Source organism: Elaeis guineensis, chromosome 13 (genome assembly GCF_000442705.2).
Source record: "Elaeis guineensis isolate ETL-2024a chromosome 13, EG11, whole genome shotgun sequence".
NCBI lineage: Eukaryota > Viridiplantae > Streptophyta > Magnoliopsida > Arecales > Arecaceae > Elaeis > Elaeis guineensis.
The window spans coordinates 4,468,882-4,540,970 of NC_026005.2; the positions used below are offsets into that span (position 1 = coordinate 4,468,882).

Genomic DNA, 72,089 nt, shown 5'->3' on the forward strand with positions numbered 1-72,089 from the left:
ACGACACAATTTGGTTCAGGAGACTAATTATTCTGTAAAATATAAAATACTCCAAGCCCATCAAATGTAAGAACTAGTGTTTTTGGATGGAAGACGGTGGCTACGATGATGGTGGTTGTGGTTGGAGAGGCTGTGGTGGCAAGTATGGTAGTATCATGGAGGTGGTGAGCATGGCGATAGTGGTTGTGGGATGGTGGTAATACAGTGGTAGAGTAATTATGACGGTAAGACGATAGTAGTGATAAAAATGATAATAACAGCAATAGTGATGATGATGATGGTGGTAAAAATGATAGAGATAGCGATGGCAGCAATGGTTGCATAATGAAAATGATGGTAGTGGTTGTGATAAAAAAATTATAATTTTTTTATTTTTTAAAATAATGAAGAAAGAAATTTTTTTTATTTTTTAAGAAATAATGAAATAAATTTTGAAACATTAAAAAAAAATGATAGCACCAAATTTATTTTTTCTTCAATTTTATGAATTTATTAATATATTACTATTTTTCATTCCGCCACCGAGCTAGCTTCAGCCTACAAGTCAATATTCCTTTTGATAAAATTGTCATCCCCAAGTACAATTTTTTTTTTTTTTTCCATTGAAATTAAGAGGGCCAACCCCACCTTTTATCATATGCCCGTCTAAGCCTTGAGATCAATCCAATGCCAACTTGAACCGCCACCTCCTCACCCAAGTGATAATGGGTGATATCATCTAGACAAGCACTTGATGATTATAGTAGACCTTCTTATTTAGTTACATGCATCCGGGAGTTTTCAAAATCTTGGGTCGATATTTCATATTTTAGATATCAAAATCCATCTCAACCAATACAATAAGAGCTTGGATCTCCTCAAGTTCGAGGATGAAACTTGATGGTCCAGTTTACTCTAAGGCTTTTCGTCTATTACAAGATGGCTGTAATATGTCTGGCACCATGTATTCGAGGACCACCGTCCCAAGTGCAACATGAGCCCTAATGTATCATGGTCATCCCACAATACACAAACAATCATTATTCAAGAACTGGACTATGAAGTTTGGGGACCAAACTTGAGAAGTTCCGATATTTTTGCTAGATTCATTTTTAGATTGATCATGAGTCCGGATCTTTCAAAGACCGAAATTCACGGTCCAATTCCCCAATTCACTACGATAATAGGAACCCGTGCTATGCATAGGAGTCTTGGCGGATAACAGTAAGGTTGCTTCATTATTTCCTAGGTGTCACAGATGGAAATATGGAAATAGTTTCTAGAACAAGATTATGAAAATTCTGGAGCTATTAACTGAATTATTATATTAATAAACTAAAGATATTTGATCGAACAATATTGACCGATAAGTTCATCATATTGGCAAATATATAAGGATTTGTTGATTTTAACTGGCCGAGATATCATAGGACTACATTTTAATTTCTCTTATAAAGGTATTCATATCAAGATCATAGCCAAGATAAAAACCTTGGCAGCAGTGGGAGAAAAATCTTTCCATCGAAAACTGTTTGGAGAGAGAATATTTAAAATAAATAAGAATTATTACAATAATAATTATATAGTCTTTGTCATGGTCAGAACTCAACGGTGAGATCGAATTTTATCTCCCTAAAAAAAAGTACGGTGAAAGAATCTTTGTCAAAAGATGAGGTAGAGGAGTTCTTGGCTAAAGATGAGATGGAAGTATCTTGGATAGAGATGAGGTGAAAGGATCTTCGGTTGGAGATGAGATGAAAATATCCTCATCTGGGATAGGTTGAGCCTTTGGCTAGATATGAGACGGAAATGTCCTCATCTGTGGAACTGTCCTCATCTGAGGTTGAGCTCCTAGCTAGATATGAGGCAGAAATGTCCTCATCTGTGGAACTGTCCTCATCTGAGGATGAGGCGAAAGGGTCCTCGGCTTGAGATGAGGTGAAGTCCTCATGAGATGAGGTGGAGCCCTCCTGGGTGCCAGAACTAAACCTACAAAACAAGTCCATGACTGAAAGATTTTTCGGTAGGACCTTCCGACGCTCAAGTTAGTTTGGAATTGAAAACAATAGTAAAAAAGAGTGTTTCGAGATCTTTCGAGAGCTTATCTTAGGGGTCTCTATGTCCTCTATTTATAGAGGGGGAGTTAGAGTCATACACACCATGAATCTGGCCAGTTTTTGATTATTGCGTGTAGATTAAGTTAGCGGAAAGTTATTTTCATTCAGGATATGATCCGATCACGAAGATATTCTTCCTTATCTGGACTTCTCTAAATTGAAGGATGCGTGGGATCAATCAACGAGGACTATTGTGCATCATAGCGGAGGTCGGCTCGGGCTGATTGAGAGTACTACAGTTCTAGTGAGGTCCGAGCTAAGTCTTAAAGGTGATTATGACTGACCCTTACTTACCTCGACCATATAGTCGGTCGAGACCAAGGTAATGGTCCACAACGATGTTATAACAAAAAAAATATATAAAAATTGAAAAAAAAATATACTTACTTGCACCACTTATTAAATATGACACACGATCCTGGCATGCTCGCATTTGGCCCTTCCCCTTGCTTTCCCTCCAACGAATGGTTGGAGCCTACTTTCCGACCTTATTCGAGCCTCACCTTCATCCCTAGCCCCCCTTATCTCTCTTTCTCTCCTCTTGCTCCTCTATCTCTCTCCTCTTCTTTCGGCTGCTAGACTTCCTTCTCTCTCTTTGGTCGGACAATACCTTCCCTTACCTCTTCTTGGTTGTTGCTGCTTGCCTCCTTACTAGCTCTTTTCTTGGCCTGTCGTCGGCTCTATTCTGATGCTCCCCCCTTCCCCCTCTGATCTGAGATTTCTTGAGCTATTGGCGTCGTCAAAGGCGAAGACGGAACAGCCATCCTTGGCAAAATAGATGAAGGCGCGGTCGATTAGATCCACGGTTGAGCAGCCGCCAGGCATGGGGCGATCAACGTTGATCCATCCCGACTGCGTTTTATTGGGATTTCTCTTTTTTTTGAAATTCAAATTTCAAAATTTTTTGAATATTGATGAGTTGTTTAGGAAATTTAAAATTTGAATTTTGTTGTTGTTGATTTGATGGGATTCTCTTTTTTTTTTCTGTAATTTTTTATATTTTTTTATAATAAATTTTGATGACTATTATACTATTACATATTAATTTATTTTTATATTAAAAAAATTATTAAATATTAAAAAATTATTTATTTTAATAATATTATTTTTGCTTGAATATTAAAATATTTGATAAGAATCGCTTGGTGGAAAGAAGCCAGTTCCGGATGGGTAGGGGAGCGGCATTAATGAATCCATGGATCATGACCTAAAATGTTCCTACCACCGGCCGGTGCATCCACCTCTGGGAGGGCCTCATTGGCAGAAGGTGGGAAGTGAGGGCCGAAAAGAAGGCAGAAAAGCAGCCGCTTTCTGATTTGAGTTGTATTGCACCATATAACTATGACCTTGGGAGGGTCGGGTGCCTTCCAATTTAAACAAGGCTATGGTCTTCGGCCGAGACTTTTTTTGGCTTACAGAAGTTTCGTTGCTTTAATCTTCAAGGTATAAATGTAGGTAGTCAAAGACCACACGGCAGGAGTTGCAAGAGATTTTTTTTTTTTTTATTGAGATAAAAGGAAGGAAGTAAGGTGTTTCTCCCATTAATTAATATATTAAAAGAGTTGCAAGAGAAATTGAATTTGTTGAATGTATGAGTGCTAGGACATGATTCATCACTTATGGCACATGTTGATTTTGGAGACTAATTGTTCTTTAGAGTATAAATTGCTCCAAGTCCATCTAGTGGGATGCATGTTAATGTTCAATTAAGAAGCAGTGCTTGATGGATGAGATCCTATCAAATGGTTACACACACTAGGCCTAGCCCTGATACCATTTGTATTTATAGCTCAAAAGTTTAAGTTGTTGGGAGGAGGACCAGTTCGATAAACCCATGTCAAACAAGGGGCTGACACTTTACGATCCCGTTACGGGGCTAAAAATTGCGAGATAGGCCTCAATTGGGTTTCGTGTGGGTTATAAGGGGGTTTCAGAGGACAATATGAAACGTAGGTGCGCAACAAGTCTTTGGAAGCTGGGCTGATGGGTTCGCCGAGGTGGACTACGAGGAGGTTTACAGGTGCAGGGAGACTTCCTGGATGTAACGTATGTGACTTGAAGAATCACGTAGTCATAAAAGTCTTAAATCCATGTGGTAGTTAAATAATGAACAATACTGAACGTATCACGTCTGCTACACTATTCTCCATGTGAGAAAACTAATAATGAGTGACTTTTTGGAAAATCTAGAAGCATTGGACTGAAGTTTCAGCTGGATTCATGGATTAGGCTACTTATTTAGATAGGGCCCTTGCAACTCGAATCCTGTAGGTGGGAAAAATGACCTCTATTGATTTATTTCCTTTTCGAGATGAGCAGGCCTATAGGCTAGGATATGGGCTAAAACTTATGCGAGTCAGGCCATGAGAGTATGGAAGGCCAACTAGTTAGGGATGGCAATGGATCAAGTATGAGTGAAATAGACTATCACTTATACCCACCTCATATTTGCCTTAGGGTGTAGTGGAGCATGTAGAGTTTTGAGGCTCGATGGGGTGCATAAAATTAGATAGGATAAGTTGGATGGATTGTGTATGATAAAATTACTTTTTTTTTTTTTTGACATACAAATCATTGTTTTTGTGTCAGGGATTTGTATAAAGATGTTTATCTAGATCAAATCCGAGGTAGGTTTTGCCATCATTCATATCCACCCCAGATCCATGTGGATTAGGTAAAATCTACCTCATTAGAATCCGATCGAGTTAGATCAGCTACTCACCAGTAAATTGCCACCGTCAGGATTTTTCAGCAAAAACATCCAATCAGATCTCGATTTTAGCTTGACCCGTCTTAGCCATTCACACAAGATGGATAATTAGAGTTTGCTTTATGGGCAAACAAAACGTGCTAGTTCACATGAGTGGAAGTCGGAAACTCACTCCCAAGAGGGGCTCCTACCAACGTATGCTTAAAAGGTGGCACCGCCATTTTCTATTAGACATAGGCCCTTTGTTGTACGGTAACAACGGTCGAGGCCATATTTAATAATATGAGTTTGCAGTGGGCCACCACATCAGACACCCCCCCCCCCCCCCCCCCCAAAAAAAAAAAATAAATAAAAAGCTACTTTGGCAAAGGATTAAGCATTTTCTCCTAAAAGAATTGAATCTAATTTTGTGATTGGTTGTTACACTGTTTTCAAAAGTTTAGAATGACGAGTGTGCCAAAGTGGTCAATTGGCAGTGTTTTAATGTCAAGCATCTCTACCGTCTTGATAAATTATCAAGTAGCATAAAAAGGTAGCAACAAAAAAAAAAAAAAAAAATAGTTAATTAATTTCTTCTTCTTCATTCTTTGTTTTAGATTTTGAGAATAGATTGCTATAATGTTTTTTATTTTTCTTTGAGACATCCCTTGCATATGATTTGGAATTTCTTGGTTCAACATGATTCGTGTTTCCATGGCCATAGCCAGTTGAGTCAGTAACCATAATTCTACCAACACCATTTGTTTTCAATTTAAGTTGTTGATATTGAGCCGCAGTTTTTTTAGAAGCCTTTTTTTCCAAAAGAAAAAGGAAGAAGATCTACCAACACCATAATTACTTAGGATGCATCAAGAAAGCAAAGATAAAGAGGTGTAACCTCTAGGGCATGCCCCAAATTCATAGTTCTTCTAGAAACTTTGGTGTGAGAATGTTATGGCCTAGTCCGGCCCATGTAATAATCCCAGCCCAGAATCAGCCAAAGCCCAAACGAAAAAAAAAAAAAACAAGAACAGGTGAATCGGGAAGAAGACTCCTACCGAGAGTCTTCTTCTCCGATTAAACCACCATGATCAGGAGTCCAAAGACGATCAGGAGTCCTAGGGCTCTCTATAAAGAGACCTTCTCCTTCCTAAGAGACCCCCCACCGGTCTTTTTCCCCTCTTTTCCTCCCTAATTCCTCCGATTGAAGCCACGGCTCTTGATCGTGCTCACCGCGATTTCTCGACGGTGGGATCACTAGAGGACTGCCGGCGACGAATGTCGCCGATTTTTGTCGGAGAAGGGACCCCTATTTGATCTCTTCTTCCCTTTGATTTTCCGACGCTGGCGATCACAACCGACCGCCGGCCTTGCCTCTCCGAACTCGAGAGAGTTGCCCCCCTCTGCCGCCGGATTCGTCCTGTCGGCCGTGGCTTGAACGGTCGGTTAAGGGAGGGGACCTGTCGGTCCTTTGTTTCGGCCAGGAAGGAGCCCGAGAGAAAAAAAAAAAGAAGAAGAAGCAAAAGAAAAAGAGAAGAAGAAGAAGCAAAAGAAAAGAAAAAGAAAAGAAAAAGAAGGAAAAGAAAAGAAAAATAAAAAGAAAAGAAAAAGAAGGAAAAGAAAAGAAAAAGAAAAAAGAAAAGAAAAAGGAAAAAAGAAAAAAAAAGAGAGAAAAAGAAGAAGAAAAATAATATAAAAAATAATATAATAATAATAAATAGAATTTTCTTTCCTCTCTCTTCTGTGAAGAAAAAGAAAAAAAAAGAGAAAAGAAAAAAAATTATTAAATTAATTAATAAATAATGATATAAATAATAAAATATGAGAAAGAAAGTTTCTCTCTCTTTCCTCTCTCTCTTCAGCTTGAACTAGTATTTTTTTCTCTCTAGAATTGGACTTTCTCTCTCTACTTTCTCTCTCTAAAATCCTCCCTCTAAATTATTTCTCTCTCCTAAGATTTCTAGAATTTTAAGAAGAATGATGATGAATTTAAATGATCCTCATGATGGATTTTTGATCTGTGATCGTCCGACGGTACACCGACATCCATTTTGATCAGATCAGGTATTTTTAGATTTTATTTCTCATGATTTTATTGAATTATCCACATGATAATTTCAGCATGATTTGATCTGATCGATTGAATTTGTTGAATCATATTGTCTGAAAAATTCAAGATGAATTTTCTCTCTCTAGAATTTTCTCTCTCTAAAATATTCTCTCTCTTGATTGATTCTCTCTCTAAAAAGGTTAGTGAATGAAGAAATTTCTTTTAATAGTCCTGATCTGATTCTAATGAAGAACTCTGATCCATGGTTATCAGACAGCGTACTGGCACCCACCTTAATCAGACCATGAATCTTTAGATTTGATCATCCATGATTTCGATCTAGCTATGACTTAATTTGATCATGTTGATTTCACCAATCGAAATATTGGACCAATCGTAATGTTGGATTGTGTCACCTGATCAATTCGAATTGTACCTCATGAATTCTCTCTCCTCTAATTGTCTCTCTCTACTTGATTTTATGAAATCGATGAAGAAATCTCGATTCTATCACTTCGAATCCGATTTGATCTGATAGTCAAACTTTGGATCGTTTAGGTCCTAATTAGATTTTGATTAGATAAAATTAGATGATCGGACCCAATCTAAACCGTTGAAATATGATATTCGTATTCTTTATAATTATTGAAATTGATTCTGTATAGGATTGTGGATGTTTGATCATAGGATATCACGATATGATCTACGAACAGAATTTTGAAAGAAAATTTATAGAATTATGTGGATTTATTGGAATGCGTTCGAGGTAAGTAATGTTTCACTTTTTCTAGATTTATCGGCAAATTATAATGTATTTTTTCTGACATGATTTGTGAAATGATGCATGAATTGGATGAATGGTATTTTGTTATGAAAATATCTTATTTGAAATGTTATGATGAAGCATGATTGAACATATTGATTTCATGATGTATTATATTGATTGATTTCTTTACTACATGATTATATGTTTTATTATCGAAATTAGAATATGAAACATGATTTATGAAGAATTCTAATATAAGAACAATATGAATTGACAACCTGACTATGTAAAGGACCCTGTCAATGGGGGCATATACGTTGGCAATTGATTTGTCCTGAGGGTTTATGTCGCCAGATACACCAGCGACAAACCATCAGAGAGACCAGCGGTTCCGAAAGACTTTGCTGCCAGATGATTCGCAACTCACCACAAGAAGATACGCGGTGTTATGACCCTGCCACAGGAAAAATGTAGTCATAGCTCATAGTTGACGAAAAGAATTGAAGAACAAAAAAAATGAATTTGGCATGAATTATATTGCATAATTGAAATTGATTTCGAATTGATGAACTCTATATGCTTATTTTTCTATAAATGATTATTTACTTAAATGCCTGATGAAATCTGTTGAAAAGTGATCATTGCTTACTGGGCTGTCTAGCTCATTACCTCCTATTTTACTGTTTTTACAGATGTTGAAGAATTAAGATGATACAAGATATGAATGGAAGAGTGATTAAAAGCAGAATCTTCATACTTTTATTTTAGGTTGAAAGGCTTATTGAATTTGATGCAAAGCCTTTGAATTGTTGTTGAATTTATTGAGATATTAAAGAAGAAATTTAGATCGTTATATTTTGGATTTAAATTATTGTCTAATTATTTCGCTGTTGTTTTAGAATAGCATGATAAGATGCCTTGCATGTTTATGGGAAGAATTTTCTATGAATATGCGGCGGTTGCCATGACCCTCGATTCACAATCTCGAGTCGGGGGTGTGACAATTAATATGGTATCAGAGCATAAGTGGATGAATTATGAAATATAGAATCAGATATAGAATGGGTGTAAGTGGATAGACACCAGGGACATTATAGTGTAGATCTTTGATGATTGTAGTGGGAGAAATATTTATAAATTTTGATTAAACATTGAGATTATGTATAAAAGGATCGCAAGAGATTATGATATATGGAGTTTGAAATATGATGGATAATCTGTAGATCATGATATGATTAGTTAGATCTTGATCAAAAGTAATCACAAAAGGATTGACATAAAATTTTATTATGCATTATGGTTATTAATTTGATCATTGGTTATTCAAGTGAATCGTAAGTTCAAATTTGATGTGAGAATAATACTATGATATTACTTCTAGTTGAGAAGTTGACTATTATTGGCAAGATAAAGATTTAACGATAAAATGTTGTTCCAGAATGGGCTAAGAAAGTTTTTTTTTTATTGGAATATTTATCGAAAGTGAACTTGGTATGTGGATTATATATAAAGTAGCATATTAGGATGAATGCATATTTGAGGATATTGCAAAGAAACCTATTTCTTATTGATGAAATTGAGTTTGAGATTGTAGGATATTCATCGTATTTGAAGCTTTAATCATCATCCTTAGATCTAAATAATGGATCTTATTATGTCTCTTGGAGACTACATGATGTGTATGAAATTTCAATTAAAAGATTTCGTATCTAAATTGATCAAGAGATTTTCTGATATTATTGTTAAGGTTGTTAATAAAAAATTGATATCTTTAGATTAAGATAAAAGATCTGATTTATATTTATTTTAAATTAAGGGATCCATGTGAATTTATAATTTAAAAATTTTGGATTTAAGAATTGATATGGAGTTTTCTTTGCTTTTATTAACGAGATCTCTAATTGAATCTACTATTAAATGGAGATTTGATTTTTTTGAAGCTTGTATGATTGTTATGAAAGGATATTTGATAGATATTGAAGATCTTGATGATATAAATTTTAGAAAAAAAAATAATAATGATTTGAAATTCTTATATATTCTGATTATGTCCAAAATTTGTGGAGCATCGAAGGATTTTTTTTATTGATTTGACTTATAAGGATTTTTGGTTTGAAAATTATCGAATTGAATTGATATGAGAATTAAGATTTGATTCATATTGATTATAGTAAATTTATATGATGGTTTAAATATGATATTGGACTCAAGGGTTAATCAAGATTATTGTATACCAGTAGAAGTATGAATAAGAATCAGAAGTTAATCTTTGGCTTCAATTAAAATTTTAAATTTAAAATTTTTTTTTCTATTGATAAGATAACGAAATAATTTGATCAAAAATTTTTTTTTGATGAAAGTAAGAAATTTTGATTGTTAGATCAGAGTGCGCAGCGAAAGCATGGTAATCTGGATTACTTTGAGTAAGTCAGGAATGTTGATTCTTTGAGTCAAAGAATTATGATAGATGATATGGTTTGATACAAAAAATTTATTGATATTAGAAAAAATAATATTTTAAAATTTTAAATTATTTTAGATATCCTAATATGATTTTTAAAAGTAGTGCTTCCACCTACTATGCTAAATATATATATATATATATATATATATATTTAGCATCTTAATTCTAGGATGAGTGGACCCTTGACTTTTGATTTTTGATTTAGAATATTTAGAGATAAATTTTCTCTATCCTAGAATTAAATTTTATAATTCTCTATTTATTAGGAAGAATTTGAGATTGTTTATCGAATAATGATTTCGATCTTAGATTATTATACTCAAATATTTATCTCCAGGGTATAATAAAATTTGAAGTTTGAACTCTTTTGATTATTATTAGTTTTTCTGACTGAATGAAAAAAATTGAGGTTATCTATTGGTATTGACGATTGTTCTACAAAAGATGGATTGGAGTTATTTATAATTTAATTTGATAATGAATCGATTAATTAAAAGTAGTTAATATTTAGATAAAGCAAATTGATATACTTACTTAGAATAGAGACATTGATTTTGATTATAAGAAAAATATAATTTTGATTTAGATCAATTTTTGAGTTATTGATTTTTATTATGGAATGACTTAATGATAAAATTTGCTTCAAGAATTAGAATAGTTAAGAGTTTGAGGGTTTGAGTAAGAAAATTTCGATGACTAGAAATAGTGATATTAATTTTAATCAACATTGGTGATATTGATCTTTATGAAATGACTTAATGATGAAGTTGCATCGAGAATTAAATATCAAAAGTTCGAGAATGAGATTGAAATGATAAATCTTCAACCTTTGAAAGTACGAATAAAAAAAATATATTTTTGAATTTTGATTGATTAGGATGTCATCAAATGATTCATAAAAGTATGTTTTCGTATCTTATGATGGGTTGAAATTAAGAGTGATTAATATTTTGAAAAAAATAAATAAATGAATGAATGATGATGAATGAAGTTTTTATGCAAGAATAGAGACATTGACCTTCTTCTATTCACAAGAAATAGATTTGATTTTAATTTGAGTCATGAGATATTGAACATTAATTTTTATAGAAAATGAGATCATAATTTCGAAATCTTGAAACATTGAAAATCTTTGAGATGTTGATCTTGATAAATAAGAAAATGGATGGTTCCGTTTCAGATCAATATTTGATGTATTTACTTTTTCCTTATGAAATGATTTAAGAGTGAATTTATATCAAGAATTAGAATATTGAAATATTTGTGGATGAGATTCAAGTAAGGAAATACGAAGACTCAAGCAAAAAAAATTTCGAGGACGAAATTTCTTTTAGAGGAGAAGAATATCATGGCCTGGCCCGGCCCATGTAACAATCCCAGCCCAGAATCAGCCAAAGCCCAAACGAAAAAAAAAAACAAGAACAGGGGAATCGGGAAGAAGACTCCTACCGGGAGTCTTCTTCTCCGATTAAACCACCATGATCAGGAGTCCTAGGACGATCAGGAGTCCTAGGGCTCTCTATAAAGAGACCTCCCCCTTCCTAAGAGACCCCCACCGATCTTTTTCTCCCTAATTTCTCTGATTGAAGCCGCGGCTCTTGATCGTGCTCACTGTGATTTCTCGCCGGCGGGATCACTAGAGGCCGAGGTAAACTTTCCTCCTCTACCTCTTCTTTCTCCTTCTTCCCGTGCCTCTGTGCACGACTGCCGGCAATGGGTGTCGTCGATTTTTGTCGGAGAAGAGACCCCTGTTTGGTCTCTTCTTCCCTTTGATTTTCCGACGCCGGCGATCACAACCGACCGCCGGCCTTGCCTCTCCGAACTCGAGAGAGTTGCCCCCCTCTACCGTCGGGTTCGTCGTGTCGACCGTGGCCTGAACGGTCGATCAAGGGAGGGGACCTGCCGGTCTCCTGTTTCGGCCAGGAAGGAGCCTGAGAGAAAAAAAAAAAGAAGAAGAAGGAAAAGAAAAAGAAAAGAAAAAGAAGGAAAAGAAAAGAAAAAGAAAAAAGAAAAGAAAAAGAAAAAAAGAAAAAAAGAGAGAAAAAGAAGAAGAAAAATAATATAATAATAATAATAAATAGGATTTTCTTTCCTCTCTCTTCTGTGAAGAAAAAAAAAAGAGAGAAAAAAACTTATTAAATTAATTAATAAATAATGATATAAATAATAAAATATGAGAAAGAGAGTTTCTCTCTCTTTCCTCTCTCTCTTCAGCTGGAACTAGTATTTTCTCTCTAGAATTGGACTTTCTCTCTCTAAAATCCTTCCTCTAGATTATTTCTCTCTCCTAAGATTTCTAGAATTTTGAGAAGAATGATGATGAATTTAAATAATCCTCATGATGGATTTTTGATCTGTGATCGTCGGACGGTACACCGACATCCATTTTGATCAGATCAGGTATTTTTAGATTTTATTTCTCATGATTTTATTGAATTGTTCACATGATAATTTTAGCATGATTTGATCTGATCAATCAAATTTGTTGAATCATATTGTCTGAAGAATTCAAGATGAATTTTCTCTCTCTAGAATTCTCTCTCTAGAATTTTCTTTCTCTAAAATATTCTCTCTCTTGATTGATTCTCTCTCTAAAAAGGTTAGTGAATGAAGAAATTTCTTTTAATAGTCCTGATCTGATTCTAATGAAGAACCCTGATCTATGGTTGTCAGACAGCGTACTGGCACCCACCTTAATCAGACCATGAATTTTTAGATTTGATCATCCATGATTTCGATCTAGCTATGACTTGATTTGATCATGTTGATTTCACCAATCGAGATATTGGACCAATCGTAATGTTGGATTGTGTCACCTGATCAATTCGAATTGTACCTCATGAATTCTCTCTCCTCTAATTGTCTCTCTCTACTTAATTTTATGAAATCGATGAAGAAACCTCGGTCCTATCACTTCGAATCCGATTTGATCTGATAGTCAAACTTTGGATCGTTTAGGTCCTAATTAGATTTTGATTAGATGAAATTAGATGATCGGACCCAATCTAAACCGTTGAAATATGGTATTCGTATTCTTTCTAATTATTGAAATTGATTCTGTATAGGATTGTGGATGTTTGATCATGGGATATCACGATATGATCTACGAACAGAATTTTGGAAGAAAATTTATAGAATTATGTGGATTTATTGGAATGCGTTCGAGGTAAGTAATATTTCATTTTTTTCTAGATTTATCAGCAAATTGTAATGTATTTATTCTGACATGATTTGTGAAACGATGCATGAATTGGATGAATGATATTTTGTTATGAAAATATCTTATTTGAAATGTTATGATGAAGCATGATTGAACATATTGATTTCATGATGCATTATATTGATTGATTTCGATACTACATGATTATATATTTTATTATCAAAATTAGAATATGAAACATGATTTATGAAGAATTCTAATATAAGAACAATATGAATTAACAACCTCACTATGTAAAGGACCCTGCCAATGAGGGCATATACGTTGGCAGTTGATTTGTCCTGAGGATTTATGTCGCCAGAGAGACCAGCGACAAACCGCCAGAGAAACCAGCGGTTCCGAAAGACTTTACTGCCAGATGATTCGCAGCTCACCGCAAGAAGATACGCGGTGTTATGACCCTGCCACAGAAAAAATGTGGTCATAGCTCATGGTTGACGAAAAGAATTGAAGAACAAAAGAAATTGAAATCTCGAAAGAAACTTGAATTTTCGAAAAAGAAATGAATTTTACATGAATTATATTGCATAATTGAAATTGATTTCGAATTGATGAACTCTATATGCTTATTTTTCTATAAATGATTATTTACTTAAATGCCTGATGAAATCTGTTGAAAAGTGATCATTGTTTACTGGGCTGTCTAGCTCATTACCTCCTATTTTACTGTTTTTACAGATGTTGAAGAATTAAGATGATACAAGATATGAATGAAAGAGTGATCAGAAGCAGAATCTTCATACTTTTATTTTAGGTTGAAAGGCTTATTGAATTTGATGCAAAGCCTTTGAATTGTTGTTGAATTTATTGAAATATTAAAGAAAAAATTTAAATCATTATATTTTAGATTTAAATTATTATCTAATTATTTCGCTGTTGTTTTAGAATAGCATGATAAGATGCCTTGCATGCTTATGGAAAGAGTTTTCTATGAGTATGCGACAGTTGCCATGACCCTTGATTCACAATCTCGGATCGGAGACGTGACAGAAAAGTTAGGAAATTGAAATGATATCAGCCCATATTTGGTTTGGTTTAGCTAAGCCAAGTTCCAGTGGCTTGGGTTTGGTCTATTTCGATTTGGATATATTTGTTTAGGTTGACGGTCTAATTTGGTTGAGCCAACTATGGTGGGTTAGGTTTAGAGAGCCGCTGCCCCCTTGTGCCAGCAATTAGCTCAGTCCCCTTTGAGAACATCACCTTTGTTCCTCCCCGGCTGTGCCTTTCCGGTGTATTCCATCTTAGTAGTGTAATTCCCGTTAGTGCCCTAAAGTTTATTTTGGGTACCCTCCTGTGATGTTTATGTAGGGAAGGAGCGTCTCTTTTCTTCCTAGCTTTGGATTAACTCTTAGAGGTTGTTTTGGCCTATTTTGTTTTGCTTTTTTTCCTTTTTGAAAATTATTTTGTGTCTCCCGAAATTGTAAATTTCATGGAACAAAGCTTGTAGCAAATAATGCTAGAATTTAAAGAAATCTTGGAAAACTAAGGTTGCATGTTGGCATTGGTGTTTCTGTTTTGTAAAAGCTGAAAGCGAAGCACTTTTTATTTTTATTTTTTAAATTTCTAATGATCGTAGAAATATGTCTGGTGGTCACTGTTTGAAGCAGAGAAACTGGACAGCAGAAACAAAATGTAAATAGGATGACTGTATCACTGGAGAGAACCCTATTGACATCTTACAAGAAAAAAAAGATAATCTAAAGAATTGGGATTAGGATTCGACCACCGACCGCAAACAATAACTCTAGCAAGAGGAGCAGGACAATTTTAACTTGATTTTACTTAATCTTTTGTTGTCTACACTAGCCAGATCAGAAGTTCTGTGAGACCATTAAATCTCCGAACGTTAAGGTGCAATGAGTTATTTATCAATGACATTCCTTCTTGTTTTAATTTCTACTGTTGTGCAACCTGTGAGTGCAGTACAGTTAACTTACCAAGTCAAATGCATCAGACACTCATGTAGCTCTCCTCGTAGGAGACTGGTAAGTGCAAGCAGCAGTTTCTTCAGAAAATATCTAATGGAAAACGCTTCTTTGACTTTCAAATGCACCTAACAGTCTCCCGTGAGTTTGGTAGTTAGAAGAGAAGAAGAAGACCACATCACAGAGAGACCCTTCCATTTCACCTCTTAACACCAATTCTTCAAACCACAATCACCAATACTGCAACATACACTTCATCTGCTTCTCAACATCTGTCAACTAATCCACCATGGACACAAGAAACTCCATCAATGAGAACCTTGTAAACAAGGGGCATCACATTTATCGAATCAGCGAGAAACGGAGACGTCTGATAGCTTTCATCACCGGTTGCTTCAGAAAATTCATACCTGCAAGTAATGCAGCTTCTTTACACCTTTATACACCTTTTTCTTCTTCTGTCATGTGTGAGATAGTTTTGCTCTGCTGCTAAATCTTCAGAGAGCCGTGAAGGTGGAACCCGCTCTGAAGCAGAGGAGAAAGTATACTCATGGATATATACCTTGGCCCAAGCTCACAAGGATTTGGTCTTTGAGTATGTGAGGTCCACCGAGAGAGGTATTCCATCAACAGTTACTCTTCATGGACTAAACTGAATTCTTTCTACAGTATTGTAAGTGAACCTGATTTACAGATATATGTGCAAAAAACAGATATGGCTGTGCTGAAATATGGTATTGAGAATACATGACACAAACAATCAATTAGTGACCAAACTCAAGCATAGATCCTATATATACCATTTCTTACAGTGTAGAAGTAAGGCATCAGAAATTTGCTACTAGAATACTTCTAAAGACATTAAGTTTTGCAGTGTTCATTTAAGAGAAAAAACTCATTCAAGGAGTACTAAGGACAAACCGAAGAACTGGAAAGAAGATTTATTTGGACATATATCCATTTCCAAATAAAAATTCCAGCTGCTTCCTTCAGCCATATGCTGGTAAATATAACATGCAAAATCTAAAACAAATTAAATATGTAACTCAAGATTCCAAAATTTACTGAGTTTGAATTATATCGTAACATTTAAAACAAAGAATACGTTGTTGTAGCACCAACACCAACCAACATGTTGCACTCTCCAAGCAACAAGAGGATTGGGAATCATCGATTTAGCATTATTATCATTTCAAATCACTCCTCTCCTTTGAATTTTTATTTAGAAGCAAAAAAGCTCTATTTGAAGAGTTAGTGGTGCTGAGTGCCTGATTCCTTTGGTCACCAATATATTTCCTAGTGTAAATCCACCCATCAATTACCCAGCATTTGAAATCCATAAACTGGTGGGGCATAGCCGGTTCTTGTTGCAAGGCTTGAGCGATTCAGAGTTTATTATCAATTTAAGAAGTCCACTAGTTCCAAATCATAAGCAAAGTTGCCCTTGCAGAATGAAGTATCACTACTTCCTACCTACTCTCGAGCACAATGTTTCCAAGCATCAACCTCTCAAGTGCTTACATGAATAGGAAGACAACTCTACATAGGTGTTAACTAATTCAAGAATTTAAACCTTTCAGGTATTCCTCCAATTCAAGGTCTCTTTCTCCTCCCTCATTATCAGCTGCAGAATTGACAGAGATTATGAAAACTTTAGTGCATATTTATAAGAGATCTCTGTTCTCTCAATATTCGAATCCCTACCTCTTTGATCATTAATGGGTGAAATATAGAACTGGATATCTTGCTCTAATCATATACATGATCGGTTTTTAAAGTGAAAAGGAAAAATTTCTTTCCTGAAAGTCCAGAATGAACAGCTAATGGCTCAAGTCTGCATCCAAGAATTGATGAACCTTCAACATCTGAGTTTGCTCTATGATTTTTCAGTGATTACTCTGATACTTAGCTAGGAACACTGGTGTTTAATGTCTTGTGGTCAGAAGTAGGTTATCGTTGCTGACCATTAGTTAGTAGTTACCATTTGGTCTCCTAGAATGTCTTGAAATTCATGAAGTGCTCCATTTTAGATCACCCTCTCCCATAACAAGAATTTGCATAATGAGACTGAATTGTGCTAATTGGATTCAATGTCATCTCAACACTGCCAGATCCCTCATGCATTTTAAGTCTGTTATTTGGGCCTCTTCTTGGACTTGTAGACCTTGGGTTCTTGAATATAGGGGTCACTGCCTGCATCATGAAGTTACCATGATTACAGAATTAAAAAGTCAATTCGCAATAGGTCAAGGCTGACCTATTAAGGTTGCTAGAGGTTAGTATCACCCAAACATTGTTTAGAAGTGGTTGTGATCCATTTTCTTATCACATATTCCAAAATCCAATATCTATTGCCTTCAAAATTGCACGATAATGGAATTGACAAGGGAAAATTTAATACAATCTTCTTAAAATTGGTCAGGAGTGGATGAAGTGCCTTGCAAACAATTCAAAAAATGGTACTGCTTGAGGCATTAAACATCATTCCAAAGGTTGAAACTTGAAAATCTTTTGCTCGGTGATTAAATCTTCCCCTACTAGCAAGGTTCACCATCCAGCACCGGACCCTATACCAATACCATCTCGCTATTGTGTCGGTACAACTGGTATGTTGGCTGGTTCAGCGTACCGACACTCAGTGCACCGCCCACACTACATATTGCTTTAGTACCACTATGGGTGCTGACCGGTACAGCAAACCATGCTTGTAAGCGTTCAAGTCTTTCACAATAGTTATAAGCCATGAAACAAGAAACATAACACGTGTTGAAGTGAATGAACTACTCTTTAGGATATGAAGCCTGTAAAGGCAATTACAGAACTTACAATGATAGTGCAGCAAGCACATTAGGATTGCCTGTATCTTTGACTATTTATATGCAATTGATTGAGAACCTACTATAAAAGAAAAGCACAAATATTGAAAATGTACAGACAAGCATACGTTGTAACATATAATCAGCAGAAAGAACGATTACACTTTCCAAACAAATGCAAATGTTATATTGCGATGATTTTAAAAGACAAAGCAACAAGAACACTAAAAAACAAGATTTATGATAAACAAATCAAGAGGAATAAAAAATCCAAGAAAGTATCACAAGAATCTAGGGCAAAAAAAGTTCAAATGCCTAGCTTCATGGGTTGAGAATTAAGAAAATGGAGAGAATAAGAAACATAATTAATGTTTACTCAGTGATGGAGATCGAGAACATGTCATGGTGCATTGAAGGGCTGCAAACATGAGATTTTTCTTAGACACAATTATAGTCATCAATTTTCTGTTTTCTTCTGTTTATTTCTGGTTATTTTTAGTTGTTGCTAGGTCTTTTAACATGAAAGGATGAGATTAAAAGATCTCAATATTTAATTGTTAGCTTGATGAGACCTATTTTCTGTAGCACCATTGTTCACTGCTTTAGTAATATTGAACAGTGACTGGGATTTATTAGGGGTAGTTTTTGGGGATTTTAAACTATAATCGAACTAAGGCTTCTATTTTATTATAAAAGGGACCCTTAGGGTATGCTATAACCAGAATTTATGCAGATTATGAATAAAAGAATGGAGACTTTGATTTCCTCTACTCTTGTGATATGACTCTGCAAAGAAAGTATGAGGTCTTCAAATCCTAGGTGTCATTCCTAGATCCTGGAGCGAGTCCAGTTTTATCTTTCCTCTCCCTTTGCTACTTTTTACTGTCTCCAGTTTTACTTCTCTTCTTTATTTTGTGTCGCCTGGTTGTTCTGTTGTTATTGCTGTGAACTAATCTGCCACAGAACCATACTAGACGCTCAGAGCCTGTAGATCTAGCAGCAAATAAAGCTATTCCCTTGCCATTGAACCACTGCTTGCCATAAGTGGAAGGTAAACAATCAGCTGTCAGGGTCTATTTTTAGGTCAGATCAAGGCTGTTATCACAGCAAACCTCATTCTCATATTACAGCGAACCTAAGCCTTCCATCACAACCCATGGTTGATCCCTGCAAACCCTAACCTTGCTGCCGCGAATGCCACTAGTGTCTCAGATCTGCAATGCTGTAGAATAAAATCTGCCATTACTATCTTTCTTATTTCTTCCTGAGTCTAGCCTCATAATCTACCAATGGACTCCTTTTTCTAGCCAAAAATATAACTGATTGCTTTGTTGTATTTAAACCCCTGAACTTGCTACTAAGCTGGAATTTCCAGCAACTTGTAGGTTTAAGATTGCTTCCCTACATCCTACAGATCCCTACCATCTAGATGATCCTACATCACCAAGAATTTTGCCAGCGAGAATGTTAGACATTGTCACATTTACAGGCATCCACTAACTTGGCATGTTTTGCCCTGTAACCGATGGTCTGATGGAAGTCAAAAAAATAACCATCAGTAACCTATCATAAAACATGCAAGAATATCCAGCAAAAACATAATAAATTCATATATGGCCAGACGGGTTGTTATTTACAATCAACGCATATTTTTTCCTTTCGAGGGTATTATGATTATGCTAGATTCTCTTACCACCTTCCATTATGAGTTTAGTACAATTGATGGATAAACTTGCATAGTATCTAATAACTATAGATTATGTGAATGATTGACCCAAATTTCTTAATGAGCTAGTGCTTGAAAATATTCAACTTACATCACATGATGAAATAATTACATGTAGCTCTACATTCATCTTACGTAATTGTAACTGCATCAGATACATGACACACCCAAATGACTCATATCACAAGGCCATAAACTCTATTTCATTAACATGGTATGATTAAGAATGTTGGTCAATAAAGAGTGTCCAAGAAAACAAGATAGAAACTCAATTCAAATAAGAAAGTTGAAATATAGGCCTGGCAATACCATATGCATGTGGTTGCTTACATGCATGCATGCATCTGTTCATGGTAAGAGAAAAAAAGGCATATGTTGTTTATATACAATGTCAATGTTTTCTGTATGCATGCTTTGCTTCCTTATAAAAAGTTCTCTTTTTTAAGTTGATCACAACTTGATGAGACCTTTTAGATATTCAATAAATATCTTACAATTGAATTATGGTTTTTAGATTTCATTGACACTGCCCAATAGCAACAAGTTTCTCCCTTCTTCATCCTCATTAATAGTCCGATATCCAGCTTCATCAACTTTGCCAATTCTATTACATCTTGAATCGGGACTCCGTGGCTGTGGTCTTACATAGCTAGAAGATAACAAATTCTACTCAATACTTTTCAATAAGATTTGTAGCTGCAAGACTGGATTTCCCGCCTAAACTTAGGCAATGATTAATGAATGAGAAAAGGTCACAACTTTGTTACATTTAGGTCTGCTAAGTATACAGTTTAACTTTAAAACCTCATACAGGGTTGAGCTTCAAGGAAGCTGAGAGAAGACTCAAGGAAGGTGGTCGAAACATTCCCCTTAATCATACCTTCCCTAGTTGGTGGCAGCTCTGGTGGAATGCTTTCCTACATCCTTTTAATATCATTCTTGTTGTCATGGCTATACTGTCATATTTAGCATCTGATAATGCCAATGGAAGCATTATGCTTGTATTAGTTCTGATAAGTGTGGGCCTTCGATTCCACCAGGTAAATTTACATAGTATGCCTTGGATTTCAGTCTGTTAGGATCTGATTCTTTCAATTCTTTTGATGTTTAGGTGCTAAGAACAGAACTTGAGATACTGAACCACAGAAAAACTTGATTCTTACATGCAAAGTACTTACTATATTTCAGGAGTACAATAGTTCAAGAGCTGCTATGCATCTCTCTGAACTCCTAAAATCACCTGTTAGAGTGCAGAGATGTGCTGGAAGAGTTATCCAAACAGAACTGGTAGTTCAAATTGATCAGAGAGACATAGTGCCTGGTGATATTGTCTATTTCAGTCCTGGGGATCTCTTTCCTGGTGATGTAAGGCTACTAACAGCAAAAGAATTGGTTGTAAGGTAACACAATCAGGGCTGTTTATTCCATGTCAAGAATTTCTTAGATAAATTCCATCATATCATAGCTTCTTTCCTCTACAGTGACTTATAGAACACATCATCACTATGCTGTTCTTGAAACAGTCAGTCATCATTAACAGGCGAGTCAGGAACCGTGGAAAAAATAGCAAACATTAGGGAAGATCGCAGGACTCCGCTGCTAGAGCTTAAGAGTATATGCTTCATGGTAAACATTTAGAAGCAATTGATCATTTGATATTGCATGGGTATACAACTAACATATCAAGCATATTTAACACATATTAGAATAAAAGTTGACAAGGCTCATTTGATTCCAGGGAACGAGTGTGGTATCTGGATGTGGTACTGGGTTAGTTATATCAACAGGTTCCAACACTTACATGAGTACCATATTTGCCACATTAGGAAAGGAGAAACCACCAGATGCCTTTGAAAAGGGAGTTATATGTGCATCTTATGCACTTATTTGCATTATGGTAGTGGTAGTCCCTGTTATAGTCCTCTCTGATTACTATAAAACTCATAACTTAAGTGAGAGTATTATATTTGGGATCTCTGTCGCAGTGGCTCTGACTCCACAGATGCTTCCTCTTATTGTAAATACAAATCTTGCGAAAGGAGCCATTGCAATGGCAAGAGGCAGATGCATAGTTAAGAGCTTATCCGCCATACAAAACATGGGGGCTATGTAAGTTCACAAGAAGCTTTAATATATGCGACTAATAAGCATGAATCACAATGGAGCTTCTTACAATCTTATGTATAGAAAGCTTCTTACAATTACGTTGATGTATATGTATGGATTTTATATATGCACCTGTGAGATATATTTATGTTTTCTGCTGTAATGGAATCACAAGGAGCTATATGCGATACATGGAACTTTCGTTTCTTTTTTCCAAAATTGCCTTTCAATTATATGCACTTGTTTTGCGATACAATATCCAGTTGGACAAACACCAGATAGATCAACAAAAGAAAAGCATAGCATACCATTTGTTATTTTTTGTTGTTTCTGGAATGTTTAATTCGCACAAGGTTCCAGAACCATATTAAGAAAATGTCATAGTGCAAGCAAGTTTTGTTGACAACAGATCCTGCCCAACTTTCCATACATAAGTCTCCACTGATAGATTTTGTCAATTAAGAATTCAACCATATATAAGCAAAATCATAAGGCAAGGTAAATGTTAACAATTTTTATATGGTTGTTTATAGATAAAAGGTACTTGAATTATGAAAATTAATGTGTCAGACTTTTCCCGAATCACAGATTAGAACAAAAGTAGTCTAAAGAGATTGAAATCAATTTCTAAAAAAAGATAAGGATCTAAGTTATATAAAGTAATTAAAGGATTAACTGATAGAAAAGTCTCAGGTAACACAACTGGATCAAATAAATGGTCAGATGCAAAAAGATAAAAGCATAAGAGAGTGTCTATTCACATGGACCAGCAGTTTATCAGCTTTATAGATTAACTCATAAAAATACAAGTGCCACAGATATACAGCGAGGAGGGAAAAAGAGAGATAAAAAGGGAGTACCAAAACAAAAGCAGTGTTACTCCTCAAGCATAACTCCTAAGCCTTTTTTGTTTTTTTTGGTACAATAACTCCTAAGCTTTTTATGGGAAGTGCACTGGCCTAAAAGTTTGTCACATTTGCATTTCCACAGAAAAGCACAACCACAATAAGCACTTCTGTGTTCAACAGTGTTTGCCACACAGGACCATCCCATGGCCTATGGTAGAAATTTTTTTCTATTGCAACATGAATTCATGCGCGCACACACACAAAAACAGGCAGGATAGCTATAAAAATGATTAATTTATAGATGGATAACTATGCTAGCTTGAACTTGGGGACAATCGAAAATGCATATCACAATAGTACATTGGTCAAATTCTTAAATGAAAGAAACAAAATTTAACTATTGCAATTACTGATGTGTCTATTGCCTTCTACTTTGTCATATGTCGATCAACATATTGTCTTTTTTAAGGACGATTTGCCTTACCAGTTCCTGCAGTCTGCAGGAACCAGAAAAGCCATTGGATCCCATGTAACATCCCCCATGCATGGCACCAGTCCCTCATGCTCCATGTCAGCACATGAATCAAGGGAGTTGCAATGCATAGGAGCCACTGGTTGCCCATCTAAGGGCCTCACAAGTTCCTATGGTTTGCAGGAACTGGCAAGGTAAACCGTGCATCCTTTTTAGAGGCATTTACTACAACTTTAGATTCCATTTTAAATATCACCGTCAAGAGTTCATGAATAAAATTGAGACTAAACTTAAGAAAGCCAATTCTAGAATGAATTTGAAATTATATTTAATGAAAGGTATTTATGTCAAAACTTAGCATGTTATATATGATCAATTGCTCACTATTTGTTCCCCATCCGTGAAAAAAAATTACCGTTAAAAACATTTCCTGTACTTGTAGGGATATTTTATGCATTGACAAGACTGGAACCCTGACAATGGATCGTGTTATAGTGATTCATCATTTAGATAGTTGGGGATTTCCCAACGAAAAGGTTCTGAAGTTTGCATTTCTGAATTCTTACTTCAAAACTGAGCTCAAAGGACCTATTGATGATGCAATTCTGGCATATGTTTATACCAATGGATACAGATTCCAGTCATCCAAATGGAGAAAAATAGATGAGGTCCCTTTTGATTTTGTCAGAAGAAGAATGTCTGTTATTGTTGAAACAGATCTAAACAGCACACTTGATGACACTTATCCTGGTATTGAGGCTGCTAGTTGTGTGATATCAAAAGGAGCACTCGAAGAAGTATTAAACATCTGTACTTCAATCGAGCAAATTGATAGTGGTGTAACTGCAGCCCTAACTCCAGAAGATCGTTCAAGAGTCCTTCGAATAAGTGAAGAACTGAGTAATGATGGACTACGGGTCTTGGGAGTAGCAACACGAAAGATGAGGACAGTATGTTCCCACTTCTTTATATCTTAATTACATATTTTGATGCAAAAGCTCACTTTTCAATGTCACCCTTTTGGTCTTCTTTACATTAAACATAGATACAAAGGTTATTGAAAGAAGTCAAGAATCCACACCACAATAATGTTGGCAATTTCATGCTTAATCATGATTCTTTTAACTAGATGGTCTGTAATTGAGAGGCTTTGGTATTTTCCTTTCTACATGTTGGTTTCCATGCTGCAGATAATCATTACTTTTGTCCAAACAAAACTTTTGAAGTAGGCGTCCTAGCCAGTTTAGCAATTTTTTAAATATGAAGCAGAAACAAAATAGTCACAGGTGATTGAAGCATGACTGAGATGTCTACATCTAGTATTCTTACAAGAATTTCCAGCTATACTATTTGATAGAGTGAATTATGAACAATAACGTTTTTCCTATATATTTATATACTTTACTTACACTATATGGGATCACAAGGTATGGCATTATTATTAAACCCGCCTACTCCTCCTAAACTTAATTTTGGTACAAAGGAGCTCAATCATTCTCATCCTAGAAGTCCTTTCTAGACACTTTTTTTCTCTTGAAGAGGATTTCTAGGACAAGAATGATTAAGCTCATTCACACCAAAGTTAAATTAGGAGGAGGTGGGTTCTGGAGATGATAAAGATTGCAGAATCTGCTGATTAACATATAACAACATGAAAGAATTTAAGGCACCATTCCTATACAAAACCATTACAGTCACTATCACAAGAGAATATAGGAGCATACATGTAGCAACTAACATCAAAGTTCAAACCAGGAAAATATTATGGTTTGTCTTTGCCTTCTTCTAGAAGTGTAAAGATGCTGATTAGAGAAGGAGATGCCCCTTTGGTAACAATACCACCCATCCCTTTCCTTCCCTCCCTCTTTCCCTCAATCAACCCTCGGTCCCCTTCCCTCCTCTCTAATGTCTCCCTCCCATCTGTCTTTTACCTTCTCTTTCCCTCTCCAAAACCCTAGAGCCACTCTCAAAACCAAGGGTTGAAATGCCAGTACTCATACATCTACCTATACCTTATCATGTAGTATGGCCAGTAATGGTACTATGCTAACACAAGGAGCACCTCTTCATGCGGACACATACACACACAAAAAAGCAAAAGGTGATGTGCCATGTGTTCAGTATAGATTCATAACAAGGGACATACATATGCCTTTATCAAGTATGATACAATCAATATGAAATGGTAGACACCGGGTACTTAAATACTTGCCCAAACACTTACTTCAAAAATCTTCATTCACATTTTTTGCCTCTAAATTCTATGGTGCACCTTTCCCTTTCTTTTGTTATGTATCTTTACCTTCTTTGTTTACTTAAGTTTGCATATTGGCATCTAATCTATTTAAGTTAAACAGGTTTTGGTTTATGCGTGCTACATTTAATCTAAGTACATATAGGTTGTGTTCAGGTTGAGAGCTTTCTTGACTCAAAGCTAACTTGATCCAGCCTAGCCCATTGTCATTCACAAATTATCAAAAGTTATTGCTATTTTTTTTTTTTTTTATGGTTTTCATAATTTTTGAAAGGCTACATAATACAAAGATTCCATACAATACAATATACTCTAATATATATCTTTGATATAGTCAGATTATTTTCTTCTTATTGTTCCTATCTTTCCTTTTTAGGGTGGCAATTTACTCCATGCCATCAAATATCCAAACTAACTAGACCCTAATGGTGCGAGTTTTACCCGACTCACAATAGACCTAGGGTAGGTATAGATAATGGTAAAACTCGCCCTAAACCTAACTCAAATATATATAACTTCACAAATCCCCTCTTCAAAGGAAAAAAAAGACTTATATGCAAAAAAATTAATTTGTGCAGCTTTACCCAATCCAATCCATCCAACTCACCTTGTGTAACTCTACACAACCCACCCCATCCTGCCCTGAGGCAAGTACAGAGCGGGTACCAGTAATGGCTTACTCTACCTATACCCAACTTGTTGCTATTATTATGCCTTTTGTATTGTTTTTGCTAAAAAATTAAATTTGATCGAAAATTTTTGAAACTAGTGGATTCATCAAAATCAAAATACATTGGACCAAAAGCAATTTTAAGGTAACTAAGGTTTGCCAGACAAGTATTGGCAATATTTGCCATACTGCCCCATATAGCCCAGTATAGCCACACCATACTATATCGATACCATACCGACTATCATACCGACCCATACCACATACCGATACTGTAAAAAGATGGTTTCGATATGGGATCCATTACCAAGATGGCAAACCTTAAGTATTGGGGCTGGCATCGATCGATGACTAGTTTGGTATGATAAAATTGCTGAAACTAATGAATTCATCAAATCAATGCACATTGTACCAAAAGCAACATCAAGCAAAGTTTGTCGGGTCGGTACTGGAACAGTACCAACTAATGACTGGTTCAGTATAGTACTAATACATACTATACTGAGCAGGACATATCAAACTATGAGGAAGAGGGCAAAGGAGAGGGAGGAAGAGAGAAAGGAGGAAGGAAGAGCAAAGGAACTTGTTGTTGAAGCCCAAGTTGGTGACGAGAAGAGATCGGTTGTTCTAGATTTCAGCAGCGATTAGGCCATTTCTCAACTATCGCTACTCCAACGGTGAATCGATCAGCAGCACCATGAGCTAGGCTCTGAGAGAGGGGAAGAAAGAAAGAATCCAAGAAAATATGGATAGAAAAAAATGCAAAGATAAAAATAAATACAAAACCTTCAATTAAAGAGAGGGGGGAGGAGATGGGGCTTACCTTTGAGGGTGGTCGACAACATTGCAGCATCGATGAGGCAAGGGGAAGAGCGAGCGACCGAGTGAGCAAGCATCAGGAGGAGAGTCCCAAACCGTCAAGAGAGTGAGCGAACAGTCAAACCATCAAACCAGGGAGAGGGGTTTTATAAACTGAACCAACCTGATAAATTGAACCACCCCAATTTGCTGTTAGTTCGGTTTAGTATGGGGCGAACCACCCGATTCAGATTAGTTTGGCAAGCACTAATTAAGTACCTGAGATCCTGAACCTTCTTGTCCATTTATTGGTTTTATATTGTCTTTGTCAGTGACTTCATATAACATGTAATAAGTTTGTTAAACATAAAGCATGTTCTTATGTGTATGATAGTTTTAACCAAAGATTGCTGACTCAAAACCGGATCCCGTGCCAGCCGACCGGCAGTATGAGTTGATACATCCCTGTACTGGGCCTAAACCGACATAAAAATGAGAGATGAATTGGAGAGAAAAAGTGAGAGAAAGAGAGATGAGGGGAGGGAGGGAGAGAGGAAAGGAAAGAGAGGCCGGCGGAGACACCGGCAGTGGCCATCGGAGGACCACGGAGGCCATCAGAGGACTGCCAAGGCCTCCCAAACTCCACGGTCCTCCATGAGAGAAAATGCAAAAAAAGAGAAATGGAGAGGGGAAGGGAAAGAAAAGGGAACAAAAGGCGGCGAAGAGGCCGCTGGAGGGCCACCGAGTGGCCACTATGGCTGCCAGATGACCCAAAATAGCCCCACAGCGGTTGCAAGTTCGAAACAAGGGTTCGCCCCTATTTCGTTGTGTTTTTCAAAAACCAAGATATATAATCAAGCCAGCAATAGGTTTGCTGGCTTCACTTATGGCTGCCCTCCGATGGCCTCTCCACAGCTTTCTGCTCTCTCTTCTCTCATTTCCCCTCTCTCTATCACTCTCTCTCTTCTCGCATCTCATGGAGATTGGGAGCCCCGGAGGCCTCAGCGATTTAGGTGGCCCTCCAATGGCCTCGACGGGCCACCGCCGGTCTTTTTCTTTCCTTCCCTCCCCTTTTCTCTCTCTCTTCCTCTCTTTCCTTCTTCACTCCGTCCTCACCGCCGTTCTAAATCGAATGCCCAAACTGCACTGGATAGCTGCCGGTACATTTGGCATGTTTTAAGGCGGTTCGGTAAATCTCAAAGTTCTACATAAGCATGCACCAAATTATCAGCATACATAATGCTTTCGCTCGGTGCTTCATAAGAAGGTTTGGAAACAAAAGAGGATTTCTTCTAATGCTAAGCAAACACTACAGCTCTTCCTTCTAGTATGTAATACTAAAATTCTGGAGTTTGGATAACCTACCAAGTACAGAATATGCTAATTATTTATAATGATGGTGTATGCTTTGTTAATTTAGTCTTTCTCTATTTTCAATTACAGAAAAACATCAGTATGTCCAACCACACAACAATCGAATCAAACATGGTTTTCCTTGGTCTCATCTCCTTCTTTGACCCACCGAAGGACTCAGCTAAGCAGGCCCTGTGGCAATTAGCAGAAAGGGGAGTAAAGGCAAAGGTGTTAACAGGTGACTCACTTTCCCTGGCCATAAAAGTCTGCAAAGAGGTCGGAATCAGGACAACTCATGTAATAACAGGCCCAGATCTTGAGGTTCTTGACCATGATGAGTTTCATGAGACCATCAAAAGAGTCACAGTGCTGGCCCGCCTTACTCCAGTTCAGAAGCTTCGAGTGGTCCAGTCACTGCAAAAAGTTGGAAACCATGTTGTTGGGTTTTTGGGTGATGGAATTAATGACTCCCTTGCATTGGATGCTGCTGATGTTGGGATCTCGGTTGACTCTGCAGCAAGCGTAGCTAAGAACCTCGCTGACATTATTCTACTTGAAAAGGATTTAAATGTCCTTGTGTCTGGTGTTGAACGTGGTAGGCTCACATATGGAAACACCATGAAGTATATAAAAATGTCTTTGGTAGCAAACATCAGCAGTGTTATCTCACTCCTCATAGCAACACTATTCCTACAGTTTGAACCACTCACTCCCAAGCAGCTTCTTACACAAAACTTTCTGTACAACATAGGCCAGATTGCAATACCATGGGATAGAATGGAGGAAGGGTATGTAAAGACCCCACAGCGTTGGTCTTCCAAAGAGTTGCCAATATTTATGCTATGGAATGGTCCAGTTTGCTCAATATTTGATATTGCCACCTTTCTGTTTCTTCGGTTTTATTACGGAGCCTATAGACTTTCAGCCTCCAATTTTTTCCATACTGCTTGGTTTGTTGAGGGTCTCCTTATGCAGGCTCTTATCATCCACATGGTCAGAACAGAGAAAATTCCATTTATACAGGATATGGCATCATGGCCTGTTATTTTCTCAACCATCACAGTCACTGCTGTTGGGATCATAATCCCATTTACACCAGTTGGAAAAGTTATGGGATTGACTTACCTTCCATTGTCATATTTTGGTTTTTTAGTTGTTCTTTTCCTGGGGTATTTTACACTTGGACAGGTTGTCAAGAGGGCTTATATTCTGACAAACAGACAGTGGCTTTAGACAACAAATTCACAAGTGTGAACCAAGCTACCATAATTGCATTTTATTCCATTCTATTGGGAAAAAGAATACTGAATTTGAGTTGATATTGTGGTACAGGATCTTTTACACTTCTTTGGATACTCCAGTTAATGCAATGAAACTTATTGATGTTCACTGACACACAAGGGACAAATAACACAACAAAAAAAGGGATTTTAAAAAAGATTTTCTTCAGTAGTGCCCCTCAGATGCTTGCAGAGTTAGGTCATACCAGATAGTGCACATAAAAGTACCCCACATGTCACTGTGAGCCAGACAAAATTATTTGGGGTTTTCATTGATGAACTACCTGCAACATAATTTTTAAATATGAAACCAGATATTAGAATTTTTTTTTCACATCATTAATTGAGATTCTTAGAAATGTCAGAAGATATTAACACTGAGTTCTTTTTTTCCGGAAGATATATCAGTCATTTTACTTTAATAATACAGTTACCATTTAAGGATTTAAGAAATAGCAGATAACCGTTAATTAAGATGAAATCAATGTAATACCAAGTAACAAATGCTATAACATAATCACAGTATTTTCACAAGATAATTCCTGTCTGCAGCCATAAACTAATAACTATCAAGCATAATAGGAAAATAACAATGTTATGGATGTCAGCTTGTCAAGTTGGTAAAGTGACCTTTTTTCAAATCCCTGGCTACCTGGGTGACTGGGTCTTGGTTAACGCCTTCCCTTGTCTCCAAAAAAAAAGTACAGAAAATGAACTAATACAAAATTTTCATGAATAGAGCAAGGCAAACAGAAGCTGCAATTAGGTCATGCCATTTCAGGACATGCAGCACAATTTCTTAGAAAGTAGAATTTCATGACTTTTGTCAACAGATGCTAACTTCAGATGAGACTTCACAACTAAACCTGAAACTTCACCTTTTTTGAAACGAAAACCAGTAAAACAAAGTGGTGATTTTTTGTCTAAGAATTGCTGCCCTCAAAATTGAACGTATATTTTGTTCCCCATGGCTTGATCTATTCTTATAAGACAATAAAATAGTTACAAGTGTAGATCATATAAAAGCTACACACTTGAGATACAACAAATGTTTGCCATTATTAAGACAAAAAGGAGTTGTAGACTTACCAAGCAGTAGATATTTGTGCTTGATATTCCACTCAAAATCCCAATGCATTCTATCATTCTTCAGCGTCCAATAGGACCAACCAAAAGAGGCAGCATCATAAGCCTGTAACTGAGCTCTTCCATACATTTGGTATTGTAGCTGAGAGGCATTTGTCACATCCCATTCATTCACCCACTCTCCTGAATGATATACAGGTAATATATACATATACTGTAACATCAGTCTACAGAAATCAGAAAAAAACAGGAACTGCCAAAAATTCAGTAGAGAACAATGTTATAAGAAAAGTATGCCAAGCATCTTCGATCTACTGGTACGCTTTAGCCATAGGAACTTGCAATGTAGTTAGTAGTTAGATAAAACAAGTGAATAAAGTCGGAAGAACTACTGTTTCTATTACATGAAAATATCAGGTTTTCTTGGTTCGAATCTCCAGGAAACAAAAGTAGTAACATAATTTATTGTAAAACTTTCTCATAAAATTAATAAAGGACGTCAAATATATCTGAAACATTTTTAAAAGTGAAACAGTATCCCTCTTTCAGCATATCAGATATTTCATATCGAGTATGGTAACATTCTTTAGTGAACATTATAGTAAGATCAATCTTGAAAGGTAAAACCAAATGGTAACTTCAAAATCCTACCAATGTAGACAAGAGGTCCATTTGCACTGTCCAGAGACTGCAACTGTGGCACTCTGCTCTCATATATAAACTGAATATTTTCCATGGCATTCATGTCATCAAAATATGGGTCAAATAGATTGTAATAGTGCAAATCCACAACAATGTTTGAATCACCAATGTTTGCCTGATAAAGCTCCATTGGGTCTGCATTTCCTATTCTCTGGCAGATTATCACATATGCTTCGGATGAATAGTTCCGAACAATTTGGTAGCCTCTCATGTAATAAGAAACTAAAACATCCAGGGGAACTGCAGCTGCAGAAGGCTCATTCAAAAGCTCAATCCCTAAAAGAGCAGGATGATTTACATACCTACAAATGGAGAAAAGTAATCTCCCGTAAGCCCAACCAGCGTACATGAAATTGTTGGTGAAGATCTCTAAGTCTTTAGCAGGCAAAAAACTCACAAACTTCTGTCCACTGCTTTTGTCCTCAGTTAAACACATGGTATTTAATAACAATTTTTATCATATGCTTTATCTTTTTACCACTAGTAGAAATAACTCTTACATCACTGAAAGCTTAAAATTCTATATAAAAAGATAATCTTAAAGCAACATTTTATAATCCTGAAAAGACTACTGGTTTATTTGTAATGACCCTAACACGCTTTACATATAATTTAACTCAAGAAAGGACCTAATCAACCTAACTAAAAATTGATCACTTTGTTAAGCATGCAAAGGATTTCAGGACCCTCTAAAATCCTAAAAAATTTTAAACATAAATTAAGAAGTACAAAACAAGTCCTTTCCTGTATCATATCACCATCAAATTGTACCTAGTGTTACTCACAATTTCAACATTTTTTTGTGCAGATTTATCAATTGCATTATGTTGTTGTATTTGATTGTCTAAAATTAGTTTGTTTTGGCAAATGGTTGAATTGTATTCATATTAATAGGATAAGGAATTCAAACATCTGGAGTTCTTGTGGATGTCTGTCAAAGACATTAATAATGAACCATGAAAATAGCATTGTACCTTGCAGACAAAAAGTCAATAACATCCAGAGTCTGTGAGATGTGATCTGGTGATGGCCAATCTACTGAACCATCTCTACTAGCACTATGCTCCATTCCATTTTGGGAGCCAGGAGCAGCATGGAGATCAATGATACACTTCAAATTATAGAACCTGCACTCAAAGTAACAACAATGCAACATTCATGAAAACCTGATAAAAATAACAGCAACTAATAAGCTTTTAATATGCATGCTTCTCTTATTTGCTGCAAAGAAAAGTCAGGAACTAGACCTACTGTGCCCAGGAAAATGCTCTGTCCAGAGATTCCAAGGATCCTCCAACAAAAGGAGCTGGTGGATATGGATCTTGTGCTATCCACCATCCAACAGGAATTCTAACAGTATTTATACCATGTCGGGACAGGAAAGCAAAATCCCCTGCTGTGATAAAGCTTCTTTGATGTTTCTGTTGGTTGTAGTAGAAAAAATTAGACAGCAATATTTAGCAGAAAGCCAATGAGATATCACTGATTTTGATGATTGAATTTTAGATGGATTAATGAAGTTATCCTTTAACCATTAGAAAACACTATTTCCCAGAGGTCTATGATGTATCAAGATTTCTTATTGCGGTATGAACAAAGTATCTATCAGACTTACCATCAGAACCTCCTTGGCTTTATCATGTCCATATCCATTAGCAAGCTGGTAATCACCATGCAAATTATTTGCAGCAATTGTCATTTCAAATGTTGCCGCATTATCATCCCACCCAGGCAACCCTTGATAATTTGCAGTGAGCTGATTATTCATTGTTGCCTGCATGAGATTCAGATTAGTTAATCGATTACTATGTTGTACTGGTGTATGGAATAAGTAAAGCAACTGAAATACATGGCATTTAAAAAAAATAGATGCAAGTGCAATTTCAAAATCTCGGAGTTGAGTACCAAAAGCAATACCTGCACATAGTTTCCACCTAAAAGTTTGATGTGAACCCTTGTATCATTTCTTTCAACATAAAATGTTTCATTCAATGCTGGTGAACTTGCTGTTGCTGATATCAGATCCCCCTCACTACTAGTTAAAAATTGACCTCCAAAGCATCGGAACTGAAATTCTCTGTCCGAAACTCGCCATAACTAGTATAAAAAGTAACGGATCAGGAAGCAAAAAGATCTCCACTTAGAAGATAATTTTAAAACCATTAAGAGCATAAAATACTTCTGAAACTCTGAAAACTTGAGAAAATTTTAATTTCAACAAGAAGCTCTAAGATCAATTTGGATGCAGTGTTCTTGTAGCATAAAACAAGACAGTTCTACCAACCATATTCAATTAATGCTAGCCCAAATAATTGAAATTTGCTTGACAAACCCTTCCTAGCAAATCATTTCTATTAAATGTTATATGATTATATCCACCATTAATGCAACCAAATCCAAAAAATCCTCACAACTTCTATCCAAGTTGTTTAATGGCACTCCCTTTCCTCTTTCTATGAACATTCGATAAAATTCCAAGTCATGCTGCCTCACAAACTTAATACAAATGTCAACAATATCCCCATCTTTCACCACTTTATCCCCCATTCTCTTATTTTTAACCCTAATTCTAAACTTATTCTAGTGTATATACTTCTAACCCTAATTTTCCTAGTGTTACAATACATCTGCCATTGACCAAGATATATCTACTTTTGCATTCAAATCATTTCTTATTGTCAAAATTTTAAATCCATATGAAAGCCTTATTAATGTCTTAGGATTTCCCTTATGGTCAGAAATACATATGGGGACCATGATTTGCTTTAGAAACACTTGTCTACTTTGCCTACTCGCTCCAATTCTATTAGATACATCTTCGTATTATTGGTCTTCTTTATTTCAACTGGTGGTTCCAATACCCATATCCATCCTGTAAGCTGCACTATAATAGTCAAAACCAGTACACTGAAAAAATATTTTCTTTTTTTGTTTTATTTATTTCTTTTATTGTTTCATATTTTATCATTGTTTTCTCCCGTTTTAATAGTTTTTTATAGGGTTCTAGGCTCTAGAAGATTTTATTTTAGAAAAGTAGAATATGGGGTTGGTTAGTTGATATTCAACATGACAATGTTTTTTTAAAAAAGGAAATTATAATTAAAAGAATACAGCACTTATTGCCAAAAATTATTTTTAGCTCATGCACATCTTTAGCACTAACATGCTACCATTCGTTTATCAAAAAAAAAATTAATCTTTATTTATTAGTCATTTTGTAATATCATGCCTTCGATCTGATATTATGAGTCGCGACAACAGCTACATACTCATGGAGAACTCTATCCACAAGCATGCAAGACATTCCAACATGATATCATAAAATAACAGCAAAACAAATAATCAATGAATTAACTTCAAACTTAATTTAAGTAATTAAATCAAATATCTTACAAAATAAAAAACTATGGTCATGCATTTAACTTTAATAAAACCTAATCTAAAATAAAGATATCAAAATTCTGCTTCTAATCGCTCTCCAAAATGAATCCTCGAGTCAAGCTAGTTCTCCGAGTCTGTAAAAATAATAAAAATATAGAATAATGAGCTAAACCATCCGGTAAGCAATGCACGCTTTAGCTAAATAAATCAAATAATAATAATAATATACTAAAAATAAGCATGCAAGGTACGTCAATTTAACCAAATTCAAAATATACAGTATTATCCAAATAATAAGCGAGCACATCCAATCTATTCAGAATTGAAATTTCGTTCATAAATCAATTTCTTTCAAAACATCATGTTCATCTCAACAATCAAACTATGAAAATATTTATATCCTGTGGTCAGGCTAGAATATGAGCTCAATCAAAATGCCACTGCATAACACCCAATGGCAAAATAACAAAATACTAACATATAACCTCTATTAGTAAGATATTAAAGTACCAGTACAAAATCCCTACTGACAGAGTATTGAAATATCAGTACATAATCTCCACTAGTAGGGTATCGAAATATCAGTATATAATGCACTACTAGCAAGATATCAAAATACCAGCATATAACACTCCACTGGCAGCATATCATAGTACCAGCATTTAATGCCCCACCGATAGGACATCAAAATACCAACATATAACACCCCATTGTCAAGGTATTGAAATACCAGCATACTCCCCCTGGCAAAATTTCGAAATACAGCATATAAACCCCCCACTAGCAGGGTATTGAAATATAGTCTGTTTGTAAATTAAAATCCATCTCAAATCAAAATCTTTTTTTTTAAAATATATTTTATGTTCCAAATCGAATAATTCATAAAATCATGCGATATCAAAATCAAATAGATATATCCATCTCAAATTCATTACATTTGATAAAGAATCATTTAATATTTTAGAAAAGAGAATATTCAATAATTAAAAATACTATGCATCAAATTTATAAATCACGAATAATATAATACAGAAAATATTTTATAATTTGTTAATAAATTTAGAAAAAAATGAAGCATTACTTATCTTGCAAGCAAAATCATTCGACATATTTAATTAATTCGAAAATCTCTCTCAAAGACTAATATTCAAAAATTATATTTTATCAGATTTTTGCAATGATTATTTTCAGAATAAAAATACCAAGTCCCAACACCCTCATAGGGTTGGCCAATCGATAGCGCCCAACATCCCGATCAGTTCGATCATTGATATCCAATTGATCAACTATAAATCAAGAGTCATACTAAAATACTAAGATACAATTAATGGTGAAATCTAACAACATCCAATTTGATGGGATGTGGACTAACATGCCATCATGTGGACATAGATCAGGACCTCCTTCATTAGGGTCAAACAAAATCATTGAGAGATCTTTTCCTAAGTTTCAAAAAATCCTAATAAAAAGCGAAACTGTGGAGAGAAAGAATTTAGCGAAAGAAACTAGAGAGAGAAGGAGAAGAGAGAAGATGAGAAGATAGAGGAACAAGACTCTCTCTCCTCTCTTTTTTTCTTTTATTTTTCTTTGTTCTCTTTCTTTTCTTTTCTTCCTTTAGTTCTTGATGAAACAAGGGCTTACTTCCCCTTCTTTCTCAAAAGAGGAGGCCCCCGATAGGCGGTGGCCATGGCCGATAGTGGCTGGGCCACGATAGTGCAGTCGAGCTCACCCAACAGGTCGCCATCAATGATGATCAGTGCTAGAAAATCAAAGAAGAAACAAGGAAATAAAACTAAAATAGTGGAGGGGTTTCTCAACTTATTTTTTCAGTGGTTCCCGAATAATCAGGAAAAGGACGACTCACTGGAGAAAGGAGAAGACTAACGAAGAGAAATAGAGGGGAATTAGGATTTCATACATCGCCTTTGGCAAGGTTTCAAGGCCCACATGGTGAAGGATGTCCGAAAGAAAAAGAATAAAGGGAGTTTCCCGACAAGGGTGGTGAGGCTCGAAGAGGGTGCGGTGGCCTTTAAATAAAGTGACAGGTATGCCAAGAATCCTTCTCGACATTGAATTCTTCCAACGAAATCAGGAGGACGAAGACTCCCATCATATTATTTTAGGCTTGAACCAAGGTTCTGGGCCAATCAAATGGACCAGGCCCAGCACTCAACTAGCCTAATTGGGTTGGATCATCACATCCCCCCACCCCCCAAAGAGAAACTTCATCTCCAAAATTTTCTTGCTGGAGTATTCAAAATTTAGGATTGTTGCCTTAATTCATCCTCTAATTCCAAGAACAAGTCTTTCACCATAAAACCTTTCAAATCAATTATTGCTCTAATCAGCTTAAAAATAATTTAAAAACCACTACACTTTCGCTGTGTACTCTAATTCAAATCCACCAACATATTTGTGTCAAATTTAGATTTCTAAGTGATATCATAATCAACATATGTTAATGTCCTAATGTCCTTAGTATCTTCCCACCTACACTCATCTTATGTCTAATTTTACATGTCATAATTTACCCACTTATACTTTGATATCATATTAATTGTCTTGCCCTCAATCCGAGATTTTGAGGCAATGATGAAAGGAAATGGTTCTAATTATATTTATTTCTATTAATAATGATCCTCAATCATATTTTTTCTAAATTGGCTTCAAGTCTTAAGGTTAGATATTGGCCAGGACCCCAATATCTGCTTAGCTTTTAAAATTTTTTGCAGCCTTCAACCACAACTAAGATAAAGCCAATCTCTTGTTCGTATCAGTGCTGGTCATTACCATGATAACTAAAATATCTGATATTAAAGCCTTCCATTTGATGTCCTACTTTTTAGCTTGGTGTCATATGCTAGCTTATGATTATGAAGTTGCCACTCGAAATTGCTGCATAATACGTTGATAGACGCAAAGGAATCTTTTCATTACTAAAACTAGTGACTTGTCACAACCTTTAGCAATAAATAGCCAGATCAAATGGTTTCCTACTCACCATGCAACATTATAATCCAGATAAGAAAAATGTCATTTATAGAACAACTGCACATGGTGTTTTTGCAAACTTGAATTTCCACCAATGCTGAGGATAAAGTAGAAGAAAAGCAAATTTCAGTAACCAGAGATAGCAGACCATGAATTTCCTTGAAAAGGCACAATCATAATGACATAAGAGATCCTTTGAGTCAGAAGATTCTTGAATGATGTGACCACATGCACAAAATGAGAGGCTGTTGGTTTTTGAACATGGGAGAATAAGAGGCAGTTGTCATTATATACCTACCACCTCTTGTCAAATGGGGAATTAGATATCTATGTTTCAACAAATTTGGAAAAACAATTGTACCACCTCGTAACAATGAACCTTTACTTAGTTGACTTCAAATCAGAAAAATTCCTAAGCTTGAATACCTTTCATTTTACAACCATAGCCAATGAATCATGTGGACAAGAGAATGGTGAGCCTTCCATGCTAAATAGTAATTTTACTTGATAAGCGAATAGTGATAGATGAAGTCTACGATATGCATTGGCCTCCTAAGAATTAATAATGAACTTATCATAAATCGGGCCCATGTTGCCCACTGGCTATTCACGCCTTTAAGGCAAAAACCATAAGACAGCTGATGTGGCATTTGATATGTCACTATGAGCTGAATGTCGAGCTTGATAAGCGAACAAATGTTTCTGAAATTAAAAAAGAGGAAAAATCAGCTATCCCTATCATTTTCCTCTTCTCCATTCCGAGAATTTAATGGAAGCCCCCTCCCACCGCTTCCTTTCCTTCCACCTCACCAGCAAATACTCTCATCTTCCTTTTCTCCATTCTAAGAATCTAATGGAAGCACTCTCCTACTGCTTCATGTCCTTCGATCTCACTAGCAAAGCTCAGATCCTCCAACCTTCTCTCCACTCTCTACTCTATGACCTTTTCTTCAACTCCCCCTCCAATCACTCCACAATCTGAGATGCTGTTGTTATGGATTTCCTCATTGTCCACCACTATGTCATCTTCATCCAGACCACCCTCTGTCCACACCACTGCTATCATTGACCTCCTCAACAATTACCATCGCAACCTCTTCTCCACTCTCTCCACCCATCCCTCCATCCATGCCATCACCCTCGCTGCCCACTTTGTCACCCACCATCATGATTTCTTCCTCCACTTCCTCTCAACAAGCCGCCACCATTGAAAGCCTCCTAGATGACCACTACTATGTGGCTTCTCTATCCACCTCTCCGTCCAAGTAATCACCATCTCCATCCATCACCACAACCTCTACCTCCACTCCCTCTCTGCCCATCCCTCCATCCGTGATGCCATCATAGCCGACCTCCTTAATGTTCACCACCTCAACCTCTTCTCTACTCCCTCTCTACCCCCCTTTCCTTCCATGCCACTAATATAACAGAGATTTTTACCACCCACCACCACAAACACTTCCTCCACTCCACCCCATCAATGCACACCACTGTAATCACCAACCTCCCCATGCCTACTAAGATCAACAGTGGTTCATCCTATGTATTGCATATTCTATCCATGCTAGATGAAGTCCATGGATTTTAAATTCAAAGGAAAATTGCTATTAATTCTTCCAATGTTTTAAATAATATTATTTTTTAAAATTTGTTAGCTAGCATCCAATTGATGATGTCATATCAATTGTCCAACCAAACCATCCCATGTTTGGTCTCAGCTATCATTTTCTTTTCTCCAACAATCTGGCAGATTCATTAAGAGATCCAATGGTCACTTACAGGCACAGAAAAGATCTGATGAACAATACTAGGTTTGAACTACAGATGCAGTAAAATCCATTACATAATGACAAGGGCAAGAATTGAGGTCCCAGTCATGTTAATCCATGCTGGTTGGCAGTGGCACATATTGTTTTTCAGCACCAGAACGTGCCATGACACATACCATGCTAGATAGTACTGGCACAGGCACCTGCACCTTGAACCTTGGATCAGGGAAACTGCTTTTGTAGTCTAACAACGAACATTTGACTTAAGATGCTATCGGAGAAGTTGGAGATTCTAGTTTCAATGCACTGAACAAGCTTAGTTCCCACTACAAGGCAATTAAATGTAGTTTAGATGCCTTTTCTTTCTTTGAGGAAAAAATCTGGCCTATATGTCAATCAAATAATTTCTCTGTTATCTCCTGTTGTGCCTGCCTTGTATCTTTCTACAATGCTGCACACCTTCTTATAGTGGTGCATGAAAAGTTCTTGCAAAATATCATAGCATGTCAACTGTGTCAAACCCTTATGGGCAGAAGCATGGCAAATTATACCTACAATAAATTAAAGAGTTAGAATGGACTGACTAAAAGGGTGAGTTCATCTCAAAACATCAAACTACAACTCACCCATTTGGTTTCTCTACCCATGTAATATAATAATATAACAAAAGCCTTTAAGAAGTGTACTCATGGATCAATCATCATTTTTGGAAATGGCTTAAACAGATTTTCTAACCAAGACCAAGAAAAGCATTTATGGCTAAACTCTTATGTTTGTAATAGCCTAAACAGATTTTGCAACGAAGGCCCACTCCACCATTTGAACAAAATAGAAGAGAAAAACTCAATGAGAAGAAATGTACGAACGAATTGGTCGGAAGTGAAAATTTGAGTTCCAGTGACACAGTTTCAAGGTGATGATCTGTGCAGGTCCAAAGGTCAATTTATAAACCTTCAAAGCTAAAACTAAACGACTCATCTAAACAAAACTGTCTTGATTCAATTTCGACACACTGAAATCTTACTGCAGAAGATTTTTGAGGGCCTACAGTGTTCAAGATTTATCAGACCTTAATGCTTTATAATAGTAGTGCCATGACATTGTTTGCTCAATGTACTGTAACAAACCATTGTTCACATCCACAAAATCCTCTGCATTCATCAGGCATGGATTACCCAAGGAGCATTACTGAAAGAATACCTCTATAACAGATTAATAATCAGATATGCTGATGAATTTCCATAATAGCCAGTAACATTAGTGATTGAAATCACGACCACCATTAGCAGAACCCAAGTTATTCTGCATAAATACAAATTCAGCAATCCATCCAGGAAAATGCATTCACAAAGTAGAATCGACTGCATCATGTCACTCTTAACCATATATAACCCTACATATCAGTCACATTGTCTAAACCACAAATCCTCACTCAGTGAAACAGAGAAAAAGAACAGGAAAAAAGGATACAGATTAAGAAAAACATGCAAAAAGAAAAAACCAAAGAAAATCAATATCAGCAATCAAAAATAATTTTAGGGTATAATCAGGACTAGTCTTCCATCCATCAATAATCTCAGTTCCAAGAGAACATTGAATAAATAATTCGAGAACTTTCAAGAACAGAGCTCAAACCCTGAAGGTCTCCCAAGTAGACGCAACATCTCTGTCCACCGTCACATTCATGCCTCCTCCACCCTCTGCGCTCACATATTTCTGCAGCGTCACCGACTTGAATTGCACCTGAGTCCCATCCTATACCCAAATTCCACCAGGAAAAAGAGCAGAAACAAGTAAGTCAGTGACTCCCCAAAAGAAACTTAATTGCTGAAACCAATGGCAATGGGTAACCTACAAGCATGTCTCCGTTGGGAATTCCGTCAAACAGGGAGGGCTTGATCCACCCCTCCACCACCAGCCAGCCCCCTAAGTTCACCCCCCTCACCTTATCAAGCCCATCCACTGCAACCCCATCACCAAGCATACCACAATTACAAAAAAAACATTAAATAAAAACCAAACAAAAAACAAAAAACCTTTTTTGAAATCTACTATGACATCAAAATTGTATGTCTCCCACCTGATGAGTTTGCCAATGGGAACAAAACCCACAGTAGGATCAGAACACCAAATGCCCATCTACCCATTTCCACTGAGGCAAGGACAAAATCTGCAGCAATGGAAACCAAAACAGCTATCACCGAAGAACCTTCCTTTAAAATGAGGAAGGGAATGGGTGTGGCAACGAAGTGAGGAATCTCATGTTTTTGTACCTTTCTTATCGCCAAGTTTATCCCAAGTACAACTCTGTAAGCATGCCATTATAGGCATTATCTTAATGACCTTTTACAAAAAAGGAACTTCCTTCCTTACATTTCCCTCCTCCACCTTTCTCAACAGGAGCTTAAATTTGGCAAGCACGGGAAATTAATGGTAGGAAAGTAAAAGAGCCTTTTCCGAGAGAGAGAGAGAGAGAGACCCAAAAGCTTTCGGCAGAGCAAGAGCTACTTTTCCGCCTCCTTTTTTTTATTCTTCTTTCTACGGACGGGGGTTGGACTATTATCTATTTGTTTCCAGATCCGGAAGTAATAAAGGGCCTTTGGTTAGAAGTTTTTAGTTCGAATTTGGTCTAGGGAGGGGGTGGACCCACGGCATGGACATTGGTCCGGTGGAGATTTTGTCCTTTGGATAGATCACATGCCTTGGATGGCGTTCGTGCATCCGAGGTGCATTCTTTTTTTTTTCTTTTCTTTTTCCCTGGTGGGTGCGGGTGGGATCGTGGTCTGGTGGGCCGTGGGCGGTCAACCGATTGACTCTTTGGTCGGTTTTCTGGGCCCCAGCAAGGGAAAGGAGCCGAGGTGTGGTCACCGCATGGTGAGCGTGCCTGTAATCGCCCTTTCCTAATGGTCTATGAGTGATCTCGATGAATTAGAAAATGGGCATTCAAACTTTGTTTAGAGATTGAGGACTTGCCAAAAAGTCAAGAAAGAGCATCCTTATAGATTAAGTAGAGCTAATTTCTATCTTTATTATTTTATATCCATTCCACCCTTGAAAAACTCTAGCAAGGGACGACACCATCCGAGTAAATATTTGGTGGTGGAGAGCATGCTTCTTTAAATTTATTTGATTAGAGATATATCTCAAGCCCGAAAATTTCATTTCATGCAAGTGTCAAACTGGAGCAACTTATTGCATGGAAAAAGAAGGAAAGAGATGAGGAGAGTTTGACATTCTAATTATTGATTGATTTTACTAAAACTGGATCTACTAAATATATTACCGCTTTTTGTAAATTAAAATTTGGATCTAGTATGGGCTTATCCTCACATTGGTGATGAGAGTCTGATTTGAGAGGGCAAGGCAGGTGTGATATCAAGCAACAATGCCATGCAAATAAATAAACAAAACAGTATGATGGAAGGATTGAGGAATGGGACAGCAGAGAATCACGGGTCTTCGCAATGCTGCATGCCTTGGAAAGTACATAACAAGAGGAATTGTTTCGTAGCTTGTCCATAGATATTTGATCCCCTCTATGCTTCTATCTATTGCTCTATAAACTAATCCCTGCCACTGCACCGCCGGCTTCGGGACTGCCACACACTGGCCCTTTTATGGCCAGTATGATTGGTATAGCAGGAGAAACCCGAGATGCTGGCTACTAGGAGGCTTGATGGGCGACCAAAGCTCAAGTTGCAACGTTAATTTTAGTGGCACTTTTATGACCATGTCCCTTGTTACTCGAATGTCATCTATTTCCAGGTTTCCTAAAATTTGGAGAATTATAATGGTACAAGAGCACATACTATGAAAACAAATTACATTATCTATGTGATCAACAGGGTCTGTAAACCTTGTTATTTGGTGTTTAAGCCCCAACTTCCAACCCAAGCCTCTATACAACTAGTGCTTTTGGACAGGTGACTTCTCTGTGAGGCCTGTAGGAGAGCCCTGTGTTTAATTAAAGACTCTTTCCTGACTGTTGATTTTAGGAAAAGTTTATTATAAGCCAATGGCATTAATTCCCCCTAGCTTCTTACATCTCTTTGTCATTATGAGGCACAGAAGTATAGTGATGCAGCATATGTATCTAGAAGAAACTTGCTGACACCTTAACTCGTAGATTGCAGCAGAAGTTGGCCATCCATGCTTGTCGGAAATTGGATCTAGATTTGATCAAGTTGCATAACTACATGGAGAGTGGAATCATATGTATTGCAATTGAATTTTAATTTCATAGTTCATCAAGTGAGGGTGGTGGGGATTTCCATGTCCAGCCCAATCCTAATCCTCAACTCTATGGCTAAGTGAATTAAATCTGCTGAAATTTGCTTCCACATATGCTTGATAAACTACAAAAATGCTTTTGAAAGCATTTAACCCCAAATATTTTCATTGAAAATTAATGACAAACTTCTTATAATCAAAATCCACGTCATTGATCATGATCTATATTACCTAAAATGCCTAAAAACAAAATAAATGTTTTTAAGTAGCATTCCTGTGCATCGAATGGATATGAAATGGATAATTTTAATGGTGTGATACTGTATTTTCTTTTGATATACAATGTAAAAGTATGCAGACCAACTGAAATTCAGTATATAAATTACCAAATGTTTAGATCAAGATCAAATGGTCTGGATTTGTAGATTATACAATCTATAATGTGCTTTTGTCTATTGGCTATATTGCTATTATTCAATTTATTCTAGGTTAATACATAGGAAAGAGATATTTCTAAAAGAAATGATTTTAGTATCTAGGCATTTTGTGTGGTGTAAATTTGATTTTTGAAAGATCCATCATCGATTTTTACAAGAAAGTAGTTGAGTAAATGCTACAATATACATACATACATACGTACGTACACACATATATACAAACACACATATGTACATACGAATATGTATGTATGTATTAAATTTTTTTAAAGCAAAGAATCAGCCCCCCACCAACCAGACCACCCCGCAACCCCCCCCCCCCCCCCCCCCAACAAACCCCAACCCAACAAAAAAAAAAAAAAACAAAAAGGAGTAACTGAGGAAGTCCCCCTCTAGATAGAAATTTAAGCTAGTTTAACTTTCTTTTGAGGGTACATAAGGCCAAAGTTATGTCTACTCATTGAACTAAAGTACTTAGCTAACAAGCTATAGTACATGGCCAACGATCCAAATGGTACTAGAAGGATGCCGATCTAGACTGAGTGCTAAAAAAGCAAGATGAAATATTGAAACTGTAGGCCAAAATATATACTAAGGGTGCATATTGGAACACTGAGATCAGACCAAGTATCTGGGGCATAGATTTAGAAAAGTGAGAGCTATCAGTCTAAGATAAAGATTTTAGTAGAATGGAACCTAAAGACGGGGTTACAATAGTTACCACTACCCAAAAATATGGGAATTGTAGCACTATCTAAAATATGATAGTAGTGAAAAAGAGGAAACTATCATATATAACAATAATGATCCATATGGCATAAACCAAAATGGACAAGTATCAAAACCAAGCATTAGGATCTATTTTACCACTACCTAAATGTAGGTGTTAAGATTGTGGAGTCTGAGCCATCCCCTTAATTTGAGTCTTATTTATGCGTTATGGTTGATAGTTGTGGATCTCACTGTGCAGTCAACAGACGGAGGGTCAATGAGGGCAGCACCCCTGCTGGAGGGATCTAAGAGGTGAAATCCCACCAAACAAATAGTAGAGGGTACACACTTCTGATAGCTGCAATTCTCCTTTCCTATCTTGTTGAAATTGAGGGCAAATCTGAAAACACCCCTATCAATTATTAATCCTAATTCATGGTATAATTAGATAATTATTGGGTATCAAATGTATGTGAGTCGATGGCTATGCTATATAGAAGAGAGGGTGTGTGTGAGAGAGTTGCTTTCCCATCTCATATACTCTTGTAAACTTCCTAATTATATATAGTGAAAATTTCTGTGTGACCGAACCATGTAAATCCATATGTTTTTGTGTGTATGGGATTTGCTGTTCTTTCTCTCTTCCTTCCGTTATTCTTTACATCTTGCTGCGTGTAGAACCGAGTCCAAGTTCCTAACAGTAGGAGCGGTAAAACTCTCTAGAACGGACGAATAGTGAAGTAGAGGTAATTACAGTGCATGATAATAGTGGCTTACAGAGTGCTAGCATATGTCCTGGCACTTAGTAGGAGTCATTTATAAGTACTAAGTTAGAATTTGGAGAAGAAACTTTTCACCAAATCAATGGTCAGCATTTTTCTTATTTTACCTTTCAATTATCTTTATATTTTATCCTTTAGTTCTTGATTCATGGTTCATAGTTCTTAGATCTATAATCATTGCTTTCTTTTCTAAGAAGGTGGTATCCTAATAGTGAAAATTTTTAAAGGTCAAGAAGCACTTATCTACTCAAGTCATTGATCGGTTCTTTGTCCATCTCTTCTTGAGAATGGGCAACAAATAGAGTTGAATAATTAATGAGGTTAGAGATCAGTGTGGTGTCCCGGTAACGAAGAAGGGAACTCAAGCATTGGGAAACAAAGTTTTCATCTTTCTGAAAATTAGAATAGCATCATAGGTTCATATTTATAATTGGTTGTTCTTGACCTTCCACTATATAAACGAACACCAATATTTGATCCTTAAATGTGCTTCCATGGAATTATGGAGCTCTTGTTCCATGTAAACCTCCATCATATTCATATTCAATGGAACATATATACCTTCCTGTTTTAACTTTTATAACATGCCTGTTACTATTTCTATTAAGGAAAAGAAAGGAAAAGAGGGAAATAATTTGTCAATTTTCTTTGTTGGTCCAAATGCTGGACTAGTAACTTTCCCTTTGGACGATCCAACAGAAGTCCAAAGAGATCCTCAGATCCATCTCTTTGGAGCCTTCGAATAAATAGAAGGCAAGAGCCCAGGGAGCACGGACGAGTACAGATACGAGTTGGGCCCCAATTACCAAACCAAACCTGACTTCATATGTAAGGCCCATGAAAAACAAGCTTCGGTTGGCTTGGGTCAAGAAAACCCAACCAACTTCAAATTAGCTTGGATTGGGATTGAAAGACTGAACACTTCTATCCAAGTTGAAATTCTTTAATAGAGCATCTAAGCATATCCAAAATGAGTTTAGCCTTGCTCCTTTATAAGGTTTTCATACTAAGAAAATCAAAAATTAACTTATATTTTATAGCTAAACTACAAACACCTTGAAATTCCATAATAGAGCATCTAGGCATATCCAAAATGAGTTCAGCCTCACTTCTTTTTTAAGGCTTCAGTACTAAGAAAAATCAAAAGTTAGCTTACATTTTATCAAAAGTCCAAAAGTTAAGAGTGGATATGTCGTTAGCTGTTTCACCTCATTCACTTCATTCAACCCATACCTAACTCGTAGGTTTTATAGGCTTGGATCATGTCTGCATCCAATAGTTGTAGTGACAATCCTTAAGCATATATTGCCAAACGACAAATAGGGCTTTCTGATTAGTTTCGGCAAATGCTAGTTGCAAAGTTTGTGTCAAGACCTTTATGGTGTAGATATCCGATGAAGCCCCTCACATAACTCACCAAATTAAATGGATCAGATGCCAAATTTCTTTGCAAGCTCCAAATTGATGTCAACACTAGTTGCTGAAACCAGCACACCACCTTTTGCAAGAAATAGAGCTAGTGGGTCAAGCCTTTCTATGAAAAGTTTTTATATGCTCTGTTGGAAAAATGATTCATATATGCTATTAGAAAAAAAAAAAAAGAAGTAATTAGCAGAAAATTCAAAGATAAATAAGTTAGAAAATGCAACTTAATTTAGGGTACATTATAAATGGCACTTTGTTTAGAGTAGAATTAATCTTGACCTAATGTAAAAAGTTGATGGTGATTGGCTCTCAAGATACAATGAATCGTTTTATGATCATTCTACTATTGAACGTCAATGAAGCACGTGATACCAACTACCAGGGTATCTATAGATAACTCTCAATATTTTGAAGTTTGATGGTATGGTTATAATTCAAAGTTGCAACTTTTCACCGAGAAATTATCTAACAAAATAGCTGACTAGATAGGCCATTTAGAAAGCATCAAGGAAGAATATAATTCTTCTAATTTTGAGCAACTATCTTATGTTTTTAAAAATATCATAATGAAAGAAATATTATTTCGCATGCGATCTCTATAAATTAAAAGCCAAAGTATCATAAGTGAGAAAAATGAAAAAAAACTAGGGATGGTAATGAAGTGGATATGGAGCTGGTATTCTATTATCCACACTTGCCCCATAATGGGGCACCGTATACCTGTCACCGATTCATATTTATCTTAGGATATGTTGGGATACCTTAAATCTGCCCATGAGTATACTTAAATCTCCAAATCTATCTCATCCTGTTCTACTTAAAGTTAGACAAGGTAGATTGGATTGGATAGAGCTATAAATATCTTTTTTTTCATTCAACAAACAGATCAAATAAATAAGAAGAATGCAATGTTAAATCTATGTAACCTATATAATGTTAAACAAACTAAGTTTTTCGAGATAACACACAAAATATTGTACAATAATATAAATATTAGATAAAAATATTATTTTTCAAAAATTAAAAATATCTTAAACTAAAAATAATTAAAAATTAATATTTATTAAATATTTTGAGATAGATTTGGAATGGATAAATATCTTTATTCGTCTTTGCTCTGAATCCTACGTTACGAACTTTATTTGAAATACTCATCTTCACTTTACCAAAAAAAATACTCATCTCCACCACCGTGATGGTAGTCCGATGGAACAGATTTTTGCTTTCCAACCAAATAGTCTGAATTCGAGTTACGATGGATACCATGGCTTCGATTAAATATTGAGGTAATAATGAATGAAAGCGAATTATTCCTGACGGTCTGAATGAATCGATGGTGCTGGCATGATGTACTTATTCACTGGATTCGTCCATATGATGGAGAGAAGGACGTCTATTATCTAAATTTATTTTTTAATTGAACATCCTCTAACAAAATTTGGGTATTATAGTTGCGCTCAGAGGGATAGCTATACCAAAATGCAGCACCACCACCCTCACGCCCCCCTCCTCCCCTTCTTCGATTTATAAAAAATAAACAAACAAACAAACGTGTCTCCGTTCTTAGTTCTAAATATATCGGATAAAATGGGTAAAAAAAAAAAAAAACTAATCTCCGTTCTTAGTTCTAAATATATCGGGTAAAATGGGTCCCGTTAAGGGCGGGCAGAGCGTGGGGTACCCCAACGAGTGGCCTAACTTGCCATGCCCACAAACGCCAAGGGTGCAATAAAGAAGTCTGACACCAAACCTAGGAGAGACAACGTACATTCCCGGGCACTCGGTGGGGTTGCTGTAGACGTACCTTTTTGTGCAAACTATTCACAATGTATAATGTTCTTGGTGCTGCATAGCTCCCAAGGACGAAGCATGATTTGGGTGCATGGAATTTTTTGACCGACGCGAGAGGCTTCCGGTATGAATTCGAACGTCTATTATTTTGATAGTCTGTAGGGTGGGTCCACCTTACGATTGCCGAGACCCGATGTGACATGTCTGGAATCGCATCGTTCTTATCTTATCAGGGGCATGAAGTGAGCTACGGCACTCTCACCCTTTCCCTCTCCTCTCACATTCTGCAACGCTTAACTTTTATTTCTATTTTTTATTTTTTAACTTGATTCAGTCCATGGCGAGGTATTAAGTTATCTATTTAATATAATATTTATATTTAGATAAAATTTTTTCATCTATTTGCCCAAAAAATAAAATTTAGGCTGATGAATTTTGATCTATCTTATATATAATCTGTAAGATAGATCCAATTCAATCAAATTACTATTTTCATTAATCCATACTAATATTTTTAATTGTAAATTAATTAAAATCATTATTTTATGGTATCGGTGTTGACTATAAACATTATTAATATCTTATCTAAAAAAATCATTATTAATATCCAAAAATCATTGAATTTACATGGAACTCTTTTATGAATGATTTGTTGTTCAAAGATGAGAGATATGCTTATGAATAATTGGTCTAAGTCAGGAAGTGAAGCTTCATGATCATTAACACAATGCTTATAAGGATGGAGCTAGAAATGGATCAAGCATCAAGAAGTATGACTGCCTATTGGATGGGCACAAAATGTTCATACGAGTAACTTACCCATTTGTGTTTATAACTCATTGCCAAAATGTAGAGTATTCGGTCCTTTTTTTTTATTTTAAAATTTTATTTTTGGTTTTGATTTATTTAGCATATTTGTTTCGTTTGGGCTATACAAAGAATACGAGATACATGCATTAGCCCATAACAATAGGTTCAATGAGCCACTTAAACTAATGGATAAATATACCACTTGTTCACACTCAAAAATTAACTGGTCATTGGTTAACTATAAAAAATAGTCAAAAATATTAGACCGATCAAGGTTTGGTTAATTAATTTATACATGATATTTGTAAAAACTATGTTTGGACATTAGCACTCATAAAAAGCCATATATAGGTAGTTTATTGCTGGACTTAAGTTTCTGAAGCAAGTTATTTGAACAAAGGAGAAATTAATCATATGAAAAACCATGGGTAGCCATCATTGAAGTTACCAAAATAAGAAGCAAATACTTATGAAAAGTTATTGTTAGAAATAACTTCTTTTTTCATGATAAAGAGCATCCCCTCCCTCTCACATCCTTATGCAAGACTACAATGGATCTTCTATGTATTTTCACGTAATGGGCTATTTTAGCCTTCTATCTTTAGAATTTTGATTTTTCTCCAGAGTAAAAGTTCAACCTACTCTAAAGTATATATTAGTTTTAGTATATCAAACATGCTTGAAAAATCATATTAAATTAGGATTGAATGTTCTCCCTCTTTCTTATTTCCCTCTTTAGTGTCTGCCTTTTTTGACCTAATCTTTCTCAATTATATCGGTCATATGTTTTATTATTGAAAGAATTCTAATTAAATAAATATTGATTTGATCTTTTTTTTTATTTTATCTTGTTCATATTTTGGTGCATCTTTTACCTTTCTTCTTCTTTTAGTCACTCGATAATGTTAAAATTCTCTTAGGAATGAAAGAGAATCCAAACATTCTTTATTGGTCCAAATTAAGCAAAGTCAATCATGATAGAAATATTAAATATGAAAACCATAAAAATTCTTCATCATTGTGAATCAAATTTACATCCTTTTGTAAGCAAACGTGCATTCTTTGCCGCTTGAGAAGTGCACTATTATTTTTTATGCTACTTGTCACTTATAAAAGACCACATACAGGTAGTTTGTTGCTGGACTTAAGTTTCTAAAGTAAATTATTTGAACAAAGGAGAAACTAATCATGTGAAAAACCTTGGGTAGCCATCATTGGAGTTACAAGATGAGAAGCAATTGCCTATGGAAAGTTATTGTTAGAAATAATTTCCTCTTTCATGATAAAAGGCATGCCCCTTCTCCACCCCCCCACCCTACATCCTTATGCAACACTAAAATGGATCTCAAGTGTTGTTTTCATAGAATGGGATATTTTAGTCTTCTATTTTTAGAACTTTGATCCTACTATAGAATAAATGTTCGACCTACTCTAAAGTGTATATTAATTTTAGTGTATCAAATACGCTTGAAATCAAATTAAGTTAGGATCGAGTATTCTCCTTCTTTCTTGTTTCTCTCTTTAGTGTCCGTCTTATTTGACCTTGTCTTTCTCAATTATATATATTAGATGTTTCATTATTGGAATAATTCTAATTGAATAAATATTGATTTGATCTTTTTTATTTTTTTGTTCATATTTTGGTGCATCTTTTTTTTTTTTTTTTGTTCTTTTAGTCACTCAATAATATTAAATCCTCTTGCTTGGGCATGAAAGAGAATCCAAGCATTCTTTATCCGTCCAAATTAAACAAAGTCAATCATGAAAGAAATATTAAAATATAAAATACCACCAAAATTCTTCATCATCATGAGTCAAATTTACATCATTTTGTAAGCAAACATACATCCTTGCCACTTGAGAAGTGCACTATTTTTTTTTTATGCTACTTGTCACTCATAAAAGGCCACATATAAGTAGTTTATTGCTGAACTTTTCTAAAGCAAGTTATTTGAACAAAGGAGAAATTAATCATGTGAAAATCCATGGGTAGCCAGATTTTATCCCCCCCCCCCCGCCCCGAAAAAAAACCCACCAAAATCCTAATACAAGACTATAATGGATCTTAAGTAGTGTTTTTACAGATTGGAGTATTTTAGCCTTCTATCTTTAAAAGTTTGATTCTTCTCTAAAGGTTCGGCCTAGTCTACAGTATATATTAGTTTTAGTATATCAAGTATGCTTGAAATCAAATTAAATGAAGACCGAGTGTTCTCTCACTTTCTTATTTCCCTTTTTAGTGTTTGTCGACCTTATCTTTCTCAATTATATGTATTAGATGTTTCATTATTAAAAGAATTCTAATTAAATAAACAACAATTTGATCTTTTTTTTATTTTATCTTGTTTATATTTTGGTGCATCTTTTATTTCTTTTCTTCTTTTAGTCACTCCATAATATTAAATCCTCTTGTTCATGAAAGAGAATCCAAGCATTCTTTATCGGTCCAAATAAAACAAAAATCAATCACGAAAGAAATATTAAAATATGAAATACCACCGAAATTTTTAATCATCGTGAATCAAATTTATATTATGTTGGAAACAAACAAACATCCTTTGCTAACTGAAAAGTGCATTATTATTTTTTATGCTGTTTATCATCTAAAACTCCATTGCCTTTAGGCCACAAATGGCATGGTTCACCCTTAATTCTATGCTAGTCCAATGCCATCATGCACTTTTGCTGGGCTTGGTTGGTGGGTCTTGCTCATTGACCTCCTCCATTTCTGCCGAAACGATGTACTACGCAAAGAAAGTAGGGACAGACTTGACATGGCATCGGTTTCAACTTTCAATGGATTCCAGATTCTGTGATTTTTTCCAAGATTAACCTGACCCCACAAGACAAAACTCCCACCAATTTGCATTTATGCCCGTGGAATATTATAAGGCCGTAGATTCTCATGTCGATTTGACCTTTTGGAACGCAAGGGCCCACATCACACTCCTTCCCCTACCAACTCTAGAGATTAGTGATATAATCTAATATAGAACCCAGAGGTGCAGGCCATTAGATAGACATGATTAGGTAAAGATTATATAACTAATGCAGTTGGGATTTAGCCTATATCCAAAGTCTAGACATATAGGTAACTAAGTTCCAAATGTTTTTGAAAAATATGGTACCAATGCCACCACCTAAAGTTAGAAAATAAATAGCTCACCAATTGAAAGTTGTCATTGAAACGCAAGTTCAAAACTCAAACATGACAATTGAATCGGCTACACGTAGAATCAAGCATAATTTGGATAAAACCAAACGGATCTGGTTAGGCTAACTCAACTGGCACATGAAAGATGATGAGTAACAAATTATGGTGACATAGAATTAAATAAAAATGAGGACTATCAAAAAAGAGTTGAACATATCTTATGACACCGGGTGCAGATCACCTATTAAAATTGGACTTGAGTATTAGTTATAACCACGGGCATATTTTTCAGCTTGATTGAGCATAAATAATTATATGCATGCATTCATATGAAATTACGTGCTTAGGTCAGTAGGATCTATAATAATGAAAAAAAATTTGATGTTATTGTGGAGCAAAGAGATCACACTTGATCCTTTGATAAGTAGAAAGCTCATGGATGGGAGATTGATGAGGCTCTCATTCATTGAAACCAACAATGCCCGAGGAGTCTCACTTTAGAGCTTTTAGATCAAACTTTTCGCTCCATGTGTTTGTGGGCAGGAGCGGTGTCCATGGACATGGAGTTGGTGGCTAGCCGTTATTGTGGTGGAAAAATAAGGAGTTGATGCGGGGATTCCCATGCCCCACGTTGTCAATTTTTAGCATGGATATGATGGATTTGCTCATGTGACTTGTAAAATCCAAGCTAAAGGTTCATGCATTTCGAGGATATCTTTTGTTTTTTAGCATCAATGATCAACGTGACACATGACGCTGTCATTGGGGAATGGTTGTCGGAATGTGAAGAAATTACTGAGCATTTTTTTCCTACCGACGCACAGTACATACCTCTCATTTGTAAATTTAAGTTCTAGAGTACTTAATTTGTTTATTATTATGGGGGCTGTGTACATTTATGGAGAGAGTTTGTGGAGTATGTAATACGCTTGTGATATTATATTCTTTTTTAATATTTATAAATCAGTGTGGCATGTACCATTTGTGTGGAACTGATGCAATGGTACGGATATCATAGTTTATTAATTTTTTTTTTTAATGTAAAGAGAGTAAGAAGAAAATATTATTATATAGAAGGAAAAAATTTATAATTAACAAGGACCGTCAATCATCAAAAATATATTTTAAATTGTTGTACATGCTACATTGCTTCGAAGATTTAGAGAATTTAAATCTTTTGATTCTGATTGCATAAAATTGGTCAAGCATTCAGCAATGGAAGTATAATAATTTTCAGCATGATCAATTTTAAAAATCATCTAAATTAAGAAAGAACACAATCAAAAGAGTGCAGCTGGTACATGTTTAGCACAAAGAGAGTTAGCCTCTCCAAATTTTTTGAAGGGCTTGATGATGGTTTCTGTTGGAAAATACCGACCGACCCCGCTCACGCCGGCTTATAATCGGGCATACCGACCGACCGACGGAGCGACCGATCGCCCGACCGATGGAGCGACCGACCACCCGACCGATGGAGCGATTGACCGATCGATCGGCGGGCGCCATCACCGGCCGATTAACGGCCCTCTACCGACTGTGGGTATGCCGGTCGGGCAGACTTTTTTCACTTTCCGGGCCGACTGAACCAGGAAGTCCGACGGCCGACTCTCGCAACATGCCCGGCTAACCACCGAGGGGACCCGAATCTCCACCCGATGCCATACGGGTGGCAACCGACCTAGGGTCGGTCGGCTCCTCCAATCGCCGTACAGCCGCCAGAGCCTGCCAGCCCTGACAGCGACATGTGGCTCTGCCACCTTAGGGCACTATCCCGCCTAGGGCATTGTCAACCCTAGTGATTTGACAGCCCCACGGTGGTGTGACGTTTTCACGGTGACTCTGACAGTCTACAGTGAGTTGACAATTCTTCAATTGTCCGCGCCATTAATGGCGGTGCCATACCATGCTCCACTATATATATACCAGGGAAGGCAACAGTGCAAAAGGTCGAAAAAAGCAACAGGCTTGCTCCCTCTAACCCTCTCTCTCTCTCGTTTGAGCTCTCTGTCTTCATTTCACTGTTGCCCAGTCACCTCTCTGACTTGACCGTCGGAGGGTCCCCGTCGGAGCCACCTCCGGTCTGTGTGGACTTCCTTTTTGCAGGCGCTCGTTCCCGACGATCAGGCGACGAGGGGATTGGCCGCAACAGATTGGCGCGCCAGGAAGGGGAGTGTTTACAGCAGTTCTGATGACAAAGATAAGGGCTCAGCGCTCGAGGATCACTGGGTCGGCGAGGCGCTCTTCCCGTCGGGAAGAGACCTCTCCACCACCTTCCGCGCGGAACCCAGTTCCCCACCCCCCGCGGTCACCACGGATGCGCAGATCACGACGATCGTACGGCAGATGACCGTGCTGACGGATGCAGTTAAAAGCCTTCAGCAACAGCCGGTCCGACTACCACCGTCACCGGTCGAACAGCCCGCGGCACGTCCGATGCCCTCCAGGAGCAGCCACCGACGCCCGCGTCGACCTCCATCGCCCTCGCAGGAGCACCTACCCGGCACTCCTACCGGGAGGAGGGGGGACAGCCGCGGCGCGACACCCACCGATCCCGGCGAGACTCTCCATCCCGGCTGGAACGAGCAAGGAAGGAGAAGCGCCCGCGGACGCCGTCCGCCTCTCTCTCGGATTCTTCTGGAGACTCCACCCTTGGGGTCTCTCAGCATCGGCGGACGGACGACTACGAACGCAGATTCGAGGAAATCGACCGTCGGCTTGCGCAGTTGCAGGTGGACGGGCAGAAGTCTTCGAACGACGTCGACTTTCAGACCGCCCAACCTCTCTCCCGACTCATCCTTGATGAACCGATCCCCAGTCGGTTCAAGATGCCGCACGTGGAGCCCTACGACGGCTCCACCAACCCAATCGACCACCTGGAGAGCTATAAAGCTCTCATGACGATTCAGGGAGCAACCGACGCTCTCTTTTGCATCGGCTTCCCCGCCACACTCCGCAAGACTGTCAGGGCCTGGTATTCCGGTCTTCGATCGGGGAGTATCCACTCCTTCGGGCAGCTCGAGCACTCTTTGTGGCTCACTTCAGCACCAACAGGAGGCCGCCGCGAACGTCGGACAGCCTTTTCTCCCTCAAATAGGGAGAAAATGAGATGCTCCGACACTTCATGGCGCGATTCAATATGGCCACGCTTGAGGTCCGGGACCTCAACGAAGACATGGCTATCTCAGCCATGAAACGGAGGCTGAGGGCTCCCGATTCACCTACTCCCTAGACAAGACCCTCCCCCGGACGTACACCGAGCTGCTGGAGCGCACATACAAGTACATGTGCGCGGATGAAGGAGCTTCCGACCGATGCTTGGCCGAACCCAGAGGCCCGAAGGAGAAGCAGAGGAAGGGTCGGGAACCCGCTGCGCCCAGCAGGCCCCCGACCGATGGTCGGGTCTCGACACCACGACAGAACCAAAAGTCGCCCCAGCGGCAGACTCCAAGGCCGACACGCCCCAGGTATGATTCCTACACTCCTTTCTCTGCCCCCGTGCACAGATTTTGATGGAGATCGAGGGGAAAGAATACCTGCGACGGCCTCCGCCTCTGAAGGCAAAGGGTCTCGACCAACGGAAGTACTGCCGATTCCACCAGGGCCACGACCATAATACCGAGCAATGCATCCAGCTTAAGGATGAGATCGAAGCACTCATCCGTCGAGGGTATCTCGATAAATTCCGGAGGAACCCATCGACCCAACCTGTGGCCGACCGACGACCCCAGCCGACTGAGGAAGCAACCACCAATCAACCGACGGCCGGGTCATCAATATGATTTCCAAACGACCTGGCCCGGGGACGTCTGCTAAGAGGGACCCCATGAAGAAGCCGCGCCCGAATGACGCGATTACTTTTACAGAAGAAGAGTTCGGGGCATCCAAACTCCCCACGACGACGCTGTTGTTGTCTCGGCAACAATAGCAAACTACGATGTAAAAAGAATTTTTGTAGATAATGGAAGTTCCGCAACATTTTATTTTACTCGACTTTCTCCCGGATGCGATTATCGAACGACCGACTCAAGAGGGTTCCTACACCCTTGGTAGGCTTTGCCGGGACGTTGTCACAAAGAAGGGGAGGTCACCCTGTCCGTAACGGTCGGCACCGAACCGCGGCAAAGCACGGTCCATTTGACTTTCACGGTCGTCCAGGTGCCTTCGGCCTACAACGCCATACTTGAAAGATCCGGACTTAACGCCCTCAAGGCAATCGTCTCGACGTACCATCTCCTCGTTCGGTTCCCGACCAAAAATGGGGTCGGAGAGATGCGCGGGATCAACAGCTCGCCCGACGATGCTTCCAGATCTCCATCCAAAGCGACGAGTTGAAGGGCTCCCTGGCGATTGACAAGCTGGACCCACGGGAGGAGGGAGAACGGGGCGAACGGCTGAGCAGCTCGTCCCCATCCCGATGGTCGGGGATCCCGACCGAAAGGTATGGGTCGGTTCTCAACTACCCGACCCAGACCGACGACGGCTGGTGGAGCTGCTGAGAACCAATGCCGACGTATTCGCTTGGTCGGCAGCGGATATGTCGGGCATCCCCCCAGAGACAATGATGCACCGACTCAACATCGATCCGACTATGAGGCCGGTGCGACAAAAGAAAAGGTCTTTTGCCTCGGAAAGACAGAAGGCCATCGATGAAGAAGTAGATAAGCTACTCGAGGCGGGCTTTATCAGAGAAACCACCTATCCCGACTGGCTCGCGAACGTTGTCATGGTCAAGAAGGCCAACAAAAAATGGAGGATTTGTATCGACTACACCGATTTAAATCGGGCCTGCCCGAAGTCTGAAGATCGACCAGCTGGTAGACGCGACGTCCGGATTCTGACTACTTAGCTTCATGGACGCCTTCGTCGGGTACAATCAGATCCGAATGGTGCCTGAAGACGATGAGCACACTGCCTTCGTGACTCCCAAGGGTCTCTACTGCTATCGAGTAATGCCCTTCGGGCTGAAAAATACTGGCGCCACCTACCAACGACTCGTCAACAAGGTCTTCAAAGACCAGATCGGACGCAACATGGAAGTATACGTCGACGATATGTGGTGAAGAGTGCGCAGATTCAGGATCATGTCCGGGATCTTGAAGAGGCTTTTCGCACTCTACGACGACACCGGATGAAGTTGAACCCGACCAAGTGCGCCTTCGAGGTAACTTCGAAGAAGTTCCTCGGATTCTTCGTCTCGCAACGAGGAATCGAGGCCAACCCAGAGAAAATCAAGGCCATCATCGACATGCGGCACCCGGACACCAAAAAGGAAGTCCAGCAGCTGAATGGGAAGATCATCGCCCTCAGTCGATTCATCTCTCGGTCGGCTGAAAGATGCCTCCCGTTCTTCAAAACCTTGCGACAGGCCAAGCAGTTCTCTTGGTCGGACGAGTGCCGGCAGGCCTTCGAGGAACTGAAGAAGTACCTCGCCTCCCCGCCGCTCCTTGTGAGGCCGGAGGTCGGGGAGGTCCTGTACCTCTACTTGGCCACTTCCCCAGAGGCGGTTAGCTCTGTGCTCGTCCGGGAGAATGAGAACCGGATTCATCAACCAGTATATTATGTCAGCAAGGTGCTCCACGAAGCCGAGACCCAGTACTCAAAGGCAGAAAAGATGATTTTCGCCCTAGTCATTTCGGCACAGCGACTCCGTCCATACTTCCAAGCACATGCCATTATGGTCCTCACCGACCAGCCCCTGAGGGCTATCTTGCACCGACCTGACACGTCGGGACGGCTGGCGAAATGGGCTGTGAGACTGGGCGAATTCGACATCCAGTACCGACCGAGACCTGCCTTAAAGGCCCAGGTTCTTGCCGACTTCATCGCGGAATGCCTGACGACCGACATACAATCGGGGGAGGGCGACCCGGTGAAGGTCGGGACCTCCGACTGTTGCCCCGACCCGACTTGGGTACTACACATCGATGGGGCTTCCAACGCTCAGGGGAGCGGGGCCGGTTTCCTACTCACCGGCCCAGAAGGAGTGACCACCGAACACGCCCTCCGATTCGACTTCAAGGCCTCCAACAATCAGGCCGAGTACGAGGTGCTCATTGCGGGTTGAAATTAGCACTAGAACTCGGGATAGACCGTCTCCAAGTCTTCTCCGACTCCCAACTGATTGTCGGACAGACCAAGGATGAGTTCGAAACACGGGATCCGATCATGGCCAAATATCGCCAAAAGGTGAAAGATCTCGTGACGCCTTCAAACACTTCGAGATCTCCCACATCCCCAGGATGGAAAATGCTCGGGCCGACGCGCTATCCCGGCTCGCGACGTCCGACTACGGCGCCCTGGGCCGGACCTTCGTGGAGAATCTCGGGCGACCTAGTATCGACGAGGTCGACGAGGTGCTACAACTGACGGCCGAACCAAGCTGGATGGACCCGATCGTTCGGTATTTGACCGACGGGATCAACCCCGAGGATCCCACGGAGGCCAGGCGGCTCCGATGGTCGGCCTCCCAATATGTAATCATGGATGGCCGACTCTACAAAAGGTCGTTCTCCCTTCCCTTGCTTAGGTGCTTGGGACCGACCGACGCAGACTATGCTCTCCGAGAAGTGCACGAAGGGATCTGCGGGAATCACTTGGGGGGCAAGTCTCTAGCCTACAAAGTCCTGCGACAGGGTTACTACTGGCCCACCATGAGGAAGGACACGGCTGAGTTGGTCCGGAGGTGCGAACCCTGTCAGAAGTACGCCAACGTGCAGCACCAACCGGCCAGCCAAATCGCTCCCATCGTCGCTCCATGGCCCTTCGCCTAGTGGGGGGTCGACATTCTCGATCCTTTCCCTCCGGCATCGGGTCAAAGAAAGTTCATAGTTGTCGCCATCGACTACTTCACCAAATGGGTAGAGGCCGAACCCTTGGCGCAGATTACCGAACGAAAGATGGAGGACTTTGTCCAAAAATCCATCATCTTCAGGTTCGGGTTGCCGCATACCATCATCACCGACAATGGGCGGCAATTCGATAACCAAGACTTCAGAGGTTTCTGTGCAAGATTTCACATCACGCACCGACTGACTTCGGTCGGGCACCCTCAGTCCAACGGCGAAGTCGAGGTGACCAACCGGACCATACTGCACGGGCTCAAAACCCGACTAAATGAAGCCAAAGGCCTCTGGGTCGACGTGCTGGGCTCCATTCTGTGGGCTTACCGAACGACCCTCCGCGTACCGACGGGGGAGTCGCCTTTCGGTTTGGCCTACGGGACGGAGGCGATGATCCCGCTCGAGATTGGGCTGCCGTCTACGAGGGTCGAGCGGTATCAAGAGCCGGACAACTCTGACTGTCGGAGGGCCGACCTAGACCTCCTCCCCGACTGCGAAACGAGGCTCAACTTCGCATGGCTTCTTACCGACAGAGGGTAGCCCGGTACTACAATGCCAAGGTCAGACCAAAGCTTTTCAGGCCTAGTGACTTAGTCCTGAGAAAGGCAGAGGTCTCGAAGCCCCTAGCCCAAGGGAAGCTGGCTCCGAACTGGGAAGGGCCCTACACAGTAGCAGACACCTATGGTCCGAGGGCCTACCGACTGGAGACTCTGGAAGGGAAACCCATTCTCCGAATATGGAACGCCGACAACCTGAAGTTGTATCACCAATAAACTTTGTACTTGTTCATTGGGAATGCGAATCCAGTTTGAAATATCGGAGTTTTAATTCTTCGACTGACGATCGACGCTCACCAGAGTCGAGCCCCAACGCGCTGACTCGGGCTCATTGTCCGCCTGAGACCGACTGCACCATCATCGATGATACATCGGACTCCCACAAAGATCGAGATACCTACATGGACGGGAGCCACACTCCTTCGACGGTCGACGAAACATCGGACCCTTACGAGGACCGATATATTTATATTGACGGGAGTTGACACTCCTTCTACGATCGTACTTTCGGGTCAGACTATCGACTAACTTACCGATTGAGCCCCGACCAAAGAAAGACGAAATGCCTACGCGACCGCCGTCGCGACTCACCGACCGAAGCTACGGCCGGTCGAAGGGTATTCGGCTAGCCACTGTTTATCACACGATGCGACCTCAGTCGCATTCATGATTCACCAACCGATATGCTACCGGTCGGAAGATATTCGGCTTACCACCGTATATCATGAGGCGTAGTATGGATACCCGACACGAGGGTATCGGGATCCGACTTATCGGCGTTCCGACGACTAAATGCGCCGGACGACAGCCGACTGAACGCGTCGGAAGAGACCCGACTACCGCACTTTTATCCCGCGGTCGGTCGGCTTCCGACTCAACGGATGCACCCGACTCATGGCCGGAGGAAGGACGCCCGACTTACGACCTCGACCATCGAAGGTCGGTCCAAAGTCGGGACTTGACCTACCTTCGTGGCAGCGCGATTGCCAAACGACCTAACCGACCTATATGAGTCGGCAACCTATGAGTTCGGACGCATTCTACAACACATGAAAGAAAGAAAAACAGGCAAAGAAAAAAAAAAAAGGGTTTAAGGCTGATTTCATTCAAGATCAAAAGAAGATTACAAAGCCAGGCCGAAGCCCGGTTACAAGTATTCTAAGAGAAAAACAAAGAAGGATAAAAGGGCGAGGCCGCGGTCACCCTTCCGAGTCGATCTCCTCGACCGACGGAGGCTCGGGGATTACCAGTGTGTCCACCTGGACCGGCGCTGGGATGTTTGCCGAAACAGGATCTTCGACCGGCAATGGACTGGTGGTCGGTGCCGGATCATGGGTCGCGGCCGCCTCTCCTTTGGCGGTATGATCCTGGACGGTCTCTCCCACCTCTGCGACACCTCCCGACGGCTGGTCGGCCATCTCCTCCGTGGCCTGGTCCTCGGCCCCTGGCGGGACGATACCGTTGAGATCCAGCTCCGGGTACAGGACTTGGACCGCATCCCGACCGTCCTCGTACCCCACCCGATACGACGCGAAGCCGGACTCTAACATTTCCTCCCGGTACTAGTCGGTGGCGCGGAAGTCGTCCACCGCCCGACTTGCCGACTCCTTCGCCGACCTTGCTTCCTCTTCCGCCCGGCCGAGAGAGTCTTTTGCTGACTCTGCCTCTGCCTTCGATATGTCGGCGTCGGCCTGGGCGATTGACAGATCCTCCTCAGCTTTGGTGAGCTTCTCCAGGCTGACCCGGAGCTGCTCGCGCTTGCCTTCGAGTTCGACGGCGACGCCGTCATGCTCGTGCCGTAGACGGTGCATGGTCCGACCCTTGCGTTTGGCTTCTTTTCGGGCCGACTTTAACTCGGACCCGAGACGAGAAACCTCGTCCACCAACTTGGCCTCCCGGTCGGCCGACTGCTTCAGGTGGTCGACCAGCATTGTCCGGTCGGCTTCAACCGTCGCCGCCCTTTCTTTCCAAGCCGCCCGGACGTTTCCGAACCTCTGGTACCCGGCTTCAAGTTCCGACATGGTGTAGATCAGCTGCCGACGTAGACGTTTCGTCAGGAAAGCAAAATAATGAAAGTATTAAGGAAAGAGGAGGCGAAGCGAAACTTATCTCGACCATGGTCGGGTAGAACGAAGATAACATCTCGGTCACTTGCCGAGACCTTAGCACCTCCACGTCAACTGGGAGGAGGATCCCCTGGCACAGCCTCCTGGCCAGGTTGTGGTCGGACAGTGCCGACGCCCCTTCGGGGAACTGTGCGCTGGGCGGCACAGCGCGACTCCTCGACCTCGTGTCGTCCACTGGGTCCATCGGGCTTTCCCCCGATCGGCCACCCCGACCGACGGAACCGGCAAAGAGGGGATGCTCGAGTTTGATGCGGCACCCCTGTTGCAGCCGCAGAAGCCGCCGGATGTTGTCCGGGTTCCTGAACATCATCCGGCGCCATACAAGCCGGTGAGACCGCCGATGTCCCTTCCGCCGCTTCCTCCGCGGCCTCTCCTCCGGCTGTGCTGCCGGAGCCGCGAGTGCTATCACCGGCTCCGACTGGTCGGTTGCTGACGCCTCGACGGTCGGCGCCGCTGGGGTGGGCTTCTTCGACGGACGCGAAGGTCCGACCCCCGATGCCGGTCTCTTCCTCGCTGCGTACTGTCGGATCTCGGTGTCGGTCGGCCGCATCCCCGGAGGTGTCCCTGCGATACCGACAGAAATATTAATATAAGAGCCGGAATAAAGGCCGAATGAAAAGAGAACCGAGGGATCGGACGATACCTAGTCGGGAGACCAAGCTCAGGCCAGCGTTATAGAGAGCTTGTTCGGTAACAAGCTCCCTCTGCTTCGGGACCGATATGTCCTTGAGTCGGTGGAAGTCCTCCCAGTCCTCCGCCTCCACCCGACTGTTCTCGTTTGCTTCGGTTCGGGGCACACCCCAGCGGGAAGGAAAGCCCCAGGGAGAAGAAGATGAGATGAAGAAAAACTGGTTCTTCCACCCGTGGATGGACGATGGAAGATCAGTGATGAAGGAAAGATCCTTCTGGGGGTTGAAGAGCCACCACCCTCGGGCCTTAGGGTGGGGTCGGAGCATAAAAAATATCCGGAAGAGCGAGATGCGAGGGTTGGTCGGCAGAAACTGACACAACAAAGCGAAGCTGATTATTAGTCGGACTGAATTCGGCGCCAGTTGCGTCGGACAAAGTCCGTAATAATCCAGCAGATTTCGAATGAACTCCAGAATCGAAAGCCGAAGACCCGCACGGAGATCTTCGACGTACAGCGCCAGCTGATCCGACGGAGGTTTGTTAACCCGACCGCCGACCCCTGGGGCGGAAAGTTGAAACTGCTCCGGGATGCGATACTGATCCCGAAGTCGATCAACGTTCGGCCCCGAAAGCGAGGAAACCTCAACTTTCGGAGTCGACCGAGGATCATCGGTCGGATTTCCCGACCGAGCCCCCCGAGATGGATTTCCAGCCATCGCACCAGAACCGAAGGAAAGGCGAGGCCGAAGAAGAAAAAGAAGAAGGAGAAGAAGAAAAAGAAGGAGAAGAAGAAGAAGGAAGAAGGGAAGGGTCACGAACCACCAGGAGACCGGAAGGGGAGGCAACTGCCGGCGCCGACGGAGGAGCCACTCGGACAGAGTCTCTGCAGCAAGTTGTTCAGGGTGGGGCTTCGAGCACAGGCGGTCCTATATATATAGGGCCGTTCGATGGCCGAGATGACCCCGCGCCGATCGAGGTCCCCCAGATGGGCACCACGTGGCGGCATCTGGGCCCTCCCTTCGGCCCGATGGATCGGCGCGCCCATCCCGGGAAAGCCGCACCGCCCTCATTTAATGCGAAGGACGACGGCCCCAACCACCTCCGACAGGTGGCAAGAGGACCGCAGTTCCGAATTTAATCGCCCACGGGATTCGCGTTCCGATGGGATGCCTGACAGCGCCCCGCGCTCTCAGAATCGACGCTGGGCGACGGTTTGCGTTCCCCAGAAGGCGCCGGACACCCGATCGTCTGACACCGAATCGTCCGGCACCCGACCACCTGACGCCGACGGGACTGGACGTCTGACACCGACTGGACGTCTGACACCGATTGGACGCCTGACGCCAGCTGATCGCACGGCATTCATAAGACGCCTGACATCGCATCAACCTGCGGTACGGTCGGAATTAGGCATACGGTGATTCCACTCCTTGTCGTCCAGCGTCGCTGTCCAAGCGATGGCATCGGCCAGCTCACCGTCCGACTCAGGAGTGGAGGGGGGCAACTATTGGAGAATACCGACCGACCCCGCTCATGCCGGCTTATAATCGGGCATACCGACCGACCGACGGAGCGACCGACCGCCCGACCGACGAAGCGACCGACCGTCCGACCGACGGAGCGATCGACCGATCGATCGGCGGGCGCCATCACCGACCGATTAACGCCCTCTACCGACTGTGGGTATGCCGGTCGGGCAGACTTTTTCTACTTTCCGAGCCGACTGAACAGGAAGTCCGACGGCCGACTCTCGCAACATGCCCGGCTAACCACCGAGGGGACCCGAATCTCCACCCGATGCCATACGGATGGCAACCGACCTAGGGTCGGTCGGCTCCTCCGATCGCCGTACAGCCGCCAGAGCCTGCCAGCCCTGACAGCGACATGCGGCTCTGCCACCTTAGGGCACTATCCCGCCTAGGGCATTGTCAACCCTAGTGATTTGACAGCCCCACGGCGGTGTGACGTTTTCACGGCGACTCTGACAGTCTACAGTGAGTTGACAATTCTTCAATTGTCCGCGCCATTAATGACGGCGCCATACCACGCTCCACTATATATATATCGGGGAAGGCAACAGTACAAAAGGTCGAAAAAAGCAACAGGCTTGCTCCCTCTAACCCCCTCTATCTCTCGTTTGAGCTCTCTGTCTTCATTTCACTGTTGCCCAGTCACCTCTCTGACTTGACCGTCGGAGGGTCCCCGACGGAGCCACCTCCGGTCTGTGTGGACTTCCTTTTTGCAGGTGCTTGTTTCCGGCGATCAGACGATGAGGAGATTGGCCGCAACAGTTTCTATTACCAAGTCCATAATTGAGAAATTTTTATTGAAGATTCCCCCGTTACTCTCTATCCAAAGGCACTATATGTAGGTTAGTGTGGTGAACTCCTCTGGCCATACAAGGGAGGTGGTTATATATGTTGTCAAAAGTTGAATAACTTGTAAGAGGAGCTACTAACATTTATCTTGTTTAGGAATGTTGGTTGCAGGCTACATGGATAAACCATCAGCAGATGTTGTGTGGATTCAACACTTATAGCTAAAAAAAAGAAATTTGAGAAGGCCAAGAGACGAACATGTATTTAAATTTATCTAATTGTGAAATCCTAGGAACCAAACTACACACAATATGGATAACTCCAGGTTAAATCTACTTGGTAGGGGTGGAATATGGTTAGACTAGTTGAAAATTTCTTTTTATTTTTTTTTTAGAGAAAGAGAGAGATCCAATTCAACTATAATTGCTATGTGTAAATACTTGGAGATGCACCACCCATGACAAATCTTTTGGTTACTAAGCAAAGGAGTGAACTGTCGTATGACTATATTGATTAAAAGTGTGAAAGTCCAAAACCTGATCAGGCTATAACATACAAAACTGAATTGATATTTGTTGGAATAAGCTAACTTATGTTTAATATTTATTTGCCAAATTTGACTAAGAATTTAAACTTACTTGACTTGAATTTCTGCCAAGCATGCCTTATTTTATCTGTCTTAATTCATGAGATTGTCAATGAGAATTGTATCCTTTCTATCGGCTATTATTGATAGCATTTGCTGTTCATGCCATTGCATGATGACCAGGGACCCAAGGGGACTCTGAACATCATATCGTGTCATCAACAAAGTGCACATAATGCACTTTGAATTCATTGCCTTACATCATTTGTACTGCTGCAGTAAGTTTATTTTATTTTTTAAGGAAGTGCTAGGCAAATTGCAACCTACTTCTAATGAGAGAATGAAAGAATGATACAACTTAAATAAGATGGGAAAAGAAGAAAGTAACAAAAGCAAAACAAAGACCATAAGCTAAGAGATGACCTCAAACTCCATCATATTGAAGAACCAAAGAAATAGAGTGGCAGGGAGAAACCTGAGGGATGTGAAAATGACTGTACCTCAATTTTCAACTTTTGTAGACCAGTATAATCAAAGATAATTTGTTCCAATATGCCAACAGGAAGACTTAGTTTGAGAACATGAGATATTCTAATTGTTTGAAAAAATTCTGTTGTTTCTTTTAATTCAAAGGCTTTAGCAAGTAATGGCAACTATAGCGTCCTCACCTTTACAAAATCTTTTACTTATGAGGAACCTCCAAGGACAGGAAGACGAACAAGGGGACATTTAAAACTTGTTGACAGGCAACTCAAATTGGATGTTTAACCATGCTGTGCAATGCATACAAAAGTTTGGATTTAACAATTAACTCAGAAGAAAAAAATAGAGTCATGTTGCGCATGCATTTAATATGTTTAGTTAATTTGCAATATGAATTTTATATATACATCATGATTTGATCAATTTTGTCATTATTGATATTTTCACTATTTTTATGTCAAATTAATAATCTGCACTAAGAATAAATATTTTGTTTATATAAAAATATCAAATGTGCACAACATTAATAAAAATAATTATTTTTACTCTACCGTTTCACAAACAAATATCTAATCATGCATAAAATAAAATATTTATTAAACTAAATCAAGTTTATTCTTGTTCATTGTAATTTTTACATTCACATGGTTTCATAAATTATTTATTAATTAATTTTTTCCATCAATCAGAGATACGTAGAATAGATTTAATTTTAAAGTATTATGTTTCTATTGGAAAATAAATTATTATTTTTAAATAAATAACTGTTTTTTTGGTAAATAAATAACTGTTTTTTTTATTCACACGTGCGTGCCCCTGCACTAGTAGATGCAATTCCCAATACACACGATGTACTTTTGCCATTTCACTGGTCTCATTTACCGAGAACTCGGTGCATTAAATCATGCAAATTCAGACCATCAGAATCCAAGAGGCCGACACATGTCCGTTCCAAAGTTTAAAAAAAAAAAAGAATACATGCGTGCATGTGAGTTGCGTGGTGCAAAGTTTTGTTTGGACGTGGTAGACACAGGTGCAAGTTGATATAGAGACGAGCTATGTCTGAACTGAATCTAGCCAAGCAATTTCCTTCCATAGCTAAGGCTTGAGAAATGACAAGGCTACGAGCATACGATAGCCCTAGGCTTGAGAATGACAAGGTTGCAAGAATATGGTAGCCTTTGGTCTAAGCACCTAAGACTCCCACATGGGAAGAGTTTGGAGTTTTTGGATTATATAAGAGCATCCCAATTATGATGCTCCTTTCTTGTTTGCTAGGCTTCTTATTTAGAGTCCATGCGAGTGACTAAGGTGATGTAGGGTGGAATTGATGGTTGGATCTTATTTAAAGGGTGATTTGGAGATGGGCTGCCATTTTAGATCATTACCATTATTTTTAGGAGGGTGTACTATGTAAATACTCTTCATACCATCTTATATATTAGGGACATAATGTTAAAAAGGTTCATTAATTCCCATCACTACCCAAATTAATAATTGGACCTCTAGGATGCTAATGAAGGGACACAAGGCCAAGGTTAGCCTCAATCTTTAGCAGGCAAGTACATGGTGTTAATGTTGCCAAGCATCATGACTTTTGAGCATGGGAATCCATGTGGATATTAGATTTGAATGGATTTTAATCCTTAGCCAAATAAGGATGTTAAGACTTAAACAACGAAGTATGTGTGGATCCTGTGTTTAGTACCATATTGACTATACAATTAATAGATCTTATGTACTTATATAAAAGGCCCGGAAACTCATATAACTTGGGTTGTTATAGCACATATGCTTCTCGTGGTTCACATTAAAGCTCACTTCGGGTGGACATACTAATTTGAAAATTAAACATGAATTTATTTAAGGTGCAAATCTTAAATCCTAGCCAAAGGTATCCTTGCTTGAAAGAAACCTTTCTCCCCCACTTCTTTCTTCCCTCTTTTTTTTTTGATAGATAATTTGAATGATAGGTTTGATTGAGCTACACAACAGAGATTGGCTAGCCATCCATTTCCACTACCCTTAACAGGCTAGGCCAATAGTGCACCAGGTCACCATCCAAAGCCTTCTGGAAGCAATGACCCTTTCTGACCGTGGCCTTAATTAAGAACTTGATCTTGCAACCTCGGTAAAGAAACTTGAGTTCCTACCATCTCAATTGTGCGTTGTGAACACTTAACCATTAGCTGTAGATGCTGCAAAACGGTGAACTTTTATATATATATGTATTGATGGAATACTTTTTGTCATTTGTTCCATTAGCATGCACAAGATTGCAAACATGGGTTTTATGCCTTCAAGTCCTTGAGCTTATATATATTTTATGCATTCTCATATCACGATGGGCACTCCTTATCATGCAAACAACAATGGTGCGGGTGCTATCAAACATCTTTTCTTTAAACATTAGTGTTGGGGGGAAGTATGTGGCCTATATCAAAGGTACATGACAGCGGGGATCTTATTTCGGATCTCTTCGGTCCCCAATCTCTAAAGTTGCCACTACAGTGCTGAGTGGAGACAGATGAGTACAATTTCAGTAGTAGATATATCATCACAGAACTGTAAAAAAAATCACATCGAAGAAAGTCATACAATATATAATGAAGCGGTGAACCTCATTTCGGATCTCACCAATCCTCACTTTCTCACCGATCCTCTTGAATGAAGCTCCTGTGACGGTTGGTAGAAGATCCGATCGATCCTGATTTCGGCCACCACCCTAGATTTAGCTACTAAACTTGGCTTTGGTTGTCCATCATAGCTCCACTCGCAGATTCTTAACCACCGACTCTAAGATGATATTCGAACGCCAGACATCGATCCAAGAGAGGTCCTGAGCCCAACATTGACTTAGACCGAAGGATCCTACACTGATTCTTACTTCTAGTCGCGAGCTACATTTCCTTCAACACTTACTGACTACTATGTTTGGAAGAGTCAACCCCTATGCCATCACATCAAGTCACATCACTCCACATAGGGCCATACAACTCCAACGGCAGCTGCGTGCCAGAGGACGCCATGTCAAATTAAGCCACCCTTGTGAGTGGTTGATTGCACGTTGGATAAGGTGACGTCCGCCACCAAAATGGAAATCGAAAGAAATCATTATCTGGACCACACCCGGGTAAACTACTCAAGTCCCACGATGGGTCACATGCCGTAGCAACCCTTATATTTCACAAATTTGAGCATCATAATGGGTACGGGTATAGAGGGCAGAATGGTCTCCCATCACTTTCTTCTTGTGGCCTTCACCTCCTTATAAATAGAGATAAAAAGGAGACCTTCCAGCTACGCTCATACGCGCCCCTCTATCCCTCTCACTCTTCTTCTCATATGTTATATTTTCTTAACTTGACTGTCAGAGAGTTCCGATCGGAGTTTGATCGTTAGAATCAACTCTGATCGAAACTTATTTTACAGATCTCATCGCACCAGCCATCTCCAACCACTCCGACCAGAATCAAAAATCTCCTACAACCACTAACAAGGTCTACTTGTGTTTGAGTCCTAGGTTGCACCTCCTTAGTTTCGAAGCTGGAACCTTCTTTATTTGGGCAAAAGGTGCGACATCTCGGTCCATAAATAGACCACCTTACATGCTAAACATGAATATGAATGTGTGATTGATTCCATTTCTTGGCTTTGAATTAATATATGGTTCGTTTGAAAGAGAGTGAAAATATATGATATTGTATGAAACTTTGATCTAGCCGAAGTATCTCAAAATAAAAGAGATTTTCCATGGATATTTTTTTCTCATTAATACATGACATAGTTCTTCTTCTTATGAAAGCTGGAGATTTACAATGATCATTTCATGTGGTATGCCCCTTAGAGTCGTGGCCCAGTGGTTTCCCTCCATGCATGTTTAAGTAGTGCGAGGAAGTTTTTTCAAGTATTTGACGTGGATAAGCATTTCATTATTTTTATAATTTTCTTCCTCAATTTATATCTTTTTCAAACTGTTGAGACTAATAACTAAATGCAATCATCGATTTTTCTTTTTACGTTTTTATTCGAGGAAAATTGAATCCTTGGTATGTCCCCATTTTTTGCTGTATTATATCTGGACCATTTATCTTAAATTAAAGTATCATGTATGTCACATTTGATAGGATTATAGCTACACATGTTTTTCAGATAAATTAACAAGAATGGTAGTTGAATTTATCATAACATCCACCAGATGTAATCGTGATTCGATATATTTCAATCGCATGTATCACACGTGAAATAAAATTTGACTAAACAATAATTGGGTGGGGATGGATCATTTGCTTGCCCACCCTCGCCTAGCCACGTCTCCAGCCAAGGCAATGACTTTTTGATGAGAAGTATTATAGAAGGAGGTTCGGAAGGCTCTTTAATCTTTGGTGGAGGATAAAGCATCCGGTTCAAATGGCTTTCCTCCTCCCTTCTTTAGGTGGTACTAGGTCATTATTTAGTCCAAGATGGTGGAGACGGTCCAATACGTCTTTGGCATTAGGAAAATGCATAAGGCTTAGAAGAGGATCGTTATTGTTCTACTATCAAAGAGGCATGATGCTTTGGTCTACGATTGGATGAGCTGATAGTTTTTGTCGGAGATGTTGGTGGGTTTTAGATTTTACAATTGATAGATCAGCTGAATTATGGTGTGTATGTATTCTGACTTTTGTAATAGTGATTAACAGAACCCCAATAGATTTCTTCTAGTCTACAGTTAGGCCTTGGTAAGGTTGTCCTCTCTCTTTCTATCTGTTTATTATTTGTGCTGACGTTCTGTCTTACGCTTTGTGAGCTATATCTCTAGGACCAAACTTAGATCCCTACGTGCTGGCTCCAGGAGCCTAGTCTGTCTTGTATTTGCTTTTTGTAGATAGTTATTTATTGATGGACTGGGCGATCTTTCGAAATGCTATCAGTTTCATGATGATTTTAAAGGAGCATTGTCTCATCGTGGGATAGAAAGTAAATCTTCCCAAGTTGGTGATTCAGTTTGAAAATGAACATCTAGCTGAGGCATACTATCAGAGAGAGGCTGTTGCCCAGCAAGACAACTTAAGAGAGGTGTCACGTCCTAAATCCGGAACATAACACGATCATGCTATTGAGAGATGGAGTCCACGATAATACGAAGCCAATCAATCATAATCAGCTAAAATATATTAAAAATAAGTTATAATAAAAGATTCAATTTCATTATTCATCAAGTAGATAATCCAATATTAGTTCAGAGTGAATAAATTCAAAAGATAATACCAAATCCATATTCAAAATTCATTAGTAGTTGATTATAAGTCCATAATAATCCTATAAATTCAATTTCAACTGTAAATCTCTATGCTCATTGACGTAGACCCTCCAACCTAGATCATCCTTGCTTTCTAACTTTATTTGTCTGGATAGAAAAAGAAAAAAAAGATATAAGCTATACCAGCTCAGTAAGTAAACTTTATACTATCTTATCCAAATCAAGCATAACTTTATACATGCATCAATAAATCATTTAGAGAAGATGATTATCACTGAAATACAAAATTTTCATAATAACAATATATCATAAATCAATGCTCTTGCATATGCATAAATCATGTAATTTACATAAATATAGTTTTCAATGCATAGTATAAATAAATTCATAAATTATGTCAATTTCGTATATAAAGTCATAAATCATTTGTCATTCTTTTCATATCATGATTCTTAATAATTCTCTCAAACTAAATGCTAAGGTCACTATTATACCCGTGACAG

At 39.3% G+C, this 72,089-nt stretch overlaps 2 protein-coding genes and 1 long non-coding RNA gene across 7 annotated transcripts; 1 reads left to right on the forward strand and 2 right to left on the reverse strand.

Moving 5' to 3' along the window:
- Nucleotides 1–15,038: 15,038 nt before the first annotated feature.
- LOC114912709 (uncharacterized) lies at nucleotides 15,039–15,760 on the reverse strand. Its single transcript, XR_003798500.2, has 2 exons — nucleotides 15,621–15,760; nucleotides 15,039–15,489 (listed from the first exon to the last, which is right to left on the reverse strand). It is a non-coding gene; the product is annotated as an uncharacterized lncRNA (long non-coding RNA).
- Nucleotides 15,390–29,572, forward strand: LOC105060561 (uncharacterized). 4 transcript variants are annotated; one of them, XM_010944329.4, is made up of 8 exons: nucleotides 15,390–15,626; nucleotides 15,712–15,828; nucleotides 20,566–20,792; nucleotides 20,941–21,152; nucleotides 21,276–21,378; nucleotides 21,491–21,861; nucleotides 23,621–24,128; nucleotides 28,344–29,572. In XM_010944329.4, the coding sequence occupies exons 1-8, from the start codon at nucleotides 15,500–15,502 to the stop codon at nucleotides 29,484–29,486; spliced, it is 2,808 nt and encodes a 935-aa protein (XP_010942631.2). In that variant the 5' UTR covers nucleotides 15,390–15,499; the 3' UTR covers nucleotides 29,487–29,572. The 4 variants fall into 4 exon arrangements, with proteins under 4 accessions (XP_010942631.2, XP_073103461.1, XP_010942632.2 ...); XM_073247360.1 differs by having other exon boundaries at nucleotides 23,813–24,128; XM_010944330.3 differs by lacking the exons at nucleotides 21,276–21,378; nucleotides 21,491–21,861.
- On the reverse strand, nucleotides 26,679–42,008 carry LOC105060562 (probable glucan 1,3-beta-glucosidase A). Of its 2 annotated transcripts, XR_012136199.1 has the most exons (12): nucleotides 41,736–42,008; nucleotides 41,543–41,632; nucleotides 41,318–41,424; nucleotides 41,098–41,217; nucleotides 33,239–33,418; nucleotides 32,937–33,095; nucleotides 32,573–32,742; nucleotides 32,296–32,448; nucleotides 31,271–31,623; nucleotides 30,623–30,802; nucleotides 26,926–27,084; nucleotides 26,679–26,811 (listed from the first exon to the last, which is right to left on the reverse strand). XR_012136199.1 is itself a non-coding variant. In XM_010944331.4 (11 exons), the coding sequence occupies exons 1-11, from the start codon at nucleotides 41,791–41,793 to the stop codon at nucleotides 29,729–29,731; spliced, it is 1,659 nt and encodes a 552-aa protein (XP_010942633.1). In that variant the 5' UTR covers nucleotides 41,794–42,007; the 3' UTR covers nucleotides 29,505–29,728. The 2 variants fall into 2 exon arrangements, 1 of the variants encoding a protein (XP_010942633.1); XM_010944331.4 differs by lacking the exons at nucleotides 26,679–26,811; nucleotides 26,926–27,084 and adding an exon at nucleotides 29,505–29,817 and having other exon boundaries at nucleotides 41,736–42,007.
- Nucleotides 42,009–72,089: the final 30,081 nt, after the last annotated feature.

Coding starts and splice junctions, on each gene's coding strand:
- LOC105060562 (XM_010944331.4), bottom strand. CDS start 41,793: ATGCCTATAATGGCATGCTTACAGAGTTGTACTTGGGATAAACTTGGC. Junction 33,419..41,097: donor CTACTTGGGAGACCTTCAGG/GTTTGAGCTCTG, acceptor TTTTTATACTAG/TTATGGCGAGTTTCGGACAG. Junction 32,449..32,572: donor AGAGCATTTTCCTGGGCACA/GTAGGTCTAGTT, acceptor CTTTGAGTGCAG/GTTCTATAATTTGAAGTGTA.
- LOC105060561 (XM_010944329.4), top strand. CDS start 15,500: ATGGACACAAGAAACTCCATCAATGAGAACCTTGTAAACAAGGGGCAT. Junction 15,829..20,565: donor TGTGAGGTCCACCGAGAGAG/GTATTCCATCAA, acceptor AACCTCATACAG/GGTTGAGCTTCAAGGAAGCT. Junction 20,793..20,940: donor TGGGCCTTCGATTCCACCAG/GTAAATTTACAT, acceptor ACTATATTTCAG/GAGTACAATAGTTCAAGAGC.